This window comes from Phascolarctos cinereus, unplaced genomic scaffold (assembly GCF_003287225.1).
Source record: "Phascolarctos cinereus isolate Bilbo 61053 unplaced genomic scaffold, phaCin_HiC Scaffold_2;HRSCAF=192, whole genome shotgun sequence".
NCBI classification, from domain to species: Eukaryota; Metazoa; Chordata; class Mammalia; order Diprotodontia; family Phascolarctidae; genus Phascolarctos; species Phascolarctos cinereus.
Window position 1 is genome coordinate 236,414,279 of NW_027555625.1, and position 72,089 is coordinate 236,486,367.

Consider the following 72,089-nt stretch of genomic DNA (forward strand, 5'->3'; position numbering starts at 1 on the left):
CAACCTACTAGACTCTCATTCTTGTGCAGTACTAAATAATGATGTTTTACAGCAACCAGGAGATAATTAGCCAAAATCCAATCTTAGCATACATTGGTAGGATATGTAATTGGGATCTTGCATGCTTGGGTGAGTACATACTGTCTCTGCCATTGAAAAAGTGATTTTCTCTAACTGTCCGGTGATTTTTCTAATCTTTGTGCCTCAACCACAAAACTGATTTTTTTTTATGGGAAAGCTCTTAGGTTCTCAATATGTGTGGCCTTAAAACAACTCAAATCTGGAAAATACAATAGGTTCTTATTTGAAATTCAATCCAATTCAACAAACACTTATTAAATTTCCATAACATGCAAGGTAACAGGCAAAACCCCAAGAATTCTTGCTTTTAATAAGCTTTCATTCTGTTGGAAGATGCAACATGTACACGAGAAAGCAAATACAACTACTTACAAAGCAGTGCAAAATTGTTAAGAGGAAGCAAATGTTAGTAACTGGAGGAAGGTGAGGAACATCTGGAAAGACTTTAAATAGGAGGTAGCAGCAATCACATTTCTGCAGCTACAGCTTTAAACTTTACAAAACAAATCATAGGATCATAAATTTAGAGCTGAAAGGGATATCAGAGAACATCTAGTCCAAATACCTCATGAGGAAATTAAAGGTCTGTGTGGTTATTTACCACAAGTAGTAGGCAGAATTTTAACTCAAGTCCTCTGAATTCAGTCAGTGATCTGCCCATAGTGCCCTGACTTTCAACAACTCTGTGAAGTGTATAGTATATTATTATCTACATTTGGCTGATTAGGGTACTGAGACTCAGAGAATTTAAGTGACTTACCAAGGGTCACATTACTAATAAGTGTTAGAACTAGAATTCAAACACATGCTACTATCTCCACCATTGATTTTCCATGATTTTTTTCCACCCAGACCTTCAATTTCATCAGTGTATGGAGCTCCCTTACACATGGTAGTTTGTTTTGACCAATGCAGATTGTCACCTGTTGTGTAATTTATAGTCCTGAGTCCCTTGGGGCTTTGAGCAGCTAAGTGACTTGATGAGGACCATGTTGTATATGTCAGAGACAGGACTGACGTTCCTCACTTGGAGGCCAGGTCTGTATTCACTGCCTCTCTTTCCACTATCCCATGCTAAAGAATTAAGGGGGAAAGGTTTAAGAACTATGCTATAATTATTTATAAAATACCAAATGTCTACCATATGTTGAGATCGCATTTCACTTACCTTTTCAAAATAGCATAGGTAGGAAAGGTTGCATTTACTGTGGCACAGTGGATAGAGTGCCAGGTCTCAAGTCAGGAAGACTTGAATTCAAATGCAGCCTCAGACACTTGTTAGATGTGTGACCCTGGGCAAGTCACTTGACCCTTTTTGCCTCCGTTTCCTCATCTGCAAAATGAGCTTGAGAAGGAAATGGCAAACCACTCCAGTATCTTTGCCAAGAAAACCTCAACTGGGGTCATGAAGAACCAGACACAACTGAAATGACCGAATAACAACAAATCATTACAGGAGCCCCAAATTCTATTAATCTAAATGTGGACTTGGTATCTTTCAGATTTGTTTGCAAAACAAATGTCAGGATTTGATTTTTGCTGTTTTTTGAAGGGTTGACATAGAAATACCTTAAGGTGCTTAATCAGCTTAACCTAGACACTACTCTTCCTTACTAATTCTCCTTTAGTTTCCTACTAACTTGTCCTTATGTTCAAACAGTAAAAAATTGCTTTTTAAAAGAAAACAAAATAGTAGCGGTCAGCCTATGCATCCTGTTCTTTCCATTTTATTTCAGATTTTCTGTTCAGGTCCCTGAGCTTATTTTTGCTTCCCATATAAGTAAAAAAATTCCCAAGCTCAAGACTGGCAAATTATGACCCACAAATGGTTTAATATGACACATCATTTAGTAGAAACCCTCAGGGTCAGGATCTTCTCCTAAACTCTCTCCTTCCTCTAAACTTCCTTATCACTGTTGAGGATACCACCATCCTCCCAGTCCACCAGGTACACAACCTAGTTGTTATCTCAGACTCCTCACTATCTTCAACTTCCCATATCTAATTTGTTGTCAAGGCCTGTAGATTTCACTTCTGCAACATCTCTTAAATAAGCTCCCTATTATCTTCTGATACAGCTACCACCCTGGACCAAGCCCTTTCACTTCATGCTTGGATTATCATAACAGCCTACTGGTAAATCTCCCTGCCTCAAGTCTCTCCCCACTCCAAACCATCCTCCACTCAGTCACCAAATGATTTTCCTAAAGCACAGGTCTGATCATGTCACCCCTCTACTCAACATACTTCAGTGGCTCCCTATCCTTTCCAGGATCAAATACAAAATCCTTTGTTTGGCATTCAAAGCCCATCATAACCTACCCCCCCCAATCAATCTTTCCAGCCTCACATCTTATTCCCCAATGTACTCTTCAGTCCAATGACACTGGCCTCATGGCTTTTCCAGGAATAAGATACTCCATCTCTTGCCTCTGGGCATTCTTTTTAGCTGTCCTCCATACCTGGAATGCTCTCCCTCCTCCGTTCCAATTACCGACCTCCCTGTAAGATGCTGGGTGAGTAATGGGGAGCCTCGTTCCAACCCTCTAATTCTAATGCCTTTGCTCTGTTAATTGTTTCCTATTTATCTATCTATATCTGTATATAGCGTGTTTGTACATATTTATTTGCTTATTGTCTCCCCTGTTAGATTGTAAGCTTCTGGAGTTCAGGGACTGTCTTTTGCCTCTTTGTGTCCCCAGAATTTAGCACAGTGCTCGGGACATAGTAAGTATTTCATAACAGAGAGGTGAAGAGCCCCCAGCAAAGTCACATAAGTTAGTGGTAAAGCCCCCCAAAGAACTACCACAAACATGAACTCTTAAGGAAGAGGGCTGTGCTGCTTTGTGTCAGTGTATTATTCCCAGTGCCTTAAACATTGCTTAATAAATGGTGAATTGAATGGAATGTAAGTAATTTAAATAAAGCTAAGCTTCATCCTATTCCTCTCTCCCTTTTACCCCTCCCTCTCACATTTCTTTCTACTTCCTCCCTTCCCTCTCTTTCCCTCTCCCCTTCTCTGTTCTCCCTCTCTCTACTTCTTTGCTCCCCTTCCCTCTCCTCTCTTCCTCCATATCTTCCTTTCCCCCTTTACCTCTCCTCCTCTTTCTCCCCCTCCCCCAAGCTAATAATCTTGTAGAGGAGATAAAACAATTATAGAATATAAAATAGGAGAAGTCAGACTTTGATAAATAGCACAAGAGACACAAATACAGTACTGTAAGAGAAGGTGAGAGGTCCTTTTGGGTTGAGGTAATCAGATAAAGTTTCATGAAGGAGATTGCCTTAAAAATGGATCTTAAAGGATGGGTAGGATTTCAACAGTCAGATGGTGGAAAGAATGTCTCAGGCAGAAGAAAGGCAAAAGGGCATATAAAGTAGTCACTTTGCCTCTCTCCTGACCCAACTGTCCCACAATCCTCCGCTTCCATTTAAAAGTTCTTATTGGTGCAAGAATGCATGCCATCGTTCAGCAGTTTCTAAACCTATTTGGCCTACTGGTCCCTTTTCAAAAAACAAAAACTACTTAGTGCCCCCCTGGAAATCTATTTTCTTTACCCTTTAACTGTTTTTTCTTTTAATTTGCATAATTAAAAAATGTATATATTCAACAATGATTCATCTTAAATTTAATAATTTATTGTAAATTTGTGTTTTTTTCCTGCATTGAAATTTTGATGACATAACATTGTGTCATGTAACCATACAGTATCTGCTGTAAGCACATATTCCTGCCAATGAATGCTAGACTTCCCAACAACGCATGACATGCTCACCTGCCAACACTTGCTTATTAAAACCTATATGCAGACTTGACCACTGGTTGATTATAACTTGCATTTTGTGTGTTATTTGGAAAATAATGTAATTGCTATGACTTTAACTCTGTTATACAACAGATGATACATGTATGAATGGTTTTTCAAAATTTTCTTCTCTTCTCTTCTTTCCTTATGCTTCCACCGCCTCCTTATTTGTATTCAATGCCCTCCAATTGTGCCCAAAGCTACTACCCTCCCCTCCTGGATCACTCCAGTGCCCCCCAGAGGGTGGTATTACCCACTTTGGGAACCTAGCCTCTAGCTTAAAGCTTCTGAAATGATTCTTTGCTTAATTAATCCCTGATGAGTAGAGGGGTTCTAAGGATGAGAACTGACATCAGGGATGACAGGATTAGATTTTATTTAGAAGTAGAAGAGAAATTAGAAATTTTCCCTTATTTTTCTCTTATTTCTCTAATTTGTGAGGAAACAGTCATAGAGGTGAAGAGACTTGTCTAAAGTCTCACAGGTAAGCATGTAACAGAACCAGGATTCAAATCCAGATGGCCTAGCACTCTTCACACATATCATTAGACTATGAGCTCCTTGAGGGTAGGGCCTATTCTTGCTTTTCTTTGTATCCCCAGTGCTTAACCTTTTTTTTTTTTTGTATCATGAACCCTTTGGGCAGCATAGTGATGACTATGGACTCAGAATAATGCTTTTCAAACACATAAAATAAAATACATAAGATTACAAAGGAAACCAGTTATATTGAAATAGTTATCTACTTATCTACCTATCTATCCGTCTGTGTATCTATCACTGATCTATTCTTCCATTGTCTATCTATATCTATCTATCTATCTATCTATCTATCTATCTATCTATCTATCTATCTATCTACCTACCTATCTATCCATCCATCCACCAACCCATCTATCTGTCTTTAAAAACAAATTCATAGGCCCCAGGTTAAGAACCTTTTCACCAGATTATGCATTGCTGTCATTCATTTCCTTCCCTTCCAAATATGTTTACCAGACCATGTTCCACCAAATACAAGAAGCTTTAGTTGCAACAAAAATAATGAACTGACTATGTCTCTTTGGGCAAATTATTTCACATCTATGGGTCTCAGTTCCCTCATTTGTAAAAGCAGGTTATGCTAGCTGATTTCTGAGGCCACTTCTGGTTTTAACACTATGTGTATCTCTTGGTAAGAAACAATTGCTGTGTTTGCAGCCTAGTAGGGAATTCTAATAATACAGAAATAAGTTTAATACAAAACAATTCATTACATATGCTTTAGAGAAGTGCATCAATCAATTGACAAACATCTTAAAATACTTATCATGTATTTACACTGTGCTAGGCACTGGGGATATAAACACAAAAATAAATTACAACTCTAGATGAGTGTTCATTCTATGCATGGACACATTTTCGGATAAAATTATGTGCAACCCCCCCCCCCCATACAAAATCAAAACAAAGTTTTGTTTGTTTTGTGGTATTAGCCTTGTAGAAAAGATGGATATAAGTTGATCTCTGAAGGAAACTAGGGATTTTAAGAGGCAAAGGTGAGGAAGGGCTGCATTCCAGACATAGGGACAGCTTATACAGAGGCAAGGAGATAAGAAATGGAATAGCTTGTGTGAGACACAACCAGAAGGCCAGTTTGGCTAGACTGCAGATTGCATGAAGGGGAATAATGTGTAATCATATGGATAGGTAGGTTCCAGCCAGGTCGTAGAGGGCTTCAAATGTCAGATGAAATAGTTATATTTTATCCTAGGAAGCCACTGGACTTTCTTGAGCAGTAGAGTGACATAGTCAGACCTGTGCTTTGGTAATATTACTTTGGAATTTGGGTGGAGAATGGATTGGGGAGGAGAGACACGAGGCAAGCAAAACAACTAGAAGATTAGTACGATAACCTGGGTTAGAAGTGATGAAGGTCAAAATCATATGGAGGCTCTATTTTCCCAATGGTGACCTTGCATAAGTCATTTCTCTTTTGGCATCAGTTTCCTCATTTGCATGTAGTGGCCATGGCTGAGGATATATGTTCCCTGGCCCAATTTCCTACAAATTTTGTTTTGGAGAGGGAGGCAGAGAACAGCACTCTTTGGGAGAAATTGCCTGGACTACCTTTCCTAGAATGCTGTATATCTGGCTACATAGTGGGGAGAGAGGACCCTAGTGGGTGTGTCACTATAAAGGATTGTGATTAGCAAGGAGTGTTCAAAAAGACACAATCTTGACAAAGGAAAAGAGTGAAGTTGTATGGAAATCGGATCATTAGAGATAGGGAGAGTAAAGGAAGAAAAAAGAGTTGAAGTGGTGATTGAGATCAACATCCGGGGAGTCCTGAGATGTACCTAAACTGCCATGATAGAGAGGTAAGCTAAGGTCTGTGGTCACAATGGCATTGCTATGGTGCCCTTAGACCTAAAAGTGCAGTAGACACCCAATGACCCTGGAACCAAAATAAGAGGATTCATGGGGCAGCTAGGTGGCACAGTTGATAGAACACTGGCCCTGGAGTCAGGAGGACCTGAGTTCAAATCTAGCCTCAGACACATAACACTCACTAGCTGTGTGACCCTGGGCAAGTCACTTAACCCCAATTGTCTCACCCCCCAAAAAATGAGAGGCTTCAGCAAAATCTAGCCTGCCCTGGAAGGTTAGCAGATCTCCATGTTGACTGTTATGGACATTTGAGAAGAGATGGGAAAGCTATTGACAATTTGCTTACTTCATATACCCACATGAAAAGACCAAGTTTTCCTGCCAAATCATAAGTTTTTACAAGGAAATTTGCATCCCATGCCCTACTGTGGTGCAAATATTCAATGTCAGTCAATAAATATTTATTACATACTTACTGTGTGTCAGGCACCTTGCTAAACTATGGGGATACAAAGAAAGGCAAAAGACAGTTCATACACTCAGAGAGATCACAGTCTAATGGAAGAGACAACACATAAACAATCATGCAAAAATATATAACTATATATCTATCCATCCAATCTTCTATCTATTATTTATCTATCTGTCTGTCTGTCTGTCTATCTGTCAAATTGTGGATAATCAACAGAAGAAAGGCACTAGCATTAAGGGGGATTGGAAAAGGCTTCTTCCAGAAGATGAAATTTTATCTGGGACTTGAAGAAATCCAGGGAAGTCAGGGAGTCAAGATGAGAAGGAAAAATTCCAAGCACAGAGAACAACCAATAAAAATGCACAGAGTTGGGAGATAATGTGTTTTGTGTGAGGATAAGTGATAGTGCGTATAGATGCCACAGACCAGCTCTACTCCTTTATTTCCCCTTGCTATTTACATTGTTTTAAGTTTTAATTAAGTAATTTTATTATCAGATTTGGGGTCTCTTGCATGTTCTAGAACTGGATGAGGTTTCAAGCTTGATGAGTAGCTTTTTTCTCAAAACAGTAGCACAGAAATATAGCAAGAGTCTTTACAACCAGACTTCTAAACTTTGAAGGTTTTGTGTAGCAAATGTAAGGATGTAGGGTAAATTCCCCTTCAGACTTGGCTCTTTTCAAATTTTGAATGGCCCATTTGTTGGATATAAGGATGTGGAATAAAAAAATCTTTCCAATTTTGAGTGATCATATTTCCAACGAGAAGAACAGGAACTAATTGAGCCCTTAGTGCAGAAAATGGTCTTGCCTTCTAAGCATAAACTGTCTCTGTACCTTTTCTCTGTCTATGCATTTACATGATCAAATGGGAAGAACTTGGGAGTTTAAACCTGGGAGAATTCTGAATACCAGAGCTGTTGTGTGACTTTTGAACAAATAACTAGTGCCTAGTTTATGACCTGGCATGCAGAAGTAAAAATTTGGGGAGTGTTTTGGATAGTTGCCAGAAGCTCTGTGAGTGAGGTCTTTGAATGGATCCTGGCCTCATGCCAGGAAGCTTGTTGGAAAGAAAAGGCTAAGTATGAGGGCATTAATTTGTTGTTACCCTGCCCTTTATTATAGAGAGCCTGGGAATCTCCTACTCAGGAGAAGGTAGGCCTTAGAGCCAAGAGTCAAAAGAAGCAGAACTAAGGAGGCTTCTGCTACTCTTAGAGTAAGGGTATCCACTCTTTGTCAAGGAGTTGGCTAAAAAAAATCAAAACCCTTGTAGAGGATCTCAGCTGAATCAGAGGCTGGAACCAGTGGAGACTACTTCAAAATATCCAGCAGTAATTACTGGATGTACAGAGAATTTTCCAATGGACCAGTTTTAACAATAAATAGTGGAAGAGGATCTAGCAGAAATGACAAGACAGGTCATCAGGGATAATGCAAGACATCTGAATTCTTGCAGTATTGGAAAGGAATTGGTGGCTCCTTACTGGCATGCACTCTGGATACACATGCCCTTCCCTATCTATGACCTCTGCGTGTTCACTTTTTCCACTGACACTACATGTACTTGTAGGAGAATGTGCCCCAGGTTTTTCAAGAAAATGATTTACTGTGACTCTTCTAACTATGTCATTTCAGTAAATGCCTTGGTATTTAGTGAAATGCATCCTCTAATTGCCAATTGGTGGAAGCTTGTGAAGTATAGTTTTAGGAGCACAGATCCAAAGAGTACCTGTAATTTTGTGTACTTATTCCCCAGGGTTGTGGGTGCAAGCTGGGGGTGGGGGTGGAATATCTCAGGGGTGCTTTAGATATAAAATAAGGAAGCTGAACAATCCCTACACACCTTGTAACTCTTACACTCAGTTTGCTGTCATTTCAGATTTAGCCAACTTGGAAGGAAAGAAATAAGCATTTATTAAGTGCCTACTATGTTCCAGGCCCTGTGCTAAATACTTTAAAAATATTATCTCATTTGATCCTTTCAACAACCCTGTAAGGTAGGTGATATTATTATCCCCATTTTACAACTGAGGAAGCTGAAGAAGACAGAGATTAAATGACTTGCCTGGGGTCACACAGCTAATAAATGTCTGAATCTGGATCTGAATTTAGGTTCTTCTGACTCTAGGTCATTGCCCTATCCACTTTGCAACTTAACTACTTCTGCTAGACTAGTTTGCCAAAGGTAAGCTGGGTAAAGAAGTATATTTTTTATTATAAGTCATAAGGATTATTTGTCTTAATAGTGCACATTTATATAATTCAAATGCCCCACTCCCCCCAAAAGAGTCTTATCACCCTGGAGAATGAAATATGTATCTTATTAAACTAAGAAACACTTCTTGGTTTCATAAATAAATTATCCCTAATCTGTCACAAAACTCCAATCATTATCTAGTTTTGTTGCTACATGGGACTTACATTCAAACTTGAATAGAAGCCAACGAGATCAAACTTTTTTGAATTGGTTCATTGGCTCTGTACTCTGAACAATGAATGGCATTACTTTGCATATAACTATGGCTTGGAACAAATAATTTTAGAGCTGGAAGGGCATAGAAAACTGATTATTAGAACTTGAAGGAAACCTATGTGTTATGTAATGCAGTTCTCCCTATTGACAGAGAAGAACTTTAAAGTCTAGAGAAGGGAATGATTTGTTCAAGCTCATACAGGAAGTCTGTGGCAGAGGTCAGCATCAATGTAGGTCATCTGGATTCCTAGGCTAGCATTCTTTCTCTTTTTGGTATCACTTTATTATTTGAAAAGTAAATTTTATTGGTACATTTTGTTTTTCAGTCATTTCAGACACGTCCAACTCTTTGTGACCTCATTTGAGGTTTCCTTGGCAAAGATACTGGAGTATTTTGTCATTTCCTTCTCCAGCTTATTTTACAGATCAGGAAACTGTGGCAAACAGAGTTAAGTGATTTATCCAAGGTCACATGGCCAGAAAGTATCTGAGGCCAGATTTGAACTCATGAATTTGAGTCTTTCTGATTCCAAGTCCAGTGCTCTATTCACTGTGCCACCTAGTTGCATTTATGTCTCAATAATTTCTAGAAGTCTCCCTGCTCCAGCTCTGGAATTAAAGCCTCCTTTGCAATGAAGAAAACCATTTGAGCAAAAATACCTAATAGTGACTACAAGTGATAGTGTATAAAACATTCCAGGTGGTAGTCTCCTGCCTCTCTCCCAAGAGGTGTATCTTATTTTCTGTTCTCTGAAATCATTAATGTTTTAGTTCCTCAAAGTTTCACTTCCTTTTAGTTACCTTTCCATTTCATTGTCATAGTTACAGCACATATTGTTTCTAGCCCTCTTTCTTCTACTCCCCACCTCCCCCAGAATTGCTGATTCAAAATGAGGAGCTGTTTTTTTTTTTTTATGGATGCTTAGGAAATATGTATCATCATGGGTCACAAATGAAGAGGGTTGAAAAAGACTTCACGAAGGTAACCTTTGAGTTTCTCTGACTAATTTTTTGGCAAGAAAGAAACCAACCTAATCTGCTAAACTGTTAAGGATCGCTAGTGAAGGGTATTCTTCAATTTCTCTGTGTGACTCAGTCCAGTGTTTTACAACTTCATCTTATTATAAGGTCTTCCTAATGTCTAACTTAACATTTCTTGCTTTTCAATTTAAGCTCATTTCCTTCTATTCTGTATTCTGTGAGAATTCATTCATTTATCCATCCATCATTTATTCATTCAATCAGCAAGAATTTATTAAGTGCGTACTAAGAACCAGGCACTATGCTAAGTTCTGGGGGTACAAAACCAAAAATGAAAAAGCCTTCTCTGAAGAGCTTATATTCCCTGGGGAAAATTTTTGTGTTCATATAAGTAAATGCAAAATATATACATGTATATGTATAAATATACATACATATATAAAGTACATAGTAATTTCAATATGGTAGGGAAGACAATAAAACTGGGAAGATCAATAAGAGGTGGAACTTAAGATGCTTTTTGAAGGAAACTTGGAATTCTGTGAGGTGGAGGTGAAGGAAGAGTACAATCTAGGTATGGGCACAGAGAGATGAACCCTTGTGTAGGGGAACAACAAGGTCAGTTTGGTTGCAGAGAGTGTGATGTGCCTTAAGTCTGCAGAGGTAGCTTAGAGTCAAATGCAAAAGGCTTTACATGTCAAACAGAGGAATTTGTATTTTGGTCTATGAAAAATAGTGAGCCATTGGGACTTCTTGAGGAGGGTGAAGGACATGGTTATGCATATCTATCTATCTATCTATCTATCTATCTATCTATCTATCTATCTATCTATCTATCTATCTATATCTGTATATCTGTGGAAGAGGTATTGAAGAAGGAAGAGATTGGAGAAGGGAAACCAATCAGGAAACTATTGTAGTTGTCTACAAGAGAAGTGATGAGGGCTTGAACTAGGATGGTGTTCCCACGAGTTAAGAGAAGGGGACAGAGAGCAGAAATGGCATGGAGGTAGAATAGACAAGACTTAGCAGCTGACTGTATATGTGAGGCAAGGGAACTTGGGAAGTTGAAAATGACTCTGAGGTAAAATAGAGGGAGTGAAGGGGGTAGTAATTTACAGAAATTGGGAAGTTAGGGAGAGAGGAGCATTTTGGAGGAAAGACAGTTCTGTTTTGGACTTTCTGAGTTTGAGACATCTATGGAATGAACAAGTGGAAAATCTTGAACAAGCATTTGGTAATTTAAGACTGGAGCCCGAGAGAGAGACTAAGGATAGATAGATAGATAGATAGATAGATAGATAGATAGATAGATGGATAGGTAGAGATAAATATATGGGAGTCATCTCCATAGGGATGATAATTGAACCTATGGTAACTAATGAGATTATCAAGAAAGATCACACAGAGGGGAGAAGAGAAGAGCCCAGGGATATATCCACACAAGATGGAGAATAATAATAATGATGACAGTGGATATCTATATAGTGTCTTAAAGTTTGCACAAATGCTTCCCATAACTTATCTTATTGAGCCTGGCTTTTCCCTTATTTTAATATTGTGAATTTACCTCTCAGCAAAAAGGATATGCACATCTTGAGGGTGGGGAGAGAAGGGAACAGTGACTGTATTATTTTCCAGTACCCAGAATTAATATTTTGAAATATATATTTTATCAGCCTCTGAAAATAATCAGAGGAGGTATTTATATTTAGCATTTCCTAACCTTATGATGTTAAACAAATTTAAACTTTTATCAGAAACCCAATCTCTTTATTAAAATGTTTGCTTGCAAGTAAGAAGTCTTTTGGTATAGTCATTTCAAAAGCAGTTAGCAGAAGCAGATGTTTCTGTTTTTGGATAAGAGGGCCTTCCTAATATCATCAAAAACTTTGGCAATGGGTAGGGTGGGGGGGTGGTGATGGTGATGGTAAATCAACTTTGTATTAGAATGTAGATAAATGAAATCTAGGATTTGAGGAATTAAGTGATAAGGGTTGGAGACAAATAATCTTTTCAGTTCATTTTTTTTTTAAGTGCCAACTATAAGCCAGAAACTGTGCTTAGAGCTGGTGGCACAAAGAAAGGCAAAAAACAGTCCCTGTTCTCAAGGTGCTCATGGTCCAATGAGGGTGACAACAAACAATCAACTATATACAAATAAGATACAGCATGAACTGTGGAAAATCTTAGCATTGAGATTAAGGAAGACTAGGAAAGACTTCTTGCAGAAGGTAAAACTTTAGCTGAGACTTGAAGGAAACCAGGGAAGTCAGGAGGTAGAGATAGGGTGGGAGAGGGTTCCAGGCATGAGGAGACAGCCAGTGAAAATGCTTGGAGTCAGGCGATGGATTTTCCTTTGAGGAAAAGCAAGGTGATTAATATTACTGGATTAAAGAAAAGTAAATGGAGAGGAATAAGATGCAAGAAAGCTAGAAAGGTATGAAGGGTCCAGCTTCTGAAGGATTTTGAAAGAGGATTTAATATTTAATCCTGGAGACAATAGGGAGTCCTTGGAATTGACTGAATGGGGCAGGGGTAGGGGGAGAGTTATCCAGTAAGACCAACATTTTAAAAAGATCAATTTGACTACTGAGTGGAAGATGGACTGTAGTGGGGGGTGGGAATACTTGAGGCAGAGAGACCAATCAGCAAAGACAAGCAGGGGACAAGGTCATATTCTGGTTTCTTTCTTTCTCTTTCCCACCACTTCTCCCTCTTCTCTGTCTCTCTGTCTCTGTCTCCCTTCTCTCTCTCTCTGTCTTTCTGTCTCTCTCTGTCTCTCTCTCTCTCTCTCTTTCTTTCTCCTACCTCTGTGTCTGTCCGTGACAGCTGAGTTCAATTAATTCATACTATTTTCATTTTGAACAATTTGTCCTGGTGTGTCATACCTTTCCCTTTTACTTATATAACACATGCAATCAGTTCATCTTGCCAACATCATGTTATCCTCTTGTCTGAGCTTGTGAAAGAAGTGAATTGATTTCAAAACCCTCAAATCACAAATAAATCCCCTCATTTAATTTTCTTGCAAGAGGAGGGACTGACTCAGGCTATTTCTTGCATAAGAGTATGTCTAACATTATTAAGTTACTTAAACTTGTCATCAGCTTTTCTGAAGTCTCCTGAATGGAAGTATAAGCATTTTAATATAAATCACTTTTCAATGAAAACAAATGAATGGTGTAAATTAGAATCTAAGCTCCTTGAGGGCAGGAACCATATTGCTTTTTTCTTTTCCCATGCCTTACATAGTATTCTACAAATATACATTCTTAATTAATGGTTATTGAGTTAAATAGAAATGGAACGAAAACTTACTGGTATAGCGGGAAGATATTAATTTTGGAGTCAAAGAATCTGGTTTGGTTATCATCTATTTGATGTTCGGTGGGTTATTTTTATACCCTGATCCTCAGTTTCTTTATCTGTGAAATGAGGATAACAATACTTATATTATTGACTTCATGTTTATCATTTAGAAAGTACTTCTTAAAACTTTAAAGAGCTACAGAAACACATATTGTTATTACTATAATAGTATTTAGAATCATCCACCTAATAGTCCAGAAGAAGACAAAGGATTATAAGAAAGATCATTGGGCTTCATGTTATCCTTTGATAGAGTACTGAGGTTTCTTGAATAAGCTCTGAGCACTAGAATTTATCTTCCCCTACCTCTTGTTACAGGGTCGACTGATTAGATGTTTGATAGGAGATTAGAACATCTAATACTGCTCTACATTTTGGCCCCATTTATAACTAAATACAAAGCATGAGAATATGGGTGGTATAATGTCCCCATCGCTTTCACCAGCTTCTTCACTTCCTTTGCTAAATAGAGCATCTGTAAGTATGTACCTTCCTATATGTATATATGAATGTCTGAGGCAAGGGAGAGATAGCTTGGCCCAATATTAATACTATTTTTTTTCTATTTTATTATTCTCTGATTTTCCTTGCCAGCTATAGTTGAGCAGAAGAGTTTTAGTTAGAACCAGGAAGGGAAATTTACCTAGTCATTCACAGAGTTCTTTACATTCTCTTTCATAATTCCAATGTTGTCCAACATCTGTGTAAACTAGCCATGACAAGCACTAGTATTATCCTTTGTCTTTGATTAGCCATTAAGAGGGTGTAGGAGAGTGTCAGGCAACACGCAAAGAATCCAGGGAGATCCCTTCCCAGAGGACTCTCTGAATCACTGCAGGCAAAGGCAAGGCAATTTATATGGGGAAAAAAATGGGTGATGATGGCCCATTCATGCATGTTGTAGCTTTGGTACTCCATGGAAAATGGTTTGCTTGTGAGTGCTTTGGAAATACAAAAGAGTTTTCTATATTCTGGGTTTAGACAATGCATAGAAGAAAGTGTGAACCAACATGGACTAGTAGGTGGCACAACAACTAGAGGGCTGGACCTGAAGTCAATAAGACTTGAGTTCAAATCCTGAAGACATGTATCAGTTTTATGACCCTGGGAAAGTCTCAACCTCTGTCTTCCTCAGTTTCTTCATCTGTAAAATGGAGCTAATAATACCTCCTATCTCCTATGGTCACTGTGAGGATAAAATAAGATAATATTTGAAAAATGCTTTGCAAACCTTTAATCACTATAGAAATATTAGCTAGCTATTGTTTTAAGAAAGATGTATAGTCCTGGAGAGCATATGGTGCAGTAAAAAGAACAATGGAATTGGAGTCAAAAGACTTGAATTCAAATCCCTTTGTGACTTTGAGGAAATCTCTCTTCTCTGGACCTCACTTTCCTTATGTGTCTAGTCAGAGTATTGGATTGAATAACCTCAAAGGTACATCTGCTCCTTCTCCCAAGATGTGATTTGATTTGGAGAAGCAAGAATAAAAGGCTAGAGGTGGTTTGGAAATAGGTTAGCATTTTCTTTTTAAGTGATTTGAGTTGTTCTGTTTTTCATATTTCTTTGCCTGGTAAACTTGCTGCCTAGAAACTCTGATTTGCTTTTCTTTAACAATATTATCTCAGTTTATGTGTGAAAGTAGGCTGCATAGCAGGAAGTACAGTCTTTGGAATTCTAGGTTGGTGACATTTCTTTAGCACTAAACATTTAGAAACATTTGGGCCTTAGAAACAAGGGTAAAATTTCATCAGGACACAATGCAAGGAGTATCGTTTAATATGAAACTCAACAAACATTTTAAATTTATAATTTTAATTAATTGCTTTCTGTCCTTAGTAGTTTAAACCATGAACTGCAAAATAAATAGTTAGGCTTCCATTAAAGAATCAGAGAACCTTGGGATTAAAAAGCACATTTAGAAGTTACCTAGTCCATCCCCTTTTCCTCAAGAAGAATTACTATTCATCTCAGAAAAATGATCATCTCTTTTTAAAGCTCTCCAGAGCTTTAACACCTTTCTCTTTCATCTGTCCCTGTGAGCCTGAGCACAAAACTAAAGTGAAAGAATCTGGGCTCAGTATGATGATAAGAGGAACTCATATGCAGTAAGTTAGAATTTTAAAAATCAGTTTTAATCTATTATCAATGACACAAGCAGTTCCTGACTTACCAATACACTTGATTTATGAATGATGGATAGGTATAGCTCTGGAACCCCCACCTCCATCTTGCCCAAGGATAACGGCCTTGTCTTCCTTGCATCAGAACTTGTTAAGAATCTTAGAGAAGAGACTTCTCTTATGATGCCAGATAGTTATTGAAGGCGTGAGCGTGGGAAACATGGCCGCTATTTTTCTTTAATTCAGTTTTACTTTTATTTTGAAAGCCAAATGGAACACTACTTTATGAACAACAATAATAACTAAAATTTGTAGTGCTTCTATTGTTGCCATTGTTTTTTAGTTGTTTCCAATTTTTCATGACTCAATTTGGGGTTTTCTTGGCAAAGATATTGGAGTGGTTTGCTATTTCTTTCCCCAGCTCATTTTACATATGAGGAAACTAAGGCAAACAGGGCAAAGTGACTTGTCCAGGGTCCCACAGCTAGTAAGTGTCTGAGGCTAGATTTGAGCTCAGGAAGATGAGTCTTCCTGACTTCAGGCCCAGCATGCTATCCACTGTGTCACCTAGTGCTTTAGAGTTTGGCAAACGCTTTTTATACATTATATAATTAGAGCCTATGAGGTTGATTCTACAGCCATTATTACACCTAATTTACAGACAATATAACTAAGGCTTGGAGAGATTATGACATGCTCATGATCACATAGCTAAAAAGTATCAAAGGAAGGATTTGAAATCAATTCTTCCTAATTCTAAGTCCAACACTTGATCTCCTTTGACATATTGCCTCCTATACATGATTATTTATGGGTCTGATGTTGGCATTTCATAAATGAATGTGAAATTAATTAATTGTGATCCCGAGGAGGAGTGGATCAATGTTGGATCAAACTTGGAAGGTTCCCAGGGAATCTGTATTTGATCCTCTTCTATTTGACTTTTTGTTCATGATTTAGCTAAAGGCATCAATGGTACGTATCAGATTTGTAGACAACACAAACTTGGGAGGGATAGCTAACATACTGGATGTCAGAATCAGAAATATAAATTATCTGGACAGCATGGGACAATTGACTCAATCAAATAAGAAGATTTTTAAAAGGCAGACTTTAATAAGGATAAATATGACTTCTTACACTTGAATTCCAAAAATCAACCTCACAAGTTTAGTTCCTTTGAAGAAAGGTCTTAGGATTTTAGTGGGCTTCAAATTCAATACTAGTCAATAGTGTGAGATCAGGACCAAGATAGTTAATGGGAGCTTGGGCTGCATTGAGAAAGTCATAGCCTCCAGGACTCAGGAAGTGATAGTCTCCCTGTATGCTGTCCTGGTCATGCCACATCTGGAGTTCAGTTCTGGGTGTACCAATTCAGGAAGGACAGTGATAAACTGAAGAAGAAATAGAGAGCCAAAATGGTGAAGGGACTGAAGTTCATGCTATTTGAGGATTATTTGAAGGAATTGGGTTTGTTTAACTAGAAGAAGAAAAAACTTAGTGGGGACATGCTAGCTATCTTCAAGTAGTTAAGAGGCTGTTACCTAAAAGAAGGATTAGACTGTTTTGCCTGACATTTGAGGTCAGAACTAGGAGCAGTGGGTAGAAGCCACAAAGAAGCAAATTAGGCACAATGTTTGGAAAAGTTTAGTAACAATTATGGCAGCCCCAAAGTGGAACAGGCTGTCTTAGGAAACAGTAGGATCTCAATCATTGGAGGCCTCAAGGAAAGAGATCGTTGGGTATGTTGTAGAGATATTTATTTATTTTTCAGCTATCAGGTTGGACTAGATGTTTGTCTGTCTAGATCCCTTCTAACTCTGATAACCTGTGAAATCACTAAAGCATGATTTTGTCTGAACATTGATACTGGAAAGAACTTTACCTGGAGTATGAATCTAGCTTTATTGGATGAGACTTTCTCCCCCCCCCCCCAATAGATGTGGATATAATTTATTTTGGAATGGAATTCTCAACAAAAAATTATAATTTTAATTAGTCACTTCCTGTCCTTGGTAGTTTCTCTCACTGAACCTCCCTCTTCTAACCGCCCCCCCCAATCCATTTAGTCATCAAGCCCTGTTGATTTTTTTTTATAAAAAATGTAGAAGATGCTCATAAATTTCTACCTCCGAGTCTTGGCTCATTCAATTTTTCCTACCAGGAAGCTCCTCCCTCATCCTTTCCAATTTACTTATCCAAGTTCTACTTACTATTTCAAACCCAAATTATACCATCTCTATAACTGTTTGCCTAATACCCTAGCCCATAGACATTTCTCTTTCTTCTGAACACTTTTAAAACTTATGCTCTCTATCATTTATGTGGAACTTACATGCTATCCTATATTATTATGTGTTGTTTATGCTCTTGTCTTGTATCTCCAACTAGTTCCTTGGTAGGAAACTACCTTGGTATCATCAGTACACAATACAATGAATACATTAGGCATTCAATAAATGCTTATTTTTAATTATGACAGTGAACCTTAAAATTCTTCTAGTCTAAGCCACCTTCTTTGTTCTAGCCTTGATGGTAAGTTTCAACAAATCTGTTGGTCATTTGCTCTTCCTAAACTTATTAGCATATGACTAATAATGTTGGGTCCCTATCACAACAGGGAAGAGATGAATAGACCTAATGGAAGAGACACCATAAGATTGTGGGATCATAGGTATAAGGCAAGAGATCTTAGCAAATCTAGTTCTGCCTCTGCCCTCAATTTTACAGATAGAGAAAATGAGGCCTAGGGAGCTTAAGTAACTTGTTACAGAAGTGAGCATCAGAATCAAGATTTGAACCCGGGTCCTATGATTGTAGATTCAATGCTCTTTCCCTTGTAATATACTGCTTCCTTATACCTGATGGTGACCAGATGGCAGCAAGGATGCTATGCTGAAATTAAGCCAAAGAATTTATCACTGTCAACCAATATGGAAGAAGTCATGAAATGGATGTCAGAGCAGTAGTCTAAGAGGGAATTAGGATTAGTTAGGTGCTAGGTAGGTAAAAGTATGGAGGGGGGAGGGTGAAACAGCACAAGGCACCTGCAAATAACAATTTGTCTTTCTTGATATCACCACTGTCTGAGGCAGTTTTCTTTTATGGTGACATTCCTGCCAATTACAACCCATTCCCTGTTGTGCTGCATTTTCTCTAATGTGGGTCCCTCAAAATAAACCATCTGATAGAATAGGACAACAGGAGGAATAAAGTATTAGTACCATGATTTCTTTGAATTTTTATTCAAGAATCTATTTTTCTGTTATTTGAATTATTTTGGAACTAGCTGTGCATGCCCTCAATCCATGGAGCCATGATAGGGTCTTTGTCCACTTTACTCTATGCCAGTAATTCTCAAATGTAAAGCCACAGGTCAGCTCAGCATGTGGATTAAAAAGAAGAGGAAAAAACCCAACTCTGAAATGTTTTACAGTTTTCATTATAACCAAAAAATCACCTACCCAAGTGAAGACAATTGGAAGCTAGCTAGACAATAGTTTCCATGTAGAATCTAAAGGTTTTCATTGACTGTAAGCTCAATAAATCAACAAATGCGAGCATAAGTCAAAAAAAAATATGATCTTAGATTGTGTTAATGAAAGCATAGTGTTCTGAGTGACAAGTGTGCTAACCCTTCCATCCTCTGCCCTGATCAGACCACATATCAATCTTTGTGTTCTGTTCTGGGAGCTCCATCTTTGACTGGACAATGACAAACTGTTTGAGTTCAGAGGAGGGCAGCCAGGATGGTGAGAGGACTGTAAACTGTGCCAGAACAGGATCATTTGAAAGAACTAGAACATATTTAACCTGGAGAAGACTCAAGGAGGACATGATAGTTCTTTTAAAGTATTTGAAAAGTTGACCTCTGGAAGAGGCATTAGACTTGCTCTGATTTTCCCCAGAGAGATCTAGGAACATTTTGGGGGAGTTGCAAAGATGTAGATTTTGACTCAATAAAAGGAAAATCTTCCTAGCAATTAAAGCTACTTAAATATGGACAGCTATACCCTTCATTGGGTAGTGGGATCCCCATTACCATAGAGGCTGAATGTCTACTTGTCATGGATGTTGCAAAAAATATTCCTGTTAAGTAGAAATTGGACTAGATTACTCCTGAGGCTTATCTCTTCCAACTCTGAGAATCTATAACTATGACTATATGATTTCCACAAGTTATGGTTTCTTGCAAGGAAGATCAGTGGTCCAGTGAATAGAAATTTGGACTTGGAGTCAGAAAGAATTACATTTGAATCCTGCTTCAGATACTTCTAGCTGTGTGACCCTAAGCAAATCTTCTGTCTGTTTCCTCACCTCTAAAATGAGGTCAATAACAGTTATTATTCCACATTTGTTAGGAACATCAAATGAGTATACATATAAGTGTATATATACCCACTCACATATATATCCATATATCCACACATACGTACGTATGCATTTCTTTTCAAACCTTAATTTGCCATAAACATTAACTATTATTTTATTCCATCCCATGAAGCAATTACAATTGACAAAGCAATAAAAAAGATCTTTGCTATTTCTTCAGGTGGACTCTTGCCCTTAACATCAAACTTTCAACTACCTACAAATATTTGGTTATTTAATTTTTTACTCATTTTTTTCTTAGACTGCATTTATACTTTCAAAAGAAACTATTCTAATTAGAGACTGACTTCCTCATAAGCAGCATCTATAGGATTCAAGCACTGCATTTGAAGAAGACCTGGGTTAAAGTTTTGACTCTGATGACTTATTGACCATGTGATTACGGGCAGATAATTTGGACCTTCCTCACAGGGTTGTTGTGATGAAGGCCTTTTTCAAACTATAAAATGCTTTGGAAATGTGAGCTATATTAATTATTACTGTATTAGATTGGCTGTGGTTTCTATTAAAAGCATTTCTTTTATGACAATTTTGAAATTGCTTTGAGAGTGTTATGCTTTGGAAATTAGAGAAAGGTAAGAATAAGTAAAGGTCTACTTTTAAAAAGAACTTCCAGTTCAATTAAATTCTCAACAAGCATTTATTAGGTGCCTGTTAAATGCCAGACACAGTGTCATGTACCATATATGCATATTTATACATCATACGTGTATATCTGTATATGCATGTTTAAATATGTATGTGTACACATATATTTGGATGGGAACTGAATCTGTGATTTCGTTAATATATAGAACTCTTAGATAAGAAAATTTCCTCTTTCAATGAAGATCAGTACCTCCTCTGCAACTAATATTCTTGGAGATACCTAAGACATTGGGAGATCAAGTGACTTGCCCCAGGTCACACGACCTTTGTGTGTCAGAGGTTAAGACTTAAATCCAAGTCTTCCTAGGTAGCTCAGTGGTACAATGGATAGAACACTGAACCTGGAGGCAGGATAGATCTGAGTTCAAATCTAGCCTCAGGTACTTCTGGGAATGAATGATCCTTTTTCCTATCTTAGTTTCCTCATCTGTGAAATAGGTATAGCACTATCTTTCAGGGTTGTTGTGAGTATCAAATAAGATAACACTTTCCAATCCTTAATAAAGTGCCATGTAAGTGGCAACTGTTATTATTATTCATGGCTCCAAGTCCAGCTCTCTAGCCATTTTTTGTTTTAGACTGATCCTATGATTTCACCAATTAGGGAAATCCTGACAAGGAACTTTCACAAATGTAGATTCGTGCTTTCTCTGCAACTTACAATTTTAGAGAGGCACCTGGGGCATTGAAGAGTTAAATGGCTTGCACTAGTTCTATGAAGATGAAGGAAAATCATGCAGCCCTTACCCTCAAGAAACTTTCAGTCCAATGGAAGAATACAGCAAATGCAAACAGAAATACGGTCCAAGGTTGAATGTGGCAGAGGTAAAGGAGAGATCTGGACTAAATGCTGCAGGAAAATTTGACCAGAGAGAAATCACTTTGAGTTGAGAGGATCAGGAAAGGCTTCACATAAGAGGTGGTACATGAGCTGGACCTTGAAGGAAGGGAAGTCTTTCAAAGGTTAGAGATGAAGAAGTGTGTTGTGGACATGGAAGTCCATGTAGAAGCCTGGAGGTATGGGGTAGGGTGTGGGGGGGATGGAGGGACAAATGTAGGATAGTATTGGGGAAATAGCTAATAACTCATTCTGGCTGAGATATACTCAATTTTTGTTTATTAAAAGGAATGAAAATTGTAGAAGTCAGGGTAAAGGGTTAGTGTTAAACAAGGCAGGAAAGGCAGCTTGAAGCCTGATTGTTGAGAACCTTAAATGCCCAATTAAGGAGTATACATTTTATCCTAAGGACAATGAAAACCCACTCAAGTTTTCTGAGAGGTGGATTGGCATGGTCAGAACTATATCTCAGGATGCAAAGAGCCATTTTGTGGTTTTGCTTTGGAAGATTCTCTGCTTGTTGCTTTATTAAAACTGAGGCAAGAACTCAGAAGAATAAATGGTGACTACTTTTACACAAAGATACTATAGGTTCTGCTATGTCCTACCAGGACTAGAAATGTTAACAGGAATAAAATGGAAACACTGAATCCTGGAAATATAATGGCCCCTGGTGGAAGTATCGGGTATTGCCTGTTTGTAGAAAATTCATATGAGAGCAAGATTTGGAATTTTTATGTCACATAAATGAGCTTAGAATACGGAAACCATTGATAGAATAGTTGTTGATTAATTGATTTATAATAAAACCCAAGTGTCAACTAGTATTTGAATCAACTATCCACTACAGTACCTAGGACAGGGCTGTGCAACTAGTACAAACTGCTATGCAGCATGGTACAGAGGAATGAGTACTAGATTTGGCATTAGAGAACTTGGGTTTGAACATTATTACTGCTGCTAAGTACCTGTGTGACTTTGAACAATTCATTTTTCCTGGGCTTCATTTTCCTCATTTGCTGAAATGGAGTTGAGATTAAATATTTTCTAAAGTCTCTCATAGTTTCATATATCATGACCTAAATTTCTAGCAGGGAAGGTCAGATGTGTGCAAAAGATTCATGAAGAACTTGTAAAATCCCACTGAGATCTTACAATCCAGTTTGTGAAATAAGGCATGCCTACCCAGAACAGAAGGCAAACAAAGCAATGTACAGAATTATGTAATCATTCTATGACACATCATCTTAAAATTGTAGAATGTTAGAATGTGAAAGGGTCTTACAGATCATCTAACTCTCGTTTTACAAAAGCAAGGTCAAGAAAGATTAAATAACTTGCCCACAGTCATATAAAAGAGCTGGGACTTCAACTCAAATTGTGTGACTCACAGTCCAAGGTTATTTCAAGTGCTAAATTGTGTAATATGGATAAGAACAAAAAATTTCAATAGGAGGGACCAGGAAAAGCTTCAAAGAAAAAGTACAATTTGACCTGTGTTTAGAAGGATGAGTAGGAGGACAGTCAGGAGGGAAGGTGGGCAGGGAACAACAGGAGCAAAGACATGACAGTCTTTAGCATTGTGTGTAGGAGGGACAGAAAGGACACTGCTTGAGAATGGAATTTTACAGCAAAATCCAAATGGTAAAAAAGTCATATGGTATTTATTTTTAAATTAATTTTTAATTCAGTAAGTTGAGGATTTTTTTTTAATTGAGGGATGATAAATTATCTTATAAGGAGAAGAATTTCAACTCAGGTCTTCTTGACTCCAAATGTAACACAATGTAGAAATCATTGAGAATATAAAGAAAAAAAATTCTAGCAATAGGATTTATGTGCCATGAAATGAATATGTCAAATAATGCTGAAGAATTGGTAACATGCTCTTTAAAAGTTTTTTTTTAAATATCTGAGCTAGCTAGCTTGATTTTTTAGAATAAATACAACCAAGATCACAGGTTTGATTCTCATTTAGATAGTTACTTTACATAGAGAAAACAATGTTCTGTAATCATTTTAATAGAGGACTGGTCACCTTGGGAATGATTGCCTGTAGTAAAAAAGGATAGTTGAGACGTCTTTTGCTTTTCTTCGTATCTTTGGCCTTTATTACAGTGCCTGGCACATAGTAGGTACTTAATAAATGCCTGTTGACTTTATTTATAAAATGTATCTTCAGGGAGAGGTCTTGATTATATAATAGAAGATTACTCTCTCCCCCTCCCCCCAAAAAACCACCAAATAAAAAACCCTTAACAATCTGGAAGTTAATGAGTCAGTGCATGTATATTTTGCATAGACTAAGGCTTTAGAAATATTTCTAGAGAATGAATAAATTTGACACCACATCTCCTGGAAATCTATTGAAAGAAAATTAATCCTTAAGATTATCCCGATCCCCTCCAAAAAGCCAACCACTAAAACTCATTTATACTCAAACCTCCAATAACTTCATGGCTGTGCTTTTTGGTTATTCTCTGTAGGTGCCAAGCTGTACAAAGTAACTCATGCCCCTTTGAACTAAATCAAGCACTGATGAGAAAGAGATTCTCCTTCCCTGTGACACTCCATCAGAAGCCCAGCATCTTTCCACTGAGATGTTAGTTTTTAGCCTTGAAACAAGAGCAGATGCTACAGGCTTTACAAAGCACCCACACACTTTTGAGTTGTGAAATGGCATGATGAGATTATTATCTCTCAGTGACAGAAACTAAACTGGAGCTTGTCTGGTCAATCTGGCAACTTACATGCAAATTACCTCTGGGGAAATTGGCTTTATTTTTCATTCAGCATAGTTACCAGTATCCCAGGTTGCCATTCCAGGAAGCTCTGGCATTTCCATGGCATTATATCAATGGGGTAGTACCATGAAATTTTCCTGACTTTAGAGGTCATCTCATTGTCATTTAGACACAACCCAAATGGATATGGTAATATAGGATCCAATGGTCACTGGACAATGTAATCAAACTGGATGCAACCTCAGAAGGTCATATAATGCATTACCCTTTATCTATTCTAGACAGAAATGTATAAGAGATTGATTAATCTTATAGGAGGTTTCATGACCTCATCTCCACCATTCAGGGAACCTAATAGCATAATGCCTATTAATATAATCCCTCTGGCTATTTTCAAACTATGACAAAGAAGGGAAACAATTGTGATATATTTTCTTAATATCTTTTCTTAATATCTCAGTATAAATTAAAATCTTAACTTGCTCTCTCTCTCTCTCGATATATATATATATACACATATATACATATACATATACATATACATATACATATACATATACATATATACATATACATGCACACACACACACACACACACACACACACACACACATATATGTATATATATAGACACACACATAAAACTTGCCTAAAGAGGAAGCATGGGGGTATGGGAGAATGAGGTGATTTCAGAGTCGGGCTCAAGTCCTGGATTTAAGTTCTGCTTTTCATATATACACTGATTGAGTGATTCTGGTTAAATTATTTAACTATATATTACCCTAGGCAACTCCTTTAAGATTTTAAATTACAGAGAAGCTGTACTGGTAGAAGTAATTTTCTCCCTAAACTGACACAATGAGGGGAGGGGGAGAGAGAAACAAAAGAAAAAAAAAACAAAAACAGCACAAGAAAAACTTATCTTAAGTAAAACAGACTATGACTGTTATTCTGAAATTACTCTTTCAAAATTCACCAATGACCTGCTAATCACAAAACTTTTCCCTCAGTATTCCTCTGTTTAACTTGAGGGCAGCATTTCAATATACTGTTCACTCTTTCTTTTTCTTCTTCCTTCCTTCCTTCCTTCCTTCCTTCCTTCCTTCCTTCCTTCCTTCCTTCCTTCCTTCCTTTCTTTCTTTCTTTCTTTCTTTCTTTCAACTCTCTTCCCTTTACTTGTGTCATCACCTCATCTAGTTCTCTTTGTGCTTCTCTGATCATGCCTCCTCTGTCTCTTTTGCTGGTTTCTGTTTCTCTGACCTCCAAAATATAGGCACTACCCAAGGCCCTTTGGGTAATAATTGGTCCTCTTCTCTTCTCTCTCTAGTCTTTCCCATCAGCCACCTTATCTGCTATACAACTTCAACTTTATATCTGAGTATGGTTCCCAAATTTTTATCTCCAACTCTGTTCTCTATGAGTTTAAGGCATAGAAGCATTCAAGGTAGTATCAAAAAAAACAACAACAAGAAAACAATTATTTAATGCCAATCAAAACTACAGAGGCTTGAGAAGAGAAGAAATTGGATGTATGAGAGAATTCCTGATGGACAATGTGGAAAATTTTTGGTTGTCTTTATGGTTAAAAGGAGCTAAATGTAATGAAAATTGTACAGCGGGCCAATTGAGAAACATAAAGTTTGCACATGGCTATTATGATGAATAGTAAAAAAAAGCCATACTAACAGAGGTGTGGGGCAGCTAAGTGGTACAATGGATAGAGTGCAGGAGCCTGGAGGCAGGAAGACTTAAATTCAAATCTCACCTCATATACTTACTAACTGTGTGATCTGGACAAGTTACTTAATCCTGTTTCCTTCAGTTTTCCTCATCTGTAAAATGAACTGGAGAAGGGAATGGCAAAACACTATAGTATCTCTGCCAAAAAAATCCCAAATGAGGACATGAAGAATTGGACAACAACAAAGGAGGTGAATGAAACTCTAACTTCTCTGCAAAACTGGAAAGTGGTGGGGCTGTATTAGGCTCCTAGCTATGGGCTCAAATACTTCACAATGGAATATGCACTGCTAGAAAGTCATGTTATCAGTTTCCTTCCAGACATAAAGTTGATTTCCACCTTTCTTTTTCCTCCCAGTTATTTTTTTTTGTTTTCTTTTATTTATTTGTTTTTTAAATTTTTTGGGGGGAGAGGCAATTGGGGTTAAGTGGCTTACCCAGGGTCACATAGCTAGTATGTGTCTGAGGCTGAATTTGAACTCAGATCTTTCTTATTCCATGGCCAGTGCTCTATCCACTGCACCATCTAGCTGACCCTCTTTTTTTAATGTTTTGTTGAAAACTAGAAAATTATTAATAAACATGAACATTTCCATTTACAAAGACCAGAAAAAGAGGATTGCATATGAAATTGAATATGTTACACAACTTATTTTTAAAATATATTTATATACTTATACATACATATATATGTAAATCTAGTGTGGAAGTACCAACATTACTCTGCTTTTCTATGCTACCTTCTGAACGTCTTTTGCTCTCTTTTGCATATTTTAAAATATTTTATTTGTGCTACTTTCTTTCCTTCCTTTTTTTTTTTGCACCACTATATCTACCCACCATGCTCCCTCTTTAAATCCTTTCCTCCTCCCAAAAAAGTCTTCTCTTGTAACTATTAAGTACAGTCAAACAAAACAAATTTGTCTTATATTGGTTGTGTCTAAAAAATGTGTATCTTGTTCCACATGCACAATCTATCCATTTTTCTACCAAGAGGTGGCAGGCATGCTTCATCATTGATTTTCTAAAGTTGTGACTGATTATTGCATTGATCAGAAGTCTTTCAAAGTTATTTTTATTTATAATGTTTGTTGTTTGTATGTCATTTTAGCTCTACTCACTCCACTCTTCATCAGTTCATACAAGTTTTCCAGGGTTTCTCTGAATACATGCATTTCATAATTACATTCATATACTGTAATTTGTTCAGTCATTCCTCAATTGATGGGAAATTACATTGTTTCCAGTTCTTTGGTACAACAAAGAGAGTTAAATATTATTGTACAAACAGATATTTCTCTCTGTCTTTGATCTCTTTGAGATACATATCTACTAGTGGTATCATTAGGTCAAAGAGTATCCATGGTTTAGTGACTTTTTGAGTATGGTTCTAAATTGCATTCAACAATGACTGGACCAATTCATATCTCCATCAATAACACATTAGTGTGATATTATTAATTATTTCAACTTGTTTTATTTGAATTTCTAGAGTTCCCTAAGTAAACCATTATATCATTTGCAAAAATAGCAATAACTTTGTTTCTTCCTTTGCCTCTGCTGACTCCCCCAAATTCTCTTTTTTTGTCTTATTACTATAGCTCTTACTGCCAGAACTACATCAAATGCCAATGATGACAATGAACATCTTTGTTTTATCCTGTTCTTATTGAGAAGGCTTCTAGTGTGTCTCCAGTACAGGTTTTTGGTTTTAAGTAATAATATCTACCATATTAAGGAAAAGTTCATTTATTTCTATGTGATTCTAATCTGATCAATAATTGAAATTATGTTCCTACCCTCTGCTCCTCCTTTCTTCACCAAGCCCGGTCCTTGATCTCTGTTTCTTACATTTTCTTTCTCTTTTTAATACTTCCTAGTAAGAGGTTGAATATTCCCTCCCCACTTCTGTTCTCCTTCTCATACTTTGTTTTCCTTTTTCCCTGTCACCATCTGTTTCCATGTTGATTTCAACGTAATTCTATATCAAAACCATGTGTGTGTGTGTGTGTGTGCGTGTCTGTATGTACATACACTACTGCAAGTGTGCCTTTATTCAATTCTTTAATCCAGTTGAGATAAAAGTGAGGTAATGAGAGATCCATGCCCTTCATCCCTTTCTCCAAGAGTATATTTTTCTCATACACCCTATTTACATGAATAGTAAGGTTCTCCCCCTACTTCCTTATTTATTTCATATTGTATGTCTTTTCCTCCCCTTTTCTTTCCCTTTTAAAAACCAACAAAGCAGAACAAATCCCGATTGCGTGCATGCGTGCGTGCGTGTGTGTATGTGTGTGTGTGTGTGAGTTTTTAACCTCACTTTGATACTCCTGAAGATACTAGGATTCTGAAGGAAAACATCTATTCTCCCCATATTAGAATATGTCAGTAGGTTATGGAGGATCGATGGATGAAAAACATTCTCTCCTTTCCTAGATCCTTTGGCAGTTGAATCAAGACTTAGTCCTTTGGAAACCTATTTATTTGCATGGTATGAACTAACTAATCAATGCTTGATGCAATTTAAGTCCATTTCCTTTATCTTGAGTAGATATGGAGACTAGCTGGTCCTATTTCAACAGTCTAGAGGAGTCATGATCTCACCAGAACATTCTCCCTTAGGTAGTAGAAATTGTAGCTCCTCTAAACCGTCTCATTTAGTGCTATTTTTAATCTATATATTTCCATAAATCATCCATAGTAGATTTACCCAATTACTTGAGTTTTTCCTCTGTATATTTTAACATTTCTGCATACTATTTATGGATTCTATTTGAAATTCTTCATTTTGCTATATGATTCTTCCAGAGGTAAAACTTTTGATGTTGTCTTTTATGCCATGTCTAACATTCAAGTCATCTATGCTATAGCTTACTTTAGTAACTCATCATGTTTCTTCCCATAGCAATTTGGGTGATCTGAAATGGTGATTATTTTGAGGTCATGGTGTTGATGTTTCATGACTTGTAGCCATATGCCATCAACAGAAAGACATTGGTATTATAAAGCTGCTTGTTATTCTAATGCGAATAACCCTGAGTGAACCTTTCAACCTTTCTCCATCTTAAACAATCTGAATTACAAAATCTTTCCTTTTTTATTGGACTCTGTTTTCCTTTATATAATCTGTGATTTCTGAACATTCCAAATGAAAATCGTAGTTGAGATAGGCTTCACTCATGCCAATTAGTAGGATGATTACTTCATGCTTATTTCATGTTAATGTATTCAAAAATCATGCTAGAGTTTCATATGAAATATTATATTCTAGTTTTTTTGCTTGATCATACTTCATCACAGTAGCCACTTTCTTTTCTACCACCCAGAATATGCCTGCCAAAGTCATCTCATGGTGGCATATTTTCCATTTGGATAGTTTATACCTTGAATTAGCTTGTAACTAATCCTCTTTCCCACATCTCTCTTACCTATCTCTTGGAATTTAGGAGGAAAAAGTTAAAAGAGGAGATGAGAGAAAAAGTGCTTATCAAAGAAGTCTGTAGTCTCAAAGGTGAGATGGGAGAGGATATGAACAAGATGTAGTAGGAAGAATGATGTATTGGAAAAAAAAGGAGACACGAGTTTTACACCCCATTTCACCAGACTTAGGGCTTAATTACTCTCAGATATAAAATAGCTATAATAGTGCTTTATTTGCCTGAAAGGTGAGTGAGTGGATATGTTAGTCTGTATTTTGATGTTTCTAGCCCTAAGATTTAAGATTCTAAGGATTAGATGAACACATACCAATCCCTTTCTCATTAACTCAAGCACTGATATATTTTGACATATCCATTGGGTAGATTAATGTATTCTAAGCTACTTTTAGTATTTTTTGGCCATTTTGTTCAAATGCCAAATGCACACTTGCCTAAATGACTATCTTATGGGGAACTCACACAGGGTAAGCATTCACATGGTGGTCAGAATAAGCAATACAAGGACAGTCTCAGGGTCTCTCTTAAGAACTTTGAAATTGATTATGTAACATGGGAGACACTGGCACAGTACCACCCAGTATGGTGTGCCCTCATTAGGGAAGGTGCTGTGCTCTATGAGCAAAGCAGAATTGAAGTAGCTCAAAAGAAATGTAAGATACACAAATTTAGAGAATTCACCCCAAATGTTCACATGGACTGTTTGTGCCTGATCTGTGGTAGAGTGTTCTGAACTTGTATTGGTCTGATCAGCCACAGTTGGACAAATTGTAACTTGACTCTAACATAGTGATGTCATTTTGGTCCTCTTCGAGAACGAAGGACAACAACCAGTATTTTTTGAAGCAGACTGAGTATAGGATTCTAATTAGATAAGAAATCATTATAGTATTACACAATTTATTCTATTTATCTGTGTACATGTCTTTTCCTTCACTCAAGCCCTATTGTGGTATGTCACAGTGATATGGAGGGGACTGTGGTTACTCAAAGTTATACTACAAAAACCTGAATTTCTGGCAGGTCCTAATGAGCAAGAAATGCTTTGTAGGCCTGTTGACTTATAGATGTCCAAGGACTAGCTTCAGTAAGTTCAGAAAGTCTTGTCAACAAAGGATTTGCCATTAGATTTTCAATAAATATGCATATATAATTTATTGTTATTATTATTAATTAGTTGCAGTGAAAGTTCTAGCTTCTATTATCACTAGATAGCTTCCTCACCCAAGAGTTCCCTTTTAAAATGAAATCACAGATCCAGTCCTATTCTCTATATCACCTGTCTCCCTCTAATAAAGTTGTAAGATTGTTGTGGGGATAAAATGGGATATTTGTAAAGCACTTTGCTAACCTTAAAGCATTATACAAATGGCAACAGCTCTTATTCTTCTGATTTGAGACCACAGCTCATTTAACTTTCTACATAGGCTCAGCAACTTGTGATCTGCATATGTGGAAGGAGGGCCCACACCACCAAAATCACTAATCTTTAGTTTATGCTTCTTGGGAAAAAGGAACCTTGCTTTATCTATCTTGGTATCTCTCTCAGAACCTAGAACAGTTATATATACATAGCATCCACCTAATAAATGTTGGTATGTGTCATAGGGATAGGGAATGGAACTACGATTTTATTAGTATAAGGAAATACCAGTTGAACAAACTCTCTTTAATAAAGCAGTTGGTGCCAACTCTGCAACATGTGGTTTTAGAGACTTGCCTGAAGCATTGAGAGATTAAGTGACCTGCTCAAGGTCATAATTAATAATGTGTCAGCAGCAGGGCTTGCATCCATGTCTTCTTGGCTCCAAGGATGGTTCTCTATCCATTACACCAGACCATTTCTTTCTATGGGAAATAAATGAACAAAAGTCATCTGGTGTTGTATGTATATTTTACAGGTTGGTTAAATGTGTCAGACATCTAGATCTAAAAAGAACCTTAGAGATCATCAAAACCTAACTCACTCATTTTTACAGCTGAAGAGGGAAAGGCAACAATTGTTTGTTAAACACTTACTATGTGCCAGGCACCATGCTAAGCACTTCACAAATATCTCATTTTATCTTCACAACAACTCTGTGAGGTAGGTTATTATTATACCCATTTTACAGATGAAAAAACTGAGACAGACTGAGGATTAAGTGGTTTGCTCAGGGTCACACAGTGAATAACTGTCTGAGGCAGGATTTTCTTTCTGACTCCAATTTGAGCACTCTGTTCATTGTGCTGCCTAGGTGCCTGAGATGAGTAGATCCCAGATGAATAGTGTGTCTACTCCATAATAGCAGCTCATGTTTACAGAGCCTCTTAAGCCTTGCAAAAACATGTTCGTCACAACAAGCATGTTTCAGTGCCAGAGGGGAAAACAAACCCTGAGGCAATTGACTAACTTGGACAAGGTCACTCCGGTTGTATGTATCCCAAGTGACTATACTCCAACACCAGCGTTCTTACCATTATATACCACACTGCATTCTAGGGGTGTTGTTTGGCTGGTCTAGAAATAAACTTTCACAAATAAATTAATATAAATAATCAGATGAGATCACAGATTTAGAGGTGAAAGGGAACTTAGAGTTCATCAAGTCCTACCCCTTCATTTTACAGATGAGGAAACTGAGACCTAGGTGTCAGTGAATGAAATAGCTTGCCCAAATTTCACATAATAGGTAAGCAACCAAGGTAAAATTTCAATTCAGGTCCTCTGGGTCCAAATCTAGCATTCTTTTCAGGGTACCATAAAATAAAATAAAATGTGCAATGTGTTATATAAATCTTAAATACCATGTAATTCAGATCTTGTTAATAAGCATGATGATGATAAAGAAAATAACAGGATGGTGTCGTTTCCCACTTTCAAAGATTTTGTTATCAAAGATCAATCTGTTAATCAAACAATGAACATTTATTAAGTAAACTCCTGCTATATGTCAGACATTTTCTTCTATTTGGTAGATCATGAGCAAGGGGACAAAATAATTGCTTTTATAAATGAATATAATTTGGGGGTTGTAGGTTAATCCCTAGACTCATGGAGATAATTTTTGGGACCACTCCAGGAGCCGATAGTATGGGGATGATATTTGTTTCATCCTTTCCCTCCATGGTTTTGGTTGCTTCTGGTTGGCCTCCATATTATGAGATGTTTTCATTCCACTTATTTTGAAGTTATGAGTATGCAGATATCTATTAATAATGCTGTTCTTAAATTTTCCAAGCCCTCAAAGCACATCCCTTATAGCAACCAAGTTGCCATTGGCAAAACAAAAAGAGAAATACGATATTTACTTTCCCTCAAGGAATTTACATTCTATAAGGGAAGACGACATATACACATATACAACATATACATCTACAGATATACATACATATATCTACAAAATAAACACAAGTTAATTTAGATGCGAGGCACTAACAGCTGGGGAGATGAGAAAACTACTCTAGAGAAGGAAGACAGTGCTTGAGTTAAGCTTTGAAGGAAAGTTAAGATTTGAAAAAGAAAAAGTAAGGACGGAGTGCATTCCTGCCATGAAGGGAATAGGTTATGCAAAGGCTCAGGAGACAACTGTCCAGTGTGAAGAACAGCAAAAGGGCCACTTTGGCTGCATTGTGCATTGTGCATTAAAGGAGAGTAATGTGTAATAGGACTGCATGGATAGATTAGAGCCAGATTGTGAAGTGCTTTTAATGACAGAGAAATTTATATTTTATTTTAGAAGTAGTAATAGGGAGCCACTGAAGTTTATTGATCGGGCGTGTCATATTGTCATAGAACTGTGCTTGAGAAAAATCCTTTTGTTTGCAATGTGAATGGATTGGAGTGAGGAGAGACTTGAGGCAAGCATTAATTGGCTATTAAGAGGTTATTGCAGTAGTCCAGGGTGAGAGGTGGTAAAAGAGTGAACTAGAGTGGTGACTAGGACAGTGGCAATTCTCAGTAACTTCTTTAGCTTTAGCTTAAACTGCTCGCATAAAACAGTCAGTGGGTCAAGCAGCATTTACTAAGCGCCTACAATTGTCATATGCTGCGCTTAGCATAAGACACTTCACCTCCTGGGAAGTAAAGCTGCAGGGTACTACTGACACGTCACAACCCTCCTTCCTCCCATTGGGCAGCCCCGCCTCGTCCCCTCCTCTTCTCCGCGCTCCCGGAGCAGCCCTCAACCTCTCCACCACACCCCTTTTAAGTAAAGGATGGAGGAGGGTGGCCTGTTCCTTTAAGAGGAAGATACCAAGTGCTTTCTTGTTTATACCTTCTTCCTCGGTTCCCAGATGCTAAAAATAGTAGAGCAGAGAGACGAGGGTGGAGATACCTCTCCTTCGGGCGAGGGAATCCCCCACAGAAGCAAGCCGAGGAGGGACTGCATGGGGGGCTGGGCTGACTTGTGGCCACCCCCCCCAGAGATGGTCCAGTCTCAAGATGGCCGCCACCATGAAGAAGGCGGTGAGTGGGGCGCTCCGGGGGTTTGGGGCTTTGGGCAGGGGCGTCGGGAGCTCGGGTGGCCAACATCTGGGGACTACAAGGGACTGAAGCCGGCGAAGGGTACGCGGAGGATCTGGGCTCTTGGGGAGCGTCGGCCTGCTGGATGTGGCCCTCGGTTCGAGGGGCCCGCTCCCGGAGCCGCCTCGTTCCCCTCCTCCCCCACTCTCCCGCAGGGCTTGGGGGGCGTTAGGTATGAGGCCGGGGCTCATCCTCGGGCCTGTGCGAGGTCGCGCGTCTGGAAGTGCCTCGGGGGCATAATCAGGAACCAGGGAAGGGCCCTTTGGCTCCCCCTTTTCTCCTCATCTCTGGATTTCTGGGTCCCCTGAGGACTCAGCCTGGCCCGGGGGGAGGGCCACCCTCACTTGAAGGAGAGGGGAGGGGAAGGGAGAGCCCAGGGCGCATGTGCAGCGGCGTTACCTGCCTGTCACTCCTTGGCGCCTTGGGGGTCTGGGGAGTGGGGTGGAGCAGGGACACATCCTTGGGATATATGGCAGGTTCTCTTTGGGGAGCTGGAGAGACCGGAGGGGAGGGGGGAGAGGCTTGGATCAAGTTATTCCTATCCCAGGACCGTCTCCTGTTAGGTTTTAGAGTTGAAGGGGTCCTTAGAATATAGAATGGCAGAGCTGAAAGGACCATGGTGGTTATCTGGTCCAGGAGTTCTTAACCCTTTTGTGTGTCTTGGATCTCTTTGGCAGTGTGGTGGGACCAGTGGACCCCTTCTCAGATTAATGTTTCTAATAATAATTGGCATTTATGTAGCACCTTAAGGTTTGCAAAGGGCTTAACACATCTTATTTGATCATCACTACAATGTTAGGCGGGTAGGTATTGTACTGTTGTTATTCTCATTTTACAGATGAGGAAATTGAGGTAGACACAATGTGACTTTCTGGTCACAAAGCTTGTGTCTGAGGCCTGATTTTGAACACTAAGGGCAGTGCTTACATAGGATTACAAAAGAAACTAATTGTATCTATCTGTCTATCTGCTCACTGGATCTTGTGATAAGGACCCTTGATAGTCCCACTTGCTCATTATACAGATAAGGAGACCCAGAGTGGGGGAGTGAATTGTCCAAGGTCACTGAGTAAGTAGGAAAGCCAATATTTATTTTGGCCACTGGTGTGTGAATTTAGTGTTAAGCACAAATTTAGGCCCAATTGTCCTCCCAAAGGAAGCCTGAGTATTTAAAAGGGGAAAAAATTATATGTATATATAGGACATTGAGAGGACCTGAGGACTTTGTCACCAACTTTAAAGCCTAATCTTAGTCTGTTAGGGATTATTTTCCCCTTTGGGGAAGTTGGGATTGTTACATTTCATGGTAAAAGTGAGATTCATTCCAGTGAAATGTATGGGAAAGAATGATTTACTTGGATTTGATAGACTGGGTTTGAATTCTGACCCTGACACCTAATCAGGCAGTAAGCATGCAGTATGTGCAGGTGCTTATGATAAAATGACAAAAATAAATTGTTCCCATTCTTGAAGGGCTTATAGTCCATCTGGGAAGACTGAATGTACAGATCTATCAGTCAGCAAGCATTTATTAAGCATCTACTCTGCTCTGGCAGTTGGAAGGATCAGGAAGGGTTGCCTTTAGAAGTTGGTTTTGAGCTATTTCTTGAAAAAAGTGAGTTAGGTGGAAGATATAGTGCCATGTGTGGAACAGAGAGAAGGCTGTTTGGTTGGATGGCAATATGAAGGAGGGAGAATAATATCTAATTAGGCTGGAAAGATGGGATTTGGCTGAGTTGTGAAGGACTTTAAATACTAAACATATAAGTTTACATTTTATCCTGGGGGCAATAGGAAGCAGTCACTGGACTTCATTGAGTAGGGGAGTGACATAGTCAGCTCTACACTTCAGGAAAATCACTTTGGCAGTTATGTTGGTGAATATGAGTAAGAAGTTTGAGGCAGGGATACCAATTAGGAAACCCAACTTTGTAGTATAAACAAATTAGATTCAGTTTGGCAGGGACAAGCAAAAGTCACTGGAGGAATCATTATATCTAGAGCTAAAAAGGACTTCAGAGACCATCTGGTTTAGCCCCCCTCATTTTACAGATGAGAGAACTGAGGCCCTTAACCTCCCTAGGTTAAGTAACTTGTCCAAGGTCACACAGGTAAAGGCTTCATCTCTGAGGTGATAGGAGTTGTTTTAAGTAAACTCAGGATGTGAGGAAGTAGTGCATTTCAAGTATGGTCAGATGGCTTCTGCAAAGGCAGGGAGATAGGAAATTGAATACAATGGATGAGGAATAGCTGGATGGTCAGTTAGAATGTCTTAATTGGAGGAATGCATAATAAAGCTGGAAAGAATATCGGAAGCCAGGTTGTGAAAGGCTTTAATTGCCAAACAGTGAAAGGAAAGTGGAGGAATCTATTGTTTATCATCTTTTCAAGCAGTTAAGTCACAAAGGGCAGAAGAGATATATAGGAAAATATATATGGGGGTTGGAGGAGACATGTTTGTAAGCAGTAGGGAAGGAGCCAGTAGACAGGGACAGAGTGAAGATAAGTGAAAGAGTAGGGATAACATAGTGAGCAATCTGTTGGAGGAGACCTGATGGAATGGTATCACTTTGGCAGTTGAAGGAGTTAGCCTTGGAAGGAGTAAGGTCACCTCTTCATGTAATACAGGGGTGAAGAAGGAGATAGTGGCAGAAGACATTTGAGTGATAGAAATCAAGAAGAGAAGAGAGTTCACAGTGAATGGCCTCAATTTGTTTTGTAAAATATGAGGCAAAGTTCTCAGCTGAGAGAGTGTAGGGAAGAAGGAACTTTGAGAGATTTGGGAGGGTATGAAAAGGTTTGGAAGATCATCTGTGGAGAGTGGGATAGTGAGTTGATAAGGTAGGTATAGTAGGATTGCCTTGCAGTGGTGAGGGCCTAGTTGAGGTGGTATAACCTAAATTTTAGATATAATCAAAGTGGTTGAGTGATTTTCTCCACCTTCATTCAGTAGCATGTGTGTAGGATTGGAGGTGGTGCATAGTACAAGGTCCAAGACTGGGGATTGGCAGAGGAGCTTGTGACTGAAGAGGACAGTGTAAAGTTGAACTGGTTTGTCTAGGGGTTAAGATGAGGAAAACAGGGAGAGTGACAGATGCAGGGGAGATGGTCTGGAGAGAACTGAAGGGTTAAGGGATTGGAAGTCATGGAGTGGACAAAGAGAAGGGTTTGGTAAGAGAAGGTAGAGGGATAATTAGAAAGACAATAGATTTTGGTCAAATAAGGGAATTTTGTGATTCTCAAACATGGAGACAGTACATTTATGTGTGATGGCAAGATCAAGGCTATGACCATCTTTGTTTATGCCTGAAATGGGATGAAAGTCATGGGAAGTGAGTAGTTTGAAAAATATAATGGGGAATGTAAGAGTGTTTGAAGGAGAATCAATATGTTTATTGAAGTCACCTAGTATAAGGGCAGGAGATGCAGAAGAGAGAAAAATTGTGAACCAGGTACCAAACTCATTGAGAAAGGAAGGGGAGTGACCTGTAGGTCTACAGATAGCAGCTACCAGGCTTTTGATTGAGTGGTAGATATAAATTACATGACTTCGAAGGAGGAGAGGTTACTGAATGATAGAGGTAGGGGGAGAACCAAGGGGAATAAGGGAAGGCACAGCCAGTATTGGAAAAGATGACCAGGAAGCTGCATCATCAGTGGGGAGTCAGATTTCAGTGATAGCTAGAAGATGGAAGGAGTGGGAGAGGAAAAAATTTAGGGGAAGGGGGAGGTTTGTTGCCTCTGTAGTAAATAGCAAAAGAAGGATTTGAATCTATGATCTCTGACTTCAAAGCCAAATACCTTTTTTGCCATACTTACTGCCTGTCATATTAGATTGGGGTGTGTGTGTGTGAAGAAATCATAAATGGGGATGGGTATGATTGCCAGAATAATCTGCCAGAGTAGATAGCAGGCAGTGAAGATAGCAGGTCAAGGACAGAAGTAGAGTAGTTGGCCTTGGTGAGGACAAGCACCTCTTCATCAGAGACATGAGTAAAGGACTTGAGAATGGGGAGATGAGATTAAAGGGGTTTTGTGATGTAAAATAGAGAATGAGAAGGCTCAGAGTGAATGGCCTCTTTTCAGTCAAATATGTTCTCTGCCTAAGAGGATGTGGAAAAGAAAAAAAGGTTTGGAAAGGAAAAAAGGTTTGGCATAGCTGTCTTGAGAAATGATTTAGAATCAGCAAGGGAGGGGTGAAAGGATTAATGACTGTGAGGTTGAGCAGATTATTTAACCTCTTGTTTTATTTTATTTCTAGGTGAAGTGAGGATAATACTTGTACTATCTATTTCACAGTATTAGGGGTGGAGGGAGAGGAAAACATTTCTTATATTGAAGGTATTGACTTTATTGCCATGATATGCAACTTCACATCAGAGGTAGCATGGTATAGTGTACAGAATTCTGCACTTGTAGTCAGGAGGACCTAGGTTCCATTTCTGCTACTGATAGAAGCTGTGTGACAGAAAGTATTGGCTTATCTTAGCCTCAGTTACCTCTTCCGTAAAAATGGGATAATACTATTAGAACCTACCTCACAGGGGCTGAAATAAAGTAATGGATATTAAACACTTTGTAAACTTTAAAGCAGGGCATCTAGGTGGCGCAGTGGATAGAACGCTGGGCCTGAAGTCAGGGAGACCCGAGTTAAAATTCCACCTCAGACACTTACTAGCTGTGTAACCCTGGACAAGTCACTTAACCCTGTTTGTCTATCTGTAAAATGAACTGGAGAAGGAAATGGCAAACCACTGCAGTTATCTTTGTCAAGAAGACCTTAAATAGTTTCATGAAGATTCGGACACAACTGAAAAATGACTGAATGATAAACTTTAAAGTACTATGTAGTTGTAATTTTTATATATACCTCTCCCAATTCCATGCATTTTCACTGGTCATCTCTCATATCTATAATGGAATGTTTTACCTCTTCATCTGTCCCTCCTAGCTTCACTGACTTTGTTCAAGTCTCAACCAAAATTCCACCTTTTACCTAGAAGCGATTCCTCACCCCCCCTTAATATTTGTGCTTTCCCTCTGTGCTTATCTCTAATTTATCCTGTATGTAACTTGTTTGTATTTTGTCTCCCCAGTTCCATAGTAAGCTTGAGGAGAGGGACTGGTTTTTCTTTCCTCTGTATCCCCATTATTTATCACAGTGCCTGTTGCATAGTAGGCATTTGATAAATTCTTCTTGACTTGTTGACTGTTAGAATTCTGTGCTTAGTCTATTTTGTTAACAAATACTGAGCTAGTCCTTATGCTCAATCTATTTTCAGCAAACATTGAACTAGACAATATACAGGACACTAATGATGCAAAGAGTTCTGAAAGTAGTGGGTTTAGAGGCCTGGGACAAACCATTTAGCATCTTGTCCTATAGACTATATAATACCCTGTACTCTTGGCTCTGAGATTGTTTGATTCTGTGACATTGTCTCTGCCTGAGGAATGTACAGTCCAATTGGAGAGGGAGATCATATACATAAAAAGATCAAAAGTAGTAGGTCTAAAGGTACATAGACTTTTTAACATGTTAAAACTAACCCTGTGATATATTTAGCAATGATCTCTCTCCTGAACTCCCACCCTAAATCAACTACTTGCTGTGGGACATCTCCACTTGGAAGACCCAATTACATCTCAAACCAGTCATGTCCAAATAGAACTCATTTCCTTCAAAACCCATTCCCTTTCTGTACTTCCCTATTTCTTTTGAGGGTACCATTATGCTTCCAGTCACTCATATTCAATTTCAAAGTCATTCTTCTCTCCCTTATTGCTCTTCAATCCATGCTCATTCATGTTGATTCTCTCCAGTCACATGTCTGCCATTCTATTTCAAGCCTCATTACATGTTACTTGAACAATATAACATTAGGTTCCTAATTAGTCTCCTTGTTTCTAGTGTCTTCTCTTCAATCTATTCTTCACATAGTTTTCAAATTAATATTCCAAAAATACAGTTCTGACCATATTACTCCTTCTTAAAAATCATCAGTGGTTCTCTCTTGCCTCTATAATGAAATAGAACTTCCTTAGCCTTCCATTTAAATTTCTCCACAATTAAATTTCTGTCTGTCTTTTTAGACTTACTACATATGAATTCGCTTTATAAACTCTACTCTCCAGCCAATATGGTCACATTCTCTTAACCTGACATGTTATTTCCTTTGCACAGGCTATTTTCCCACATACATGGAATGCGTTGTCTCCTCATGTCCACTTTATAATATTTCTAGTTTCCTTTAACGCTCAGCTCAAATCCCACATTCTACTCTTTCCTGATTTCCTTCAGTTATTGCTTTCTTCTTCTTGAAATTACTTTGTATTTCCTTATTTGGTCTCATATTGTATGCAATCTTTTCTTAACATTTAATTTTCAGTATTATTCTTACTTGCATTTTGTTATGATTTCTCCGACTTTTGGGATCTAGGCCTCTAGGCCTGTCATAAGTTGAATGATTATTAGAATTGATGCTCAGGAAATGTTAAACAGAAATTCCTGTGCTAGTTAACTTGTAACTACAAGTTATATTCACATCTTACTTTGTTTCCCCTTCGCAAAAAACATCCTCATCTTGTATTTGCTTTTTATGGCACAAATCACCATCATATCTTAACTTTTTAAAGTATATGTATTTTGGGACATCCTGTCTTAGTGCAATAAAATTTTTAGAGTTGAAACAGCAGACAGAATTTCAGATATGCTGTGTGGCGAGCAGGCAAGCAAAAAGCCTTTATTTAGCACTTAGTATGAGCCAGGAACTATCCTGAGTGCTGGGGTTCCAAAAAAGCCAAAAACAGCCCCTCCCCTCAAGCAACTCAAATTTTAATGGAGTCAACATGCAAACTACTATGTACATTCAAGATATATGTGTGTACACATGCATACATATATGTGTGTGTGAGTATGTGCATATATACATATACGCATATGTATATACATACATATATACACACACATATATAAAATAGCTGATGATAGTCTCAGAGAGAAGTAGCTTTGGGGGGGGCAACAAAAGCTTCTTGCAGAAAGGGTTTTAGCTGAGATGTTTGGGGAAGCTAGGAGGCATAGATGAAGAGGGAGAGTATAACAGACATGGGGGATAGCAAATGAAAATGGACAGAGTTGGGAGATGGCAGTGTCTTGTGGGAGGAACAGCAAAGAGTCCAGTGTTACTGTATTGTAGAATATATAGAGGGAAGTAAAGTAAGAGACTACTAGAAAGTTAGAAAGGGGACTATGTTTTGAAGGGTATTAAAAGTCAAACAGGATTTTTTTTATTTGGTCCTGTGGGTAATAGGCAGCTATTGGAATTTATTAAAATTTAATAAATTATTAAATTTATTAAATAAAAATTAAATTTGTTAAATTAATGAGAGGGTGATATGGTCAAGACCTATGCTTTAGGAAGATCACTTTGGTAGATGAGTGGATCAGAGTAGGGGGGAGACTGTGTGGTACAGCTGCCCAAAAATAACACTCGAGATTTTCTAGGTATAAAGTGAAAGATTTGTTACGTTCTCCTGAGAAGCAGGAGGTGTGCTTCCTCTGGCAGTCCCAGCGAAGTGAGGGAGGCAAGGCACAAAGGCCAGGGCAAAGGTTATATAGCCCTAATGCAGAGATACCCACCTACCATTGGCTTTGAATTCCCATTGGACAGGAATTTCAGCCTTACAATCTAAAGCCGAAAATCTACCCCAGAAACAAGAAACCACATTATAATACTACCAATCCTAGCTATTTATCCTTATTTAGTAATTAGCCATTACCTAATGCTGATGTAACAATACAAATCATGTGATTTCTAGGAAACTGAAACTTAGGCCTATTCAGGTTAGTGTAACCAACCTCGAGTTTGCAACAGTTTAAGACATTGCTACACTCAGTCCATCTGAGAGATCTCACATTGTTTACATTGTTTTACTCAGTTAAAAACCAGAGTCTTGACAAAAATTTGCAAAAAGGAGAGATCTCTTTATTGACTTTCTCGAGAAAGTGCACCCCCATGCTGCCTAAGCTGCCCCCAGAGTGCGAGTGCTCTTTGTTTAAGGCAAGATTATATAGACCCTAACGCAGCAGCCCACCCTAACCCCCTTCCCGTTGGCTCATTGACTGAGCCTCAGGTATACAGTCTATTCGTGTAAAAACTACCCCAGTAACAGAGAGAACAAAGAGGTATGGAAATTATGTTAGCATGTTCCCCTTTTCGGGGCCTCACAGTTTCAGCAGCCTTTTACAAAAAACCAAGGTCATATAACTAGCTAGAGGATGAGATAGGATGCTCTTATGGCTCAGGAATTTCTGCTAACACTATCTAAGAGTAGGGGAGGGAGAAGGCTAGGGATGGGGGTCTTGTATTCTGAGGGGTCTTCACTTAGTGTTGGTACACATGTGTACCACTCAAAAGCAATAATACCAGAACCATTAACAAGAACTAATGACCCTTTGAGGAGGCTTCACTTCTGAGAGATCATCTCTCACAAGACTAAGGTCAGAGAGACCAACCAGAAGACTATAGCAATGGTCAAGTTGTGAAGCAATAAAGGTCTGCACCAGAGTCAGAGGAGAGAAGGGAGTGCATACAGGAGATGTTGTGAAGGTAGAATCAACAAGACTTGGCAACTGATTTGATATCTAGGATTAGTGAGAGGATAACACTTAGGTTGCAAGCCTGAGTGGATGGTTGGATGCTGATGCCCTTTACAGTAATAGGGAATTGAGGAAAAAAGGAGGGTTTTTCATTGAGGGGTACATAATGAGTTAAGCTTTAGATGTATTTATCTATGGACATCCACTGTAAGAAGTCCAAGAGTTATGCAGATATGAGACTAGAGGACAGGAAAGAAGTTATAGGGCTGGATATGTAGATCTAATAATCATCTGCATAGGAATTGAGGCAACCAGGTGGTACAGTGAAGAGAGCTTTGGCCTTGGAGTCAGGAAGATAGGTTCAAATCCTATCTCACAAAATAGCTGTGTGACTAGGCAAGTTTCCTCATCTGTTAAATGGATAATGTGAGATAAAATTTATAAAGCACTTTGTAAATCTTAAAGTGCTATATAAGTGCTATTGTTGCTATTATTGAATATAATTGATCCATGAGAATGGATGAGAACACCAAAAGAAATAGTATAGAGGGAGAAGAAAAGAGGATCTGTGGGGAACCTTGGGAGATATTCACAGCTTGCATGACATGGAAGAATATTAAGCAAAAAAAAACAGAGAAGGAGTTGTCAGGTACAAGGAGAATCAGGAGAGATCAGTGTTACTAAAAACTTAGAAGAGAATGTCAAGGAGAAGAGAGTGATCAACATTGTTAAAGGTTCAGAGAGGTCAGGAAGGATGAGGATTGAGAAAAGACCAGTAGATTTGTAAATTAAGAGATCATTGTAACCTTGGAGAGAACAGGTTCAGCTGAATGATGAGGTCATAAGCCAGGCTGCAGAGGATCAAAAGAGTGAGAGGAAAGGAAGTGGAAGCAATAATTATGAACAGCCTTCTCAAGAAGTTTAACCAGAAAAAAGAGGAGAGCTATGGGGTAATTATAGCAGGGATGGATAGATCAAGTGAAAGTTTTTTAAGGATAGGGAGGAGACTTGAATTTGTGTGTAACACAGGGAAACAGCTAGTTAGTAGACAGAAAGATTGAATAGAGAGTAAGAATGATAGAGGGAGCAACCTGCTGAAGAAAATGAATGGAATAGGTGCATACAGACAGCTTTGCCTCGGCAAGGAGAACAGCCACCCTCTTTATGTTAGACAGGGGTGAAAGATCAAAGAATGGGAGAGGACATCTGAGTGATTTGAGATGAAGTGGTGGGGATGAGAGAATCTCTCATCAAATGGCCTCATTTTTTTCAGTGAAATATGAAGCAAGATTCTCAGCTGAGAAGCTGGAGAGCCATGGGAGATTTGAGGAGGGATGAAAAGGTTTGCAAAAACCACTTTGGTGAATGGGGTATTAAGGAGTTATAAAAGGATTGCCTTAGTAACTTTGGCAGTGGATAGTGGAAGTAATTCAAGATTGAGGCTTTGTAGAGCTTAATCAGTGATAGCATTGGGAACAAATGACTTGAGATTAGAGGATAGTATAAAGTTGAACTGGTTCATTGAAGGGGAAGGGAGGAGAGTGAAACCAGTGCAAGGGTGATGGTTTGAGAAAAACTGGGGAAAAGAAAAGTTAAATATAACATTGAGGATGAAGAACAAGATGTGAATCATAAGGCAGAGAGAAAGATGGAATGATCAAAGATTATGATCAGATAAAGGAATTTCAGAGTTTGTGAAAATGGAAGCAGAACATTTATGCTCAATGGCAAGATTAGAGACATGGCCTTATCTGTGTGTAGCTGAGGTAGAGTTGAGGGGTAGGTCATGGGAAATGAGTATGTAATATATATATGAGCATATAGGCAGTATGTATCCATTATTAGTCCTTGAGAATTAGAGATTTCTACATTCCTTTTTTGATTGTGAGGTTAGGTAGGAAGTGTAACTGATTTCCTCCCTTTTTGTGGTATGTCTTAATAATTCATATGAAACAGATAACTGAGGTGATTAAAGCATTATGCTTGATATATGTGTGGGCCACTTAGCTGTTATTTATCTGTGAGTATAGACTTTAAGCAATTGTCTCATGAATACATTCTGGTTGATCACAACAGACCAAGAAAAATAATGTATATGTATTATTACAAATCCATTATTGCTCTGCAAGTAACAGTGTCTTTCCTTTTAAAAATGGTTTGTTAGCATACCATTCAGATATAGAAAGTAGTGTGGTGGACCTAAGTTTGAATCTCAGCTCTGCCTCTCAGTAGTTGTGTGACTGTGGTCAAAGCATTTGACCTATTTGAGCCTCAGCTTCTTCATTTGTAAGAGGAGGGTTTTGGACTAAATGGCCTTTAAGGTTCCTTCATACTTTAAACTTGTGATTCTATAATTTCTAAGGTGTTCTCTAGTTTTATATTCTTTGGTACATCCTCCATTCACAAATAATTGGAGAGGTACTTGCTTAAATGACCAAGTAAAAGAACTCTGGATTTAGTTATCTGCCTCTTAGGAATTGTACTGCCTTTTGGGGGGGCCCCCCTCATTTTAAGCTACAACTTAGACATGTGTTACTTAACCAAAAAACCCCCAATAAAACTTCAGAAAAGATTGTTTTAAAAAACAATTTCTTGTTTGTAAGTAGAGTGCTTGGGGTACATTTTCCCATAGAAATTATATTATAGAACTTCCAGGTCACATGAGCAACAAGGTGGAAGACTAGACATTTTCTCTGATCCCCACAACCTCTCAGACCTCTCCAGAACAGAAAATATGTGCCAAAGACTGAGCAACTTCAGCTGTCTCCATGGTTTAGGATACCCAGAATCCAAAAGAAGGTTAAAAAGCAGAACAAAAAAACCCAATGAACTGAGCTCACTTGGCACTTTCCCCCGCTCTTCCCATGCTACCAAGCCATTAGGCTGTACCAGCAGATTAAAGGATATGACACAGGCTTACAACAAAACTAACACCTAAATCCTAGTGTTCCCCCCCTTAGTGCTGTGGAGACTCCCTGGCTTTAGGCTGTGGAATTTTGCTGAGTCAAGGTCAGCCATCTTGGTCAGAGCTCTTCAGAAGCAAAAGTTTACTGGGGCCTGCAACCTGGAAGAACCAGCATTGCAAAGCTCTGACCTGCCAGTGCTGGGGAAAACAGTGCTTCACAGCTCTAAACTTCTGGCTCTGGGCCAGAGATTTGAGGTAGAGAGGTATGATGGGTAACCAGTAGAGGATACCTTTTGTGTGGGGTACTGTACAGCATTCCACCAAGCCTGAGGGAAAGAGCACAGCATCTAACTGAAGCCAGTTCTGATTGTCCAGAAGCCAATTGGGACAGAGACCTAGGTTGGTGAAACATGAACCATGAACTGTTGTTTCCCTGTGTGGGAGGACCCTGAGATGCTTTCAGATCCAGCCCCTGAGGAAACCATAAGCAGATGGGAGGGAGTCAGACAGTGAATGAATGATAAGGAAAATAAGAAGAAAAAAGATTGAAATTACTTTTGACTTTCCATATAAACAGATAAATCAACAGGGAAAACAGTAATGAGAAGCAAATAGGACCTTCGGATCTAATAAACAAATTCAAGCATTTGTGAATAAATACTAGAAGCCAAAGGAAAGTGATCCAACACTTGATGATACAGAGGACCTTGTAGAATTTCAGAAGAACATGGAACCACAACATACTGTTCCATCGGTTGTTTTTTAAAAGAGAAATGAGAATTGATAGCAGAATTTGTGCTCCACCCAGGAGAAATAATGAACAGAATAGAAAAACTGGAGTCTGCAGTGGCAAGCCTCACCATAGAAACAAAAGAGAGAATAATAGGTTATGAATGCAAATACACAGGAGTGAAGGATAACCTACAAGAAGAGAAGAAAAAAAATCACATTAAAAGAAAATGTGTGCACTATGCAAGCAAAACCTACTGACCTTGAAGACAATATATAGAAACAACCTAAAGATCATAGATCTCCAAGAAGAACACATAGGATAAAAAAAAATCTTAACAACATGATGAAAGAAATATTAATAGAGAACCTCCCAGAAATTCTAACCATAGAAAATGAAATTCCAATCAAAAGAATTCACAGAACATCTCCAGGAAAAATAATAAGTTCTGCAAGTCATCTGGAGAAAGGCCTTAAAATACAAAGAAAAGGACATTCAAATAATGTCTAGACCAGGAGTGGGGAACCTGCGGTCTCAAGGCAACATGGCCTTCTAGGTCCTTGTGTGCTGCAGCCTTTTGACTGAGTCCAAGTTTTACAGAACAAATCCTTTTATTAAGGGGATTTGTTGTGTGAAGTTTGGATTCAGTCAAAGGGCCACACTTGAGGACCTAGAGGGCCACATATAGCCTTGAGGCTACAGGTTCCCCACCCCTGACTATTCTCAGTCCTTTAGAAAGAAGGAAGATGAAGTGGAATAATGTATTGCAAAGAGTAGTAGAATTCAGGAAGCAGCCCTAGGGTGACCTAATCTGCGAATTTGCACTTAACCATTCAAGAAAAAAAAGGTGGACTTTTGATAATAAATAAGAGTTTGAAACTTTTTTGGAAGGAAAACCAAAACTGAAGAGTTGATTTACTCTTTGAACACCCTAGACAATAGAAGTGCAGGAGAAGTGAATGTAGGAGGCAAGGACTGCAACAGCAGCACAGTGATGACAGTAAGAGACTTCTTTCTAAATGTACTTGAGGAGACAAGGGTGAGGGAATCTTGTAGAGTTAAGGTGAAGAGGAAGATGGGGGCATCAGGGACAGAACTTGGTGTTGCCCCGCCTAAAGATGAATCAGTGCTTGTGTGTGTGTGTGTGTGTGTGTGAGTGTGTGTGTGTGTGTGTGTGTGTGTGTGTGTGTGTGTGTGTGTAGGGGACTACATTACAATATGAAAGGGTACATAGAAGAGAGATAGTGGAGCAGGGGTATAGAGAAGAGTCTGTGATGCACTGAGGTCAAATCAAGGGCTAGCAATGAGGGGAAGGTGACTTCTGTGGTCTCAGAAAGAAAAGAGTGTACAGGGGAGTGGGTGAAGTTCTGGGGAAAAGAGAAAAAAAGGAGGCAAAGGATGGAGGCCTTACTGTGGAGGTGGAAAGAGATTCCACTGATGAATGCTATGGGTGTAAAGAAATGTTTGGTGAAGAAAAATGAGGATTTTAGACTAGATGGGGTCTAAGGGATTTGGTGCTTGAAAAGTCTGCTTATACTATATATTGGGAAGGGGAGATGGAAGTTGGAATCCTTAGGGGCAACTGGCACCTGGAGGAGCAGGAGAGCACAGACATAGGGTGGATTTTTCCAGGCAAATGGAGAAAAAAATGTCTATAAGGGAGAGTGTAAATCAGTGGTGGGCTACGTAATCAGGATGTAGTAGGGAAGGGGCCCGATCTTGGGGCAGTGTCTTTCAGGCACCTGCAATAATTGGCATTGTTATAGGACTGAGATACTATGGAGAAAAGGAATCCAGCCCCTCAAGGCAGTGGCAGAAAGTGCCTTGAAAAGAGAGCCTCTGATGGATACCTTTGGAAGCTTTGATTGCATGAAGAATACAGAGCAAAGAGAGAAACTAGATAATTATAAAGGTCTTGAATCAGAGAATGAGGGCAAGAGAAGATGGATAATGAAAAGAGTGAGAGAAATCTTTTTTGGAAAAGTGTACAAAAATGAAATTAAGAAACAAAAAATACCTTAATGAACAGGATTAGTTCAAGGGGAGGAGAGGAAAGGAATCTTCTTAACTGAAGGAAAAAGAAGAAGAAATTTGTAACTAGATAAAAGCAGGAGAGAACAAAAAAGAAACTAAAAAAAACCCTAAAGGGAAAGGGATAACAAATAAGAAGACGGAATTAGAGATGAGAGAAAGAGAGCCAGCGGGAACAGGGCCACCTTAAAAAAGATTAAGTCACTGAAAGAACATAATGTGTTTATAAGTAGGAGGGGGAAAATCATACCTTGAGAAGAAGAAACAATTTTAGAGACAGTTGGAGGAAAACATAAATCTGATTCTTATGACTTTAAATATGAATAGATTAAACAATCCAATAAAACAGATTCAAAAGAATAACAGATTCAGTCAGTTGATCAGCATTCATTAAACACCTACTATGTGCCACCTACTAAGTGCCGCACATACAAAGAGGCAAATGATAGTCCTTACTCTCAAGGAGCTTACAGTCGAATGGGGGAGACAAGATACAAACAGGTATATACAAGACAAGTCAGATACAGGATAAATAGGAAATAATTAACAGGAGGAAGGCACAGTAAGTAAGAGAGGATGGGTCAGGATTCCTGTAGAAGGATTTTAGTTAAGACTTAAAGGAAACAAAACCCTACAATCTGTTGCTTATAAGAAAAACATTTTGAAAACAAAGACATACACAAAACAAAACTGAGGGCATGGGGGAAAAAAATTTACTGAGGATCTGTTGAATCCAGAAAAGCTGGAGTTACCATCATGCTATCAGACAAAGCAAAAACATTCAAAAAATAAAAAGAGATAAGCAAGGAAGCTATATTATGCTGAAAGGAACCATAGGAAACAAACCCACATCAGTAATAAACATATGCTCTAAGTGCCTCAACATCCAGATTCATAAAGGAAACATCTGAGTTCCGAAAAGGCATAGACAATAACACCATAGTGACTATAGACTTACGTATTTCTCTGTCAGTTTTGAATAAATCTAAGAAAACTATAAACAAAAGGGAAAACACAGAACTGAACACATTTCTGTGGAAACTAGAGTTAAATGACTCATTCTGGGACAGCAAAAAAATATATGTATGTATGTATATGCATTTATTTAGGTATATACATATACACATATACATACTACTTTTATAAAAATTGACCATATATGAGGGCACAGAAATATTGCAAACAAATGTAAAAAGGCAGAAATAGTTATAGACTATAATACAATTAGAATAGAAATTGCTTCAAATGGAGGCTGAACAATGAGATCTTAAACAATGAGTGGTTCTCAAAGAACAAATCACAGAAACAATAACTGTAAGAGAAGATAATGATGAAATGGCATATCAAAATTTCTTGATTGCTGCTAAAGAAGTCCTCAGGGGAAAAATCATAAACTTACAATTATATACTAACAAAATAGAAAAAGAGGATTAATGAACTGAATATGCATTTAAAAAAATTAGAAAATGAAAAACAAACCTAAAATAAGCACAGCAGAGGAGATACTAAAAAATTATATGGGAAATAAATAAATTGGAAACAAAACTCTCATACAACTGATAAATAAAACTAAAAGGTGGTTCTTTGAAAAGACTAATAAAATTGATGATCCCTTAAGTAATCTGATTAAAAATAAGAGAGCAGAAAATCATATCAATAAAAGAGCAAATGAGCAAGGTGAAGTCATAAAAACAGAAGAAATAAAAAGAACAGTCAGAACATATTATACAGTGTTATATGCTAACAAAACCGAGAATACAAAGAAATGGAGGAACATTTTTAACAATATAAAATACTTAAACTACCAGAGGACTAGATAGAGATCTTAAATAACCTGGTCTCAAAACACAAAATAGATCTAACTGTGAAGGAACAATCAAAAGAAAAAAAAAACCAAACTCTTGGTCCCGATGTATTTACAAGAGAATTCCATTTTACTTTTATAGTTAGGACTTAAACTTCACTAATTATTCTTAGAAATTGAGAAAGAAAGAACTCTACCAGAATCTTTTTATGAAACAATGTAGTCCTAATACTTAAGACAGGGAAAAAGAAAACCCAGGCCAATATCATTAATAAACATTGACTCAAAAATTTTAAACAAAATCCTGTCAAACAGGCAATTGCAATTTATCCAAGAAATCGTTCAATATGATCAAATGGGATTTATGCCAGGGATACAAGGATAGTTCAGCATTAGGAAAACAATTGGCATAATTAATCATTAAAAACCATAACATTCAAAACCACATCATCATTTCAGTAGTTGAAGGAAAACTTTGAAAAGTTTTTTTTAAACTTTTACCCTTTTGTAAATGAAAATCATTTATCTAAAACTAAAAGCCAGCATCATATATAATAGGGGTATACTAGAACCTTTTCCAATAAATACGGGAATGAAGCAAGGATGCCCACTTTCCCCACTTCTGTAATTCTAGAAATGCTAGCAATAGCAATAAGACAAGAGAAAGTAATTACAGAAGGAAAGAGCAGATAAAACTTGTTTGCTGATGATATGATGGTTTACTTGGAAAATTCCAGGAAATCAGCAAAGGTACTAAATTTAGACAGTTGCTTCAGCAGATTTGCAGGCTTGTAAAATAAATCCACAAAAATTAACAACATTTCTGTATGATAATGACAAGACACAAGAGGCAAAATAAAAAGGCAAATCCCATTCCAGGTAACTACAAAATGTATAAAACATCTGGAGATCAGTGTCCCAAAGCACATAAAAGATTTGTAAAGATTTCATTACTAAGTCCTTCTTAAGGAAATAAAGGAACAAGTTTAGCTGGAGGAATATTCAGTGCCCATGGCAAGGCTGTGCCAATATGATAAAAATGGCAGTCATACCAAAATGAATTTATACTTTTAATGCTATACTAATGAAATTACTAAGGCAATACTTTACAGAACTTGGTAAAATAACAAAAATTCATTTGGAAAAACAAAATAACTAGAACATTAAGGGAAATGATGAAAAGAAATAAGGACAAAGTGGGAATACCACTTCCAGATCTCAAAGTATATTATATAGCAACAGTCATATCATCTGGTGTTGTTAATGAATAGAGAGATTTATCAATGGAACAGATTAGACCAGGAGAATTGTAAACAACAGAACTCAATAACCCAGTGTTTGATCAAGTAGAAACCTAAATTACCTAGGGAAATATTTACTATTTGATAAAACAACAACAGTAACAACAAAAACTGCTGGGAAAACTGGAAAAGTAGTCTAGCAGAAATTAGGCTTAAACAGTACCTTACACCACACTCCACAGTACATTCTAAATGGATATGTGACCTTAATATTAATGATCATACTATTAACAAAATTAGAAGAGAAATAGATCATATACTTCTCACAGCAATGGGTAAGAGATGTATTCTTAACAAAGAAGACAGGAAATTACAAAAAGTAAAATAGATAATTTTGATTCATTGAAATGGAAAAGCTTCACACAGATAACATAACATCTAGAATTAGAAGAAAAGTGGTGGGATGGGAAAAAAATTCTTTGGATCAAATTTCTCTGATAAGGATTTGATATCCAAGATATATAAACAATTATTAAAAATATGAGTTACAGCCATTCCCCAGTAGATAAATGGTCAAAGAATATGAACAAATAGTTCTCAAAAGAACTGCAAAGTATTCACAACCACATAAAAAAATGCTTCAGATCACTAATAACAACAAAAAAAATGTGAATCAAAACAACCTGAGGTTTTACTTCACGTCCTGCAAATTGGTAAAAATGACAGAAAATGTTAACAGGAGAGTTGTGAAAAGATGGGCACATTAATATATTGTTGGTGAAGCTGTAAAATGGTACCACCATTTTGGAAAGCAATTTGGAATTATGCAAATAAAGTGACCAAAATGTCTCTATCCTTTGAACCAGAGATTCTGTTACTGGGCTTATTATACCCCAAAGAAGCCATCAATAAGAAAAAATTCCCTATGTGCTCTAACATAGTTATAGCAGCATTTTTTGTGACAGCTAAGAATTGGAAACAAAGTAGATGTCCATCAGTTGGGGAATGGCTAAACAAATTGTTGTTTATGACTGTAATGGAATATTATTGTGCTATAAGAAATGATGTCTGTGATGAATACAGAGAAGCATAGAAAGATCTATATGAACAGATGCAGAGTGAAGTAAGCAGAGCCAAGAAAACAATATACAGTAACTATAGAAATGTATATTGAAACAACAATGACACCAAAAAATTAAAAGTAAATAAAACAAAATAATAAAGATCAAGCAGGACTTAAAAGAGTATCAAATGAGAAAATACTCCCAGTCTACCCCTTTGTAGAGGTGGGAGGTCCATATTTTGTACATTTTTTGGTTCTTTTGTGCAAATTGTTTTATTGGACATATTTTGGTTCTTTTTCAGTGTATTGATTATGTTGACTTTTTCCTCCTGAAAAAATTACTGTTTGCCGTATAAGATGACTATGGGAAGGAGCTAGGGAAGAATATGTGGGATACTATGGTGATGTGAAAAACAGAAAATAATAAAAACTTATTTTTTAAGAAATATAAAGAGGGATTAAATAGGTACAGAAGCTTATCTAATGTACTATGCCATTGTGTCTTGAGCAGGAAAGTTTTTGTAGGGGAAAGAAAAATATTTTCTACCCCTTTTCTTATTGTGGAACCTGTTTGTAGTCTTAGTTAAAAGTTTGCTTTGCTACCATCTGTAGAAACAGATCTGTATCAACCAAATGTTCTCCAGTTTTGCTTGACATCAGTAATAACTATTGCTTCTAACAGATTTGATCATTAAACATAAGTGATTCAATTTACTTTGATAAATATTTCTTACACATTTTTCTGCATCAGTTTTCTACTTTTTTGTGCACGAGCCTGTTGGACTCTTAAGGTGGTATGCATCCTTTCATCCTTTCCTGTGAGACTGCACTGTGCATGCCTGCTTTAACTTCCAAGTACTCCAAAATTACTTTCCCCCCTCCAAAAAAAAAAAAGGTGAGAGAGAAACCCTCCTCTAGCTTTTTTGGAGCTTTCTGCTAAGCGTTTGGAGGCCAGCAGTATGTGTGAATTAGTTCATTAAAAAATGTGAATCTGCTCTTGAAGTAGGTATTTGCATTTTTAAAGATTATGTTTGTTAATTTAAACTTTTAACTGTTGGAATTTCAGACTGAGTAATAAAGTAAATTTAAACATTTCAGGTTGTATGGGGAAATGAGTATGGTTGGACAAGGTCCCTTTTAAAAGCTAATATTGTGATTCTCTCCCAAAGGCCATCCGTGCCTGAGAACCTGAGTCTGCCATGAATTTCTTCATGTGTTATTACTTTTAGGCCCTATGGATTCTTTAAAAGTTTCAGCTTCTTCCTTCCCACCTACCTATCCTCAACTGTTGCCCCTTTTCTCCACCCCACTCCCCCTCTCCCATACAGGTAACTAGACCATTAATATGTATGGGACAAGTAAGTCAAGGGCTGCTAATAATTTAACTTCTTAGTGACAGATGTGCCAGCATTTTTAAACATTTCGAACATTAATAAAAAGCACTGATGCAATAATTTCACTGATACTTTATAAATAATGAAAAGGCTTTAAAACTTGTAACTATTTTTAATTGTGGAAAAAACCTTGAAGTTTATAATGGCTTTTCGCAAAAAACAATTTTTTAATATATTATTTGTTAGAAATTTTTCATTGGTAATTGGTAATTCAATTCAACAAGTATTTATTAAGTACACACTTAATATGTGCAAGATACTATGTTAGACTCAGGGTACAAATAAAAAGAAACAATTCCTTCCCTCAAGTACCTTTCTATTGTAGTAGAAGGGATACAACTTGGACATAGATAGGAATACAAGGTAACTTGGCGCATAGTATGCTACCACCTGGGGAATCAAGAAAGATTTCAGTTAGGACATGAACCCTTTGCCAGATATTTGAGGAATCTAGCAATTCTAAGAAGTGGAAGCAAGGAAGGAATACATTTCAGGCATTGGGATAACCTAGACCTCCACAGAAACATAAGATGGAATGTCCAGTTCTGGGAGCTTGGAAAATATTGAGGAGACCAATTTGGCTGCATTGTACAATATATGAGGACAGCAGTATGAAATATTTAGGTAACAAACATCTGTTTGTCGTAGAGAATCATAGATTTAGATCTGGAAAAGAATTTAGAGATAATTTAGGCCAGGGGTGGGGAACCTGTGGCCCTTGAGACCACATGTGGCCCTCTAGATCCTCAGGTGTGGCCCTTTGACTGAATCCAAACTTCACAGAACAAATCAAAGTTTGGATTCAGTCAGAGGGCCACAGTTGAGGACCTACAGGGCCACATGTGGCCTTGAGGCTGCAGGTTCCCCACCCCTGATCTAGGCTAATACCTTACCGCCTCATTTCACAGGCAAGAAAGTAGACACAGAAAGATTCAGTGATTTGCCAAAGGTCCTACACAGGTAGGATGTATCAGAAACAGAATTCACACCTAGGTCCTCTTGCTTCAAATCTAATAGTCTTTCAGCTTACCCTTGGAACATACTTTTATAGCCATTATAGTATCTTAGGGTATTAATGTTTTTCATTTATTAGTTTATTAGTGTTATTTTGCAGTCATATGGCAGTTAAGAGTAGAATTGACAAAAATTAGCTGCATTTCTCTGAAGATTTATTTGTGTTTTTGTACAGAGTAATCAATCCTCTGCCTCCCTTCCCCTTCCCCTCACTGGATCAAGTACAGTAGGGTGCACCCCATATATCTCACTGCCACTTTGAGCCTCTCCCCTTGACACTAGCACTTATCAACAACTTCTTTTGAGATTCATTCCACTATTTCATTTTATCCAGTTCCTTATAGTGGTGATCTACCAAACTCTACATCATTCTCCTTCACTTAAGGGGTTTAGTACTTAGTTTATAGTCTTTTTCTTCCTTTTCTCTTGTCCTCATACCTGGAGTCTTCAGTGTACATATTGCTGTCCTTTGGCTTCCCATTTCATTAGCCACACACAAAAAAGGTCAGATCCTTGATTGGATCATTGGTAATCTCTGTAACTCTGGAATTCCTTTTTCTGACCACAGTTTCCTATCCTTAAATTTCTCTTTCTGCTTCATACCTGCTAAACTTATCCTGCTTTCTGTAACTCCTAGTTACTTTGCCCCTCCCTGCTCCCCTGTTTCATCATCCCTTCTCTGGCATTACTTTTCTCCTTCTGCACTCTTAACTCTATAGTTTAATTATATTGTCTTCTGCCTTTGAATGCTTTGCAGCTTCCCCCTTAACCAACCATTGTGGCTCATGCCTTACTAAAACCCCACCCTGGGTTGATATCACCATCTGCTTTCTCTGCTCCTCATGAGCTTCTGAAATAGATGTTACACAGCTCTGCTGACTGAATTTATCATATTTAATAATATGATATTAGATAAGGTATTAGATATGAAATTATGATATTAGAGAAATATTTTCTCTAATCTTAGTGGAGACCCACTGCTACATGGGAATTCTTTATTCTTACCTGATTGACTTTCTTAATCCTCACTTAAATCTTTTTTTCCCTTCTATACTATCTCCTCTCACACCCTGCTTTATTAAAAATTAATCTAGATGGCACAGTGGATAGAGCACTGGCCTTGGAGTCAGGAGGATCTGAGTTCAAATCTGGCCTCAGACACTTGATACTTACTAGCTGTGTGATCTTGGGCAAGTCACTTAACCCCAACTGCTTGGAGGCCCCCGCCCCCTCCCCCTCCCAAAAAAATTAATCAACAGGCATTTGCTAAGTGCTTATTAATTGTTAGACACTGTGCTAAGTGTTAGGAATAGAAAGAAAAAACAAACAAAAAGGGAAAATAGAGTCCATGAATCATGACCTGCTTCTTCCTTCTTGGCTCCCATCCTCCACCTGATATGCTGCCTCATTCCCTTTTCTCTCTTTGTTCTGGTCTGGAAAATGTAGCTCTTCTTGTGAAGGCTAATCATCTGCTCATTCCCTTGTTCCTTCTGTTCTCTGTGAACTTTGTCCCTTCATCTCTGCCTGTTCATCTTGGTTCTCTCATCTTTAGTCTCTCTTTATCTCCTTAATCCTTCCTTGTGGCCTACAAACTTGAATAGATCTGTCTTTACAAACCAATCAAACAAAACTCCTTCACTTGACCTTCATATCCTCACATGCTATTATCCTATGACCCTTCTTCACTAACAACCAAATTAATAGCAAAAAAAAAGCTGTCCACACTCTTTGCCTACATTTTCTCACTTCCCACTCACTTTTGTTGAACCTGGCTTCAGCTCCACCACTTGACTGAAACTGCCATTTCTAAAGTTATCAACAATCTTTTAGTTGTAAAATCAGTTAGCCTACAGGTTTCATCCTTTTTGACATCTGTAGTTTTTGAAACTGCTTGCCTACCTCCTCCTGCATACTCTATTCCCTATTTTGTTTTTAATTGCTTTTTCCCGATTCTTTTCATATCTGTCTAATCCTTCTCAGTTTTCTCTCCTGAGTCATCATCCTCTTACAGCATTACTGTAGGTATCTCTCCCTTCCAGGTTCAGTCTAATGGACTCTTCTTTTCTTTCCACTCATTCTTACTTGGTGATCTCATCAGATCTCATCAGTTTTTTTTTTTCTGTGTAAATTACCTCCAAATATGTATTCCCTGCCTTGTTCTTCTAAATTTCAGTTCTGCATCACCAACTGCTGGCTGGTACGTGTCTACTTGGATGTTGTATCTGTACATCTCAAACTCAACATGTCCAGAATGTAATTCCTTCTCTCCAAATCTATACTTCCAAAATTTCCTTTTTTTGTCGAGGGTACCAGTATCCTTCCATTCACCTAGTTCCAAAGTCTCTTAAGTCATTCTTGACTTTTCTCTTTCCCTGAACTCCCTTATTCATTTAGTTGCCAGGTCTTGTCAGCTTGATGTTTACTACATCTCTTCTCTCCCCCAAAATCACTACATTATTTTAGGGCCTTATTAACTCTCACATCTGGTCGTTGCAATAACTTCCAAATAGATTTCTTGTTTCCAGCCTGTCCCATCTCTGATCCACAGAGCTGTCAAAATGATCTTCCAAATGTACAGGCATGACCATGTCACCCTACTGCTCAAGAACTAGAAGTACTTCCTTATTGCCTCTAGGGTAAAATCAGTATAAACTTGACTTACCAGCTTGACATTTAAAACCTTCCACAGTCTGATTCCAGGCTAACTTCCCAAACTTATTTCATTTATTCCCCTTTATGTGCTTTATGTTCCAGTCAAATAGTCTGACTTAATGTTTTTTGAACTTGAGGTTCTATTTCATGATTCTGCATCTTCACATTTTTACACAGGATGTCCCTTATGTGTGGAACACATTTTCCCCCATCTCTTTAGCCTCCTACTATCTTTTGAATCATTCAAGGCTCAAGTATTTGTGGGGAGCTTTTCCTGGTCCTTTTAGTTGTTTATACATTCTACTGTCTCAAAATTAACTTGTCCTTTCTTATTTGTATAAGTGTATCTCTTCTGCCTCCTGGAACGTAAGCTTCTTGAAGGCAGGGACTTTGATTCTCAGTTCTTGAATATAGAAGTCACTTAATATTTATTGAATTAAATTCTTCCTATCAAATATGGGGGAGGAAATAGATAATTTAAAACTTATAGAATAAAATAATAGTTTATGGTACTTCTTCACTGATTAAAATAAGTTGTTTTATGGAAAAAAATAAAAAATTTGTTTTTCAGGCTGCAGAAGATGTCAATGTTACTTTTGAAGACCAACAAAAGATTAACAAATTTGCACGGAATACTAGTAGAATCACAGAACTGAAGGAAGAAATAGATGTTAAAAAGGTATTAGGAAAATATTTAACTTCATAGTTGGAAAACTGAACGTAATTTTAGTTTTGCATTATAGCTTTTTTTTTTAATACTTTGAACTCAGAATCTGAATGTAGAAATCTAGAGGAAATTGTGGTGTTGATATCTTGAATAAAGTTTCACTTTTAAAATTGTCTTAAAAGTTGATCATTTAGGATTTTATTTTTACATTTAATTTTTGATTACCTTTGGAGATATAATCGTTTATAAACTAAAACCCCATTGTGTCAAAATGAAAGTTACTTGCTACTTGTATTTGCAATAGTTAATATAAAAATTCTCCTTTTCACTGTTTCTCTTGAATTTATAGAAACAGCTTCAAAATTTAGAGGATGCTTGTGATGATATAATGATGATGGATGAAGATTCTTTAATGATTCCCTATCAAATTGGTGATGTTTTTATTAGCCACTCTCAAGATGAAACTCAAGAAATGTTGGAAGAAGCTAAGGTATGTTAGGAATCTTTGTGTGTGTGTGTTTTTGTTTGCAGTATAATTCTAGACATTATGTTTTTGTATATTGATTTAAAATTGACCATTATATCTTTACTTCTGAAATAGTTAAGCATTTAACCATTACTTATTTCAAGGCTCTTAGTTCTGAAAATGGTGATATATTTGAATCTAATTACCAAATTGCTATGTTGTTCATTTGCTTCTCATAAGTCTTAACTTTTAAATCTTTTAAATCTTGTTTCTGGTATAGTTATTCAGAAATCACCTAACAGTAATTCGAATGGAATTGCTACTAACCAGTTACCTTTTCCTTTTCCAGAAAAATTTGCAAGATGAAATTGAAGCATTAGAATCCAGAGTTGAATCAATCCAACGGGTGTTAGCTGATTTGAAAGTTCAGTTATATGCAAAATTTGGGAGCAACATAAACCTTGAAGCAGATGACAGTTAAAAGTTTTCTAAATATAAATTTTTTATTTGTTTAATAAACTTGAGTATTGGTAACAGTGAATTCCATTCTTCATATGATGTTGAAATGAAATCATTTTTTCTTTAAAAAAATTTCAGTCTTTTATTTAATGAAAACTTGCCTATTTTCACATGTCTTGCTTATTTATTTTATATTTTTTAAAGAAAAAGCAGTATACCTCTGTGTATTTTGCATAATAATTTCAAGATTAGGGTCTTTATGTCCTGTTTATTAAAGTCAGTTAAGCAATGTTTGTATGTTTCTATATTATCATTTAGAATTTTTAATTTCACATTTTTATTTACAGGGTTAATTATAATTGTATGTCTGTTTCTATTGAGAATGCTTTGTGTTGGTATCCCCACTACATGGGTAACAATAGTGAAGAGCACATCTAAGATATTAATTGTAAAAAATGGGATTGTAATGCATGGTTTCCAGTTGCATTAACTATGCTTCCTTCTCAATGAAAGCATTATCAAAAAGGCATAATCCATGCACTTATTTTGCTGTAGTCATTAGGTTATAGAAGATAACCTAATTTGGTGTCCTCTTTGAATAAGGTAACTTAATTTGGTGTCCTCTTTGAATAAGTACTATCTTTTAGTAAAAGGGTAAATAAAGTAAGGTTAGACAATAGTAGCGCAGTACAGCTGGAAGGACTTTAGAATATAGACTGTCAGGGCAGTAAGAGTGCTTACCGTTTATCCATTCCAACCCCTTCATTTTATAGATGAGGAAATTAAGGCTCAGAGAGGTTTAGTGACCTACTAACTTAGAAACCAAGTTTACACACTAGTAATAAGAATGTGTATTTGAGTTCCTTCTAAATTCAGTGTGAGGGGTTTGTATTACCATTCCAATGTTTCTTACATGTTACATTTGGTATTTGATAAATGTTAATAATGAAATAAATATTTTTAAAAGCCTGCTAGTATTTCCAAATAGAAATAAACTCATTTTTAAAGAACATCAAAAAGCACATTTATCTCTTTAGGAAATCAGAAAGGAACTCAGGTATTTTGATAATTTCATTGTATTAACTTTCCAGCAGATGGCACTGATATGCCAAAGTACTAATTTAAATACTTTGATATATAATAGGAATATTTCCCATTAAATATTCACTTGCTACCAGAGGAAAGTTTGCAAGGCTAAAAATGGATATGTGTTTTTGTGTTACATAGTAGCATTTAAAAATTTTTTTAGTCTGAATTTATGAGTTCATTGGTGTAGAGAATATGAGAACTTTCCCTACCAATGCAGAACAGCAGTTGGTTTGCAATTTATGATATTGGAGAGTTGCCTGGAGCACTGAGAGGTGAAGTGACTTGCCTGGAGTCTCCCAGCTTCTGTGCTCAAGAGGCAGAACTGGAGCCCAAGACTTCCTGCCTCGCAGCTTCTCTGTCACCATCTGGGCAAGTTGGCCCTTGAGGAACTTAATCAAGATTTATCAAACACACTAAAAAACTAACACTTGCATATAGTCCTCTTGAATCAGTTGAGAAACCTACAAGTAGAAAAATGCTTATAACATGAAAACAAAAATCTTTTCAAGTTTAAAGGAGCTTTACAGCTACCAAGATAAGCCATGGATGTTCTAAGGGTTGAGGATTTTACAACTAAATTGTGAAGACTTTGTGTTGAAATTCACCAGTGTAGAAAGAAATAACTTGCCATTTTAAGAGCCAAATTCTAGAAGAGTGAAAGGATTAGGTTATATAATTATACTTTGTCAGTTGTTTTCCCCTTGCATATCTATATTCTGTTGGTCATTTTCATTTAGTTTTTTTTCTTTTCCCCCAGGAAGATGACAGTAGTACTGTCAACTTCCTCATTCAAGAAATTGCTTTTAATAATCAAGCCTTTGGAGATCATCTTTTCCTTCAGCTAACCCAGAATTCAGCTCACTAGTACTTCAGGTTTTAAGTTACCATCCCTTTTTCCTTACCAGAATTGCCAAACTGTAGTGCAACTATTTAAGGGTTTTCTTCATTTACTAATTTCTTAGGTTAAAGACGGTTTATTCTGAAGGACAATTGGGAAATGTGCAGAGAGAGTGGGGAAGTTGGCAACATATAATATCAGGGTAAAAATGTGTATATGACATCTATCATTTGAGCAGATCATCTCTCAGATAACCAGTTTGCTCTTCTAAAATGGAAGGGTTGGTCTAGGTGAGCTCTTAAGATCCCTTTTAGCTCTGTTATGTGGTACTGGTCACTTTTTGTTCCAGACCTTTGATTTCATTTGTGTAGAGAACTCCCGATATGGAAACTCCCTCTACTAATGAAGATCTTCAGTTGGTCTTTAAGTTAAAGTCCTGGAGAGCTGCCTGGGGCACTTGCTGGGGTGCAGGCAATATGTGTCAGAGGTAGGGCTTGAACCCAGGTATTTCTAACTCCAAGGCCAGCCCTCTACCTACTGTGCTGCATTGTCTTTCTTCTTTGAGCTTACCAGCTGAAAATATACACAAAACTGAGTTACTTTCTTGTGTGTGTGTGTACACATATATGTATATATACCAATACCAGAGGTGTGTGTATATATATGCATATATACACATACATACACATACGTATATATCAAAGAGGGGTGTGTGTATGTACATGTATTTTTATGGATGAAGAAATTAAGGCCTAGAAAGTTTGAGTGACCTATCTTAGAAACCAATATTATACATTACTATTACAAATGTATATTTGAGTTCCTTCTTATAAATATGTAATATATATATTCTCATAAAATATGTGTGTATATATGTTTCTTAGGTGATTTGCCCAAATGGCAGATGTAACACATACTTTTTAATCCTGCTATTGTATATTGCCACCTTCCCCCCCCATAGCTTTCATGTGTGTGTATATATACATGTGACCATGTATGTACATATGAATCCTGACTCCAATTGTGTATAAATTCTCAAATGGTAAGTTTAAAATTATAGCACACTCATATATACACGTGTGTGTGTGTGTGTATAAATATGTATAATTGGGAGTTGGGGAATGGTACTGAGGGGTGCAGGAACTTTAGCTGATTCTGTCAAGTTAGAATGGCTTCAGAAGTAAGCCTGGTGATGGATCGTATGACAGTCATCTGAAGGCTTGCCTATCCAACTTCGGAGAAGCTCATCACCAATGTAGCTGCAGGGTGATGAAATCTTTGGCCACAGCAACTCTTAGTAAATAATTGTCTATTAAGATGAAATCAGGAGATGGGTGTATTCAGCTTTGGTGGGGTGTTTCCAGGAAACAAAAGTAGTGGGTAGATGAAAGCACAACATTCCATAAATATTAAGTAACTACTGTGATAAAAAAAGTACATGCCCTCAAAGAGTTTGCTACTGAGGTAAAACAAGTCTACTGAAATTAATACAAAATACACCCTTTTCAGGGGAGGGGGCAGATGGAAAGTATTGACAGCTTTGGAATCACGAAAGGCTTGTAAAGGAGATAGAAAAAGAGCCTTCGAGGAAGCCAGGGATTTTAAGGTGAGCAGTTGAAGAAGGACAACATTCCCAGGCATGGGAGAGAGTCTACAGCCACTGATGAAAGGTGAAATGTCATGTATAAATGTTTTATATCCTTTTCTAACCCTTCTACCATTGCCTGCTGGCCTGTCTTATACATTCAAGAGAATACCCTGCCATTCCCAGTAAGTGAAATGCCGAACTGAGTGAATGTTAACCTGTTCACTCTAAAGTAAGCTTTAGAGATCATTGCTGGTTTGTGTTTGAAGCCTTTTTAATCAAGTCAGCAAGCATTTATTAAGTGCCCATTATGTGCCAGGCACTGAGATACAAAGAAAGATAAAAGAGTCCTTGTCCTCAGAGAGCTGACAATCTAGTGGAGGAGGCTACCTGCAAGAAACTATATAACAGAGCAAATTGGAGGTAATCTTAGAGGGAAGCCATTAAAAAGGCTCTTGCAAAAGAAGGATTTGAACTGAATCTTGAAGGAAGCCAGGGAAATCAGGAAGTTGAAAAGAAGAAAGGAAGGATTCTAGGTAGGGGGACAGCTAGTGAAAATGCACATTCAGGAGATGGAGTGTTTTCTTTGGGGAACAGCACAGTATCTGGGATTGTAGAGTACATTGAAGTAAAGTCTAAGAAGACTGGAAAGGGAGGAAGAGGCCAGATTGTTAAAGGCTTTAAAAGCTAAACAGAGGATTTTATACTTGATCTTTCAAGTAATAGGGAGTCATTAGTGTTTATTCTCTCTCTCTCTCTCTCTCTCTCTCTCTCTCTCTCTCTCTCTCTCTCTCTCTGTGTGTGTGTGTGTGTGTGTGTGTGTGTGTGTGTGAAAGAGAGAGTATAATACAGTCAGACCTGTGCATTAGAACTTGGCAACTGCTTTCATATCTGGGGTAAGTGTTAGTGAGGTGTCAAGGATGATGCCTACATTGAGACTGGGTAATTGGGAGGATGGTGGTGCCCTCTATAGTATTAGGAAATGTCCAGGAAGAGGGGAGGGTTTGGAGGAAAAGATAATGAGTTAAGTTTTGGATATTCTAAGTTTAAGATGTCTGTGATTTTGAGATTTCCAGTAGGCAATTGGTGAGATGAGAGCAGAGTTCAGGAACAAAGTTTGGACGCAAATGCGTCTGAGAATCTGCATAGAAATGAGATGATTGAATCCATGAGAATGGATAAGAGTGCCAAGAGATAATATAAAGAGAGAAGACTAGAGAATATATGGGGAATCTTGAGGGACACCCACAATTAGCTTGTATGACATGGATAAAGATCTAGCAAAATAGAGGAGGTGTTTTCAGACAGGAGGAGAATTGAGAGACAGCAATGTCACAAAAACCTATAGAGAAGAGAATGTCAAGGAGAAAAGGGTAGTAGTCAACAGTATCAAGGGGCAGAGAGATCAAGAAGGATGAGGTACTGAGAAAAAACCAGTAGATTTGGCAATTAAGAAATCATTGGTAACTGGCGAGAACAGCTTCAGTTGAATGATGAGGTCAGAAACCAGGCTGCAGAGGGTTAAAAGAGTGAAAGAAAAGGACATGAGCATTTTTTGCAGATGACTTTCTCAAGGATGTTAGCCAGAAAAGAGAGGAAAGCCATAGGATAATTGGAAGAATAGTGAGAGTGAGAATGATAAGAGGAGGCAATGTGCTGGAGAGGATGAGGTGGGCACGTAGTGGGGTTTGACTTGGCAAGAAGGCCTGCCTCTTTATGTGAGATGGGTGAAGGAGCAGAGAGGACTTTCCCAGCATGGACACTCTTTTTCCACGGAATTGTACAGTTGGAGACGTTTTTTGCCAAATCTATGAAACAAAATGGTGGGAGAACTTGATCTTCCAGAGCCTGTCTCCATCCACCCTCCAGACTTTGGAACCCGGGGTCCTGTCCAGGGAAAAGTGAAATACCCAGCTCAGCAGGACAGCCACAGTCAAGGTCATGGTCATGGTCACAATGGTGGCTGCAGACCGGGAGCCAGAGCAGGAGCCCTGGAGTAAGAGCCGCCTCCCACCTTTGCTGTGCTCAAGTTTCCTGAGGTGGCCACTCCACAAAGGTCAGCCCTGTTGGATGTTCCAAATGTGGCTCTAGTCCTAGAACAGGTGAAATCTGAGGCAGAACTTTGGCCTTGATATAAGGCGAAACGTTTTAGTTTTCTGGCACCTCGAGGTCCAGGTCTACCTGCTGTTCTCCACACAGGATGATCCAAGTCCCATCTCCATACCTTTGCACTGGCTGTCCCCCCTTCCTGGAGTGCTCTCTCCTTACTTCTGCCTCTGAAATGACTGGCTTTCTTCAAGCTTTTGCTCAAGCAGCCACTTTCCGAGGGAAGCCTTGTCTGTCTCCAACCTCCCCCTTACTCCAGTTCCTAATGCCTTCCTCCTTCAGCTTTACCTTGTATAGTGTATAATGTGCATGTATCTTTTATATAGCTATGTACACATTGTTTCTCCTCCGTTAGAATATAAGATACTTGAGGGCAGTTTTGTTTTTGTACCCCCAGTGCTTAGGAGAGAGTCAGCCACTTCAAAAAGCTAAGTTGTTCATTTGTTGATTGATTTGCAGACAAGATAAGAAATAGGTAGGGAGAGACCGAAGTGGGCTGCAGTGTCCAGGAAGACTTCCTGAGGAGGTGGACTTCGATCTAGAGCCCTGCAGGACGGTTCAGGGCTGGAGGAAGCTCATCTGCGGAGCTCCCCAGGTGCCTTAGATTAACAGGCGCCAATCATGCTCTAGTCTGAACCACCTAGACTGCTCGTTAGCTTCTCCTGCTGTCTGTTTCAGTTCCAGTAGGCTCTAAGCCAAGTAACCGCAGCTCCTCCCAACCCCGCCCCTCCTCCCAACCCAGCAGAGTCATCCCCTGCCTTAGCAGCAGGCAAGTGTGCCTCCCCGCCTTCCGCCCCCTCAACCCCATTGCTTCAGGCATCTTGACGTTTGCTCGAAAGCACCTTCCTCTATACTTTTGAGAGGTGTCATCGCCTTTTAGTGCTCCTGCTCTGGGGAACCAGCTTTACAGCCCCAGGCTTATTTCAAAGGCAGATAGGTAGTTACTGAGTGGCAAAAGAATATCGTACAGGGGTTGTGCCCTTCCACAAAGGACCTCTGGTTCCATTGAGTCTATACCCTGTAACCTTACAAGTATGTCCTCTGTAACAGACCTAAGAAGGCGTCCTCGGCTGAAACCAGCCCTTGACCATATCCAGCTTTGGGAGAGCTTTCCCAAAGGTTAGTGTATTCTCTACTTATGACAAGTCCAAATAAGCCTCTGTGGCTTCTACCGCTTTTTCTACTTTGGCTTTCTAGGACCCAAAAGACCAAGCGCCTGGAGCGATGGTGTGGAAGTGAGGGTGGGGAATCTGTGTGAGAGAGGAGCAGTGCCTGGATGGGTCTATGCCTGCCTCCAATTGCATTTGTCCATTTGATTGCATTCAACATCATAGAATTTTCTTCAGAATGAACAAGGTAGTCACAGTTCAGACTTTAAATACAATTGGCAATTGTCAGTGAGGGAGGAAAAAAGCAAATTGTTTTTGCTTTTTTTTTTTTTTGGCTAGGCAATTAAAGTTAAGTGAGTTGCCCAGGGTCACACAGCTAGTAAGTGACAAGTGTCTGAGGCCGGATTTGAACGTAGGTCCTCCTGACTCCAAAACTGGAGCTCTATCCACTGCGCCACCTAGCTGCCCCTGAAAGAAAAGCAAATTGCAGACAAAATTCTACCACAGAAATTCGTTTTAAAAAATATTTTCACCTCTTAGTTATTTTTCCATTTCTTCTGTGGTTAAAAGGGCACAATGATCCAGAACCTTTCGTCTTCTTTGTATCTTGCATATACCTTTTTAATGTACATGTTGTCTCCTCCATTAGAATGAAAACTCCTTTGAGGGTTGGTACAGATTGATTGATAAACTTGGCATTTGGGCACACTAAAATTGCATAACTTTTCAAGCGAAAATAGAGCTAAAAGAAAAAAGATACATGTATGTAAGTGGTACTTTGTTATTTACTTGATTTGGGATTCTAGAGGAAAGAATAATGAAATGCTTGGAATTCTACCATTTCAAAGGTTTCAAAGGCATATCATGTAATGAGTGAAGCTTTTTTGTAGCCTTGATACATAATTCATGTCTTCTTTTCCAAAGGCCTTTAAAATAAGCCTAAATATATTTATACTGGTTTCGTCAAATATCCCATCAAGTATGTGTGTCCATGAAAGTTTGAAGTGATCTATTTACCAAAGAGACTAAGCAATGGAAAGAGACATGGGGAAAGGACTTTAAAAATAAATTTAGAGACATTCATAGAATCTGAACAGTTCTTAGTAAATAACCCGGGTTTGTTTAAGACCTTCATCAAAGGCTACAAAAACAAAAAGATGAGGGAAATTGGAGGCAATTTTGGATGTAGAAAACAAACTCCAAACGTTACATAGGACACAATTGAATACTTACCCACCTTTATACCATGTCCCTAATGAGAGCTGTGAGCTATGCAAGATAATGGCTAAGTGTAAAATATGGATTTTCAGCAGTTCTACCATCCAACAGACTCCTGAAAGATAATAACATACCTTCTTATTCTATCACAAATTGTGACATAAGGACCCCAAAGAGCAAAGTTATATTAGAACTGTGAACATGAAAGAAACATGAAAGCCGTAGTCAATCAACATGACTAGAAATAGTTGTCTATTGCAACTGATGATTTTAGCCATCTTAATTATGAGGATTATAATCTTGCCCAGGTACAAAATAGTGATGTATACAGAGCTAGAACACCAGTATTCTAATTGCTATTCCCCAAGAGAGACATAGTGGAACTAAATTAGAATTATAGAAAACTAGATAATTATAGAACTAGAATTATAGATAAAAGACTTCAGCAGACATCAAATGCAATTGGAGGTAGGCATCGCCCCATCAAGGATGCTCCTCTCCCACATTGATTCCCCAGCCCCACACCTGAACAAGAATTTCCTCTACGGCATCCCCTGAAAGTGGTCATCTGGGCCCTGCTTGACAGCTTCCAACAAAGGTAAGCCCTCTTCTTCTTGAGGTAACCCATTCCATTTTGGATATCTCCAACAGTGAGGACATTTTTCCTTATATCAAACTTTAATTTGTCTCTTTACAGCATCATTCCTTGCTTTGTCCATCAGGGCCAAGTATAACAAGTCCACTTTTTTCCCCCCAGATGAAAGACTTTCAAATTCTCAAAAAACAAACAAAAAACTCCATCACCACCCCCACCCCCACCACCAACCAATTGTAGCCTCTCTCCTCTCTCATTGATCTTCCCTTCTTCTTCTCCCAAGTCTTCTCTTATCCAAGTTAAATATCATCATATCCTTCAGCCCATCTTTGTGACCTCCTGGATCTTCATCCATTTGGTCATCCTCCTCTAGAAAGTGCATTAATGTCCACGATTCTCATCTAGATCTTGCTTGATTCTAAGTCTAATACGCTTTCCTTTTTGTTTAAATACTTTTCAATCATATCTGACTCTTCATTACCCCATTTTGGGTTTTCTCCAAAAGGATACTACAATGGTTTGCCATTTCCTTCTCCATCTCATTTTTACAGTTGAGGAAACTCAAGCAAACAGGGTTAAGCAACTTGACCAGGGTCAAACAGCTAGCAAGTGTCTGAGGTCAGATATGAATTCAGGAAGATGAGTCTTCCTGACTCCAGACCTAGCACGCTATCACTGCATCACCTCAGTTGCCCTGATCTTTCCTTTTATACCAGGTTCTCTCTTATCCTGTGCTCTATATTTATCCTACACCTTAGAGATAGTTCGGTGCAGTGGATGGAACACTAGGGTTGTAGTCAAGAAGATCTGGGTTCAAATCCAGCCTCAGATAATTACTACCTATGTGACCATGGGTAGGTCACCACCTCTGTCTGCCTCAATTTTCTCATCTATAAAATGGATATCATACTAGAGATATTTTTTAAGCACTTTTTAAATATTAAAGAGCTATAGAAATGTTACCTGTTATTATCATTATTATTGTTACTTTACAATTTTCAAAGAGTATCCATATGTATTATCTTATTTAATAGCCCCAGCAATCCAGTGAGGTAGGCTTAATTATGGAGAAGTCATTATCCCCATTTCACGGTAAGGAAACCAATTTGGAGAGGTTAATTGAATTATCTATGGTAATGTAGGTATTGTGTTGTGTTAAATATTTTGTGTACAGAGCCAAGATGCTCCCTATTCCTGGTCCAATGCCTTCCCCACCATACCATGATGATGAAACTCGAAGTCAGATATTATGTGGGTGGGGGGGGGTAAGACGAAATGGGGATGAAGGGGCAGCAATGGTCTGAGGTTTGGGGGTAAGAGTGGGAGCAGGGGGACACTGCCAGCTATTCTCTAGATTTCTTTAAATGCCTGAGAATATGGGGTCTCAGGGCTGATGTTGGTAACTTTAGACTCAGAAGTTAGAAAGGTGCTGAATGAAGGCTTGTGCCCTTGTATTGAGGGCTTTGGAGTACTTGATTGGGGTAGGGATCCAAGGACAAAACCAACAAGTCTGCCCTCAAGAAGCTTACACTTTAATGAGAGTGGTGGATATATGCTAAGTTCACACACACTCTATGTATATACATACACATACATACATACACACACACATACACGCATACATATATATGAAGTATATACAAATATCTATTTGTTATGTGTGTGTATATATGTAATATATACATCTATGTAATATATATGAAATAAATACATATATATGAAGCAAATGAGGAGAGCATTATCAACTGGGGGAATCAGGAAAGGCATTCATTAAGGGGTGTCACCTGAGGTGATCCTTAAAGGGAGCAGTGGATTCAAAGAGATAGAAATGAGGAGAGAGAGCATTCTAGGTATAGGATTCAGCCTGTAAAAAGACATGAGAGTCAGCGATCATTTCTCCAGTCGTTTTCCAGGGGGAGTTGGGAAGGTTTGATGATGTTCTGGAGACAGTGGTCCCTGGCATTCAGAATGCAGCCCTGTGTATGTAGCCCATTTAGCCTGGAGCCAAGGCAAGAGGACTTGGGCCTGCATTGGATAAGGTGGAGCCTTTTATGGAGGAGAATTGGTAGCCCTTTGCTAGAGAACTACCATTGTATATGAAGCAGCAAGGGGAAATTGGATAGAATTTTGGGCCTGGGGTAAAAAAGACTTGAGTTCAAATTCAGCCGCAGCCACTTACTAGCTGTGTGACCTTGGGCAGGTCATTTAGTCTCTGTTTACCTCAGTTTCCTCAACTTTAAAATGGGGATCGTAAAAGTACCTATAGAACAGAGTTATTATGAGAATCAAATGAGATAATGTTTATAAAGCTCTTATTACAATACCTGACATGTGATAGATGCTGTATAAATGCTCATTCCCCTTCCTTTGCTTTGAGTCATAATTCTGTGAAATATCTGTGTATTTTCATAGGACACTGAATGCTGTGATACCAGTTTAGAGTGTCAAGCAAAGGGGTAATGCTCCTGCTAGAAAAACTGGATGAGTTCAGATATTTTAAAGCTGTTTAGGGGCTAGAAGGAGCTGCCTTGATGTAGATCTTGAAATGAAGGATTAATTAGCAAACTCTGAAACTACTTAATAGATTAACTTTTTTTTTTAGTTGGATGAAAGACAAATTCAGTTCAATTCAACAAGTATTTATTGAGTGTCTAGGCACTATGCTAGGCATAGGGGATACAAAGACACAAAAGAATTATTCCCTGTCTTCAAAGAGTTTGTAGTCAACTGAACGTCAAACCAGAATACGCATATGACTCAAAGTTCTCGGAGGAGAGAGGGCAGGGTATGTCAAAAGGAGAAGCAATTAAATATGCATTCTATGTAGCTAAAGCCCTCTGGTACCACTGAGCCAGTGTCCAGGTGCTGTCAGTACATGGCAAGCCTTGTTTTGGGTGTGGACTTCCAGGTCACCTAGCCTGCCACTGTTGCCTGGCCTGAACTTAGCATAGAGTCCATAGGAGGCATATAGGATGGGTTGGAGACACGAAATGGGTACCAGCAGTCAGATGGAAACCTCAAATCCTTAGAGTGAGGCCATACTGGTCTGATGTGAGCCAATATTTTCTGTGTCTAGGAACAGGGCACTGGACTCATTGGTATAGGTCAGAGATGTCAAACTTGGCCACATGAAGCCTGAAAGACTCCGATGTCCCTGAGCAGATTAAAATGTAATTGGGAAATATTCGAGAAAATAAATAAAAATACAAGGCTGGGGGTGGTCTGAGTGGAGATAATTTCTCTGTCCAGGGGTCACTCTCAGCTCCCATTGAAAACATATATATATATATATACATATATATATATATATATATATGTATATATATATATATATATATATATATATATATATATATATATATATATATATATATATATATATATATATATATATATATATATATATAAACTGTGGATATATCCACTGCCATGATTGTCTTAGGTCTAAGGAAAACAGCCAAATGACCATCATTTTATTAATAACTTGCTGGCCTTATTTAAAAATGATTAAATTACTGGAAAAACTATGGTGCTTGAACATTTTTAAACATTGCAACTCATACCAATGTTAGAATTTAGGCTTGAAATAGACCTCCAATCTCAAGTTATGATGCTTTTGTGACATCAGGAATCAGATAAAAATCATTGGAGGGCAAAAGCTGGTAATGCCTAATTAGGTGCGAGGGATGGGAAAAGGTATTGATTATCATCTTGCTTCCCCACTACACACACACACACAGACACACACACACACACAATACCACAGGAAGAGACTGAGAGGACAAGGCTGGGCCTCAGTAGCACTGAGAATTTGTGGAAAGGTTCCCACCAAGGAACATTCCCAGGAAAGAGATGGAGAGCACTTTGGACCAGAAAGCTATCAACATATTTCTTTATGTACCCCCATGAGCATTTCCCATTTTGAGACCTCTGAAATAGATATGTGTCATTCTGAACCCCATCTTCTACTCCCTAGGAAAAGTGGGGGAAGAAAAGAAAAGATGATGTAGATATTATAGGGTTCAATGAGAAAGGAGAATCGTCTTTATGGTCAGCTACTGGGCTCAATTATGTGTGAAGAAGTAGCTTTAGGGCTGATATTGGTCATTTTGAGGGTTGAAAACTGGCCTGGGTGTGGAGAGGAAAAGACCATGAACTAGGGAACCAGCATTTGTGTTGAGTTTAACACAGCAGAGGGTGAGTATCCAACTTTTTTCATTATATACACGTTTACTTATTTAAAAATTACATACATTGCTACTGTACACATGTACACATTATATGTTATAAAATATACACAAAAATAGATATTTGAAGTAGATGAGATAAAGATGAAATAATATTTGATCCTAGAGCCAATAGGGAGCCGTTGGAACATCTTAAGCCAAAGGGTTACATGGCAGGCATGTGCTTTAGGAAAACCACTTTGGCAATTCAATAGAGAATAGATTTCAGTGGAGAAAAGCTTGAGGCAAGAAGACCAACCAGAAAGCTTTTGCAATAATCCAGGTGAGAAGAGATGAAAGACTAAACTAGGTAG

The 72,089-nt window shown here is 38.1% G+C and overlaps 1 protein-coding gene across 1 annotated transcript; it reads left to right on the plus strand.

The window, feature by feature from the left end:
• The first annotated feature begins 33,685 nt into the window (after nucleotides 1-33,685).
• PFDN4 (prefoldin subunit 4) lies at nucleotides 33,686-59,091 on the plus strand. The gene is made up of 4 exons (XM_020984256.2): nucleotides 33,686-33,927; nucleotides 57,989-58,096; nucleotides 58,434-58,574; nucleotides 58,900-59,091. The coding sequence occupies exons 1-4, from the start codon at nucleotides 33,904-33,906 to the stop codon at nucleotides 59,029-59,031; spliced, it is 405 nt and encodes a 134-aa protein (XP_020839915.1). The 5' UTR covers nucleotides 33,686-33,903; the 3' UTR covers nucleotides 59,032-59,091.
• The last annotated feature ends 12,998 nt before the right edge of the window (nucleotides 59,092-72,089 follow it).

Bases quoted from the DNA above. Each gene is read 5' to 3' on its own strand.
- PFDN4 (XM_020984256.2), top strand. From the start codon at position 33,904: ATGGCCGCCACCATGAAGAAGGCG. The intron at 33,928-57,988 runs GTGAGTGGGGCG...TTTGTTTTTCAG, and splicing joins CCGCCACCATGAAGAAGGCG to GCTGCAGAAGATGTCAATGT. The intron at 58,097-58,433 runs GTATTAGGAAAA...TTGAATTTATAG, and splicing joins AAGAAATAGATGTTAAAAAG to AAACAGCTTCAAAATTTAGA.